General features: G+C 44.6%; 1 protein-coding gene across 1 annotated transcript; it reads right to left on the reverse strand.

The window, feature by feature from the left end:
- Positions 1-8,676: 8,676 nt before the first annotated feature.
- LOC120023172 (solute carrier family 2, facilitated glucose transporter member 9-like) lies at positions 8,677-35,996 on the reverse strand. Its single transcript, XM_038967194.1, has 12 exons — positions 35,952-35,996; positions 31,803-31,901; positions 27,657-27,817; positions 25,255-25,379; positions 24,311-24,456; positions 22,586-22,718; positions 22,127-22,314; positions 16,851-16,961; positions 16,118-16,219; positions 15,747-15,807; positions 13,984-14,111; positions 8,677-8,928 (listed from the first exon to the last, which is right to left on the reverse strand). Exons 1-12 carry the CDS (start codon positions 35,994-35,996, stop codon positions 8,677-8,679), a joined length of 1,551 nt encoding a protein of 516 aa, XP_038823122.1.
- Between the last annotated feature and the right edge of the window lie 22,172 nt (positions 35,997-58,168).

The raw sequence follows: 58,168 nt of genomic DNA on the forward strand, positions 1-58,168 counted from the left end.
TCCCTACTCGGCCCGTTGCCCGGCGCCGCCTAATCTCACCAATGGGAGCACTGCGCTCTTGTAATCCAATTATATAGCAGATAAGCGATTTGTTAGACACTGTGTGTCGGTCTGGCAGCTAGCCAATATGGTGGGTCTGTCTGGTTGGTAATAGCGTGGCTGGGGATAGGAGCGGATAACGAGCACAGGAATAGAGAATGAATACACACACACAAGAGCAGGATGATACAACAGGAGGGTGTAATGTACGAGCAGCAATAGCAGGATCAGTACATTTTCATGCAGGGTTTTCCATTGGTCTTTTGGAGAACGAGTCTCATTGATGCCATGCTGCATGATGACTATAGCACAGGGACTAATAGACTGATTATTGGGTTGTAACAGCAGGTTGACCAGCTCATCGTGGGAACACCCCCTGTGTTAATTAGGAGAACAGTTGTAGAAGTAAAATGCATGATTTCTGCATGTTAATTCCACCATGGGCCTGCTGTGAAAATTGGTGGATATGTGCATAATATATGGGTAATCAAATCAAAACAATGTTTATTGGTTGCGTTCACAGATTTGCCGATGTCATCGCGGGTGAAGCGAAAGGCTTGTGTTTCTCGCTCCAACAGTTCAGTAATACCTAGCAACAATAAACAAAATACACACATAATCCAGAACAATTAAGAAATATCAGAATGAGCAATATCAGAGAATATAAATATATAACGTGCATATATATAATGTATACAATGGTGTGTATAGACTGAATGGACAGTGTATGATCAGAAAAGGTGGCTACGTCAGTAGTTATATAGGATAGAGCCATGACTAGAATACCGTATATACATATAAAGTGAGGAAAACATTATGTAAACATTATTCAAGTGACTAGTGTTCAATTACTCTATGTACCATGCCTTCGGAAAGTATTCAGACCCCTTGACTTTTCCACATTTTGTTAGGTTACAGATATATTCTAAAATGTATTTAATCTTTTTTCCCCCTCATCAATCTGCACACAATACCCTATAATGACAAAGCAAAAACAGAACGTTTATCAATTTTTGCTAATTTATACAATATAAAAACTGAAATATCAAGTATTCAGAACCTTTACTCAGTACTTTGTTGAATCACCTTTGACAGCGATTACGGTCTCGAGTCTTCTTGGGTATGACGCTATAAGGTTGACACACCTGTATTTGGGGAGTTTCTCCCATTCTTCTCTGCAGATCCTCTCAAGCTCTGTCAGCTTGGATAGGGAGCGTTGCTGCACAGCTATTTTCAGGTCTCTCCAGAGATGTTAGATCGGGTTTAAGTCCAGGCTCTGGCTGGGCCACTCAAGGACATCCAGAGACTTGTCCCGAAGCCAATCCTGTGTTGTCTTGGCTGTGTTCTTAGAGTTGTTGTCCTGTTGGAAGGTAAACCTTCGGCCCCAGTCTGAAGTCCTGAGAGCTCTGGAGCAGGTTTTCATCAAGGAACTCTCTGTACTTTGCTCCGTTCATCTTTCCCTCGATCCTGACTAGTCTCTCAGTCCCTGCCGCTGAAAAGCATCCTCACAGCATGATGCTGCCACCACCATGCTTCACCGTAGGGATGGTGCCAGGTTTCCTCCAGACGTGACGCTTGGCATTCAGGCCAAAGAGCTCAATCTTGGGTTCATCAGACCAGATAATAATAATAATGTTTCTCGTGGTCTGAGTCTTTAGGTGCCTTTTGGCAAACTTCAAGCAGGCTGTCATGTGCCTTTTACTGAAGAGTGGCTTCCGTCTGGCCACTCTACCATAAAGGCCTGATTGGTGGAGTGCTGCAGAGATGGTTGTCCTTCTGGAAGTTTCTCCCATCTCCACAGAGGAACTCTAGAGCTCTGTCAGAGTGACCATCGGGTTCTTGGTCACCTCCCTGACCAAGGCCCTTGTCCCCCAATTGCTCAGTTTGGCCAGACGGCCAGCTCTAGGAAGAGTATTGGTGGTTCCAAACTTCTTCCATATAAGATTGATGGAGGTCACTATGTTCTTGGGAACCTTCATTGCTGCAGACATGTTTTGGTAAAATTCCCCAGATCTGTGCCTCGACACAATCCTGTCTCGGAGCTCTAACTTCCACAGACAGGTGTGTGCCTTTCCAAATCATGTCCAATCAATTGAATTTACCACAGGTGGACTCCAATCAAATTGTAGAAACATTTCAAGGATTCACAACGGAACAGGATGCACCTGAGCTCAATTTCGAGTCTAATAGCAAAGGGTCTGAATACTTACGTAAATAAGGTATTTCTGTTTTTTAATATTTATACATTTGCAAAAAAAACAAAAAAACAGTTTTTCGCTTTTTCATTATGGGGTATTGTGTGTAGATTGCGGAGGATTTTTATTTATTTAATACATTTTAGAATAAGGCTGTAACGTAACAAAATGTGGAAAAAGTCAAGGGGTCTGAATACTTTCCGAAGGCACTGTACATAGGGCAGCAGTCTCTAAGATTCAGGGTAGAGTGCCACGTGGTGCCGGGTAGAACAGTGACTAAAGCTAGTGGTGACTTTAACAGTCTAATGGCCTGGAGATAGAAGCTGTTTTTCAGTGTGTCGGCCCCAGCTTTAATGTACCTGTACTGTCTTCACCTTCTAGATGGTAGCGGGGTGAACAGGCCGTGGCTCGGATGGCTGAGGTCCTAGATGATCTTCTTGGCCTTCTTGTGACACAGAGGGCTGTAGATGTCCTGGAGGGCAGGTAGTGTGCCCCGGTGATGCGTTGGGCTGACCACACCACCCTCTGGGGAGCCATACAGTTGCGGACGGTGCAGTTTCCTTACCAGGCGGTGATACAGCCCGGCAGGATGCCCTCAGTGGTGCATCTGTAGAAGTGCGTGAGGGTCTAATATGTCATAGACAACTAGCTATATGTCTAATGTACATTGAAAGGTTTGAGAGGAAGCAAAGTGACCAAATGTCCAATCAACTGGTCAGAATGGAGTGAGCAGGAGGGGTAGATAGGATAATGATGTGTTAGCTCTGTAGCTACATCACCCTGTCCTGTTGGGATGAAGGACAATCTGTTTAGAGACAGACAACATATCCCACTTGTAAACGTAAAGAGACATACTGTAGGCTGCTATTTACCTAAGTGCAAGTGTACAGACATGCAAACTAATTCTGCATTCGGAGACTAGGCCACTTCCCATTTCCCTCAGATGTGGCAGTGTGTGAACACCTTGTTCTTGACACGATAGGACTTAATCATATCCTCTTCTCTCTTCGGAGAAGCACTGAACTGAACATAATTAGATGCTACATCACCTCTGAAAGGGGGGTGTGTGTGTGTTCGCATACTAGTGCATGTCTGCGTGAGTGCTTGCCTGTGTGCCTGTTCTCCTGTGTGCGTGTGTGTGTGTGTGTGTGTGTGTGTGTGTGTGTGTGTGTGTGTGTGTGTGTGTGTGTGTGTGTGTGTGTGTGTGTGTGTGTGTGTGTGTGTGTGTGTGTGTGTGTGTGTGCATAGCAAATCTTATTAAGAACACTTTCCTTCAAATCCACCCTGTTTCCCTCCACTCACTCTCCACCACCGCTCTCTGAAAAAAGCCCCTCTGAGACGCCTTCCCAGCAGCCTCTGTAACTAATGACAGCCCTGGACAGATCTGACAGTGAGCTGTGTCTGTATATTGTGCTTAATATCATCATAATAATGAGAGCAAATTAGAACAATCAATTTCCACGGGCTGGTGCTTGATTGGACGAGAAGGGGAAAGTGACAAGGGGTGATCCATCATTCCACAGACCAGTCACATTAAGGGGAGCGCCGGGGAGTGTGGTGGGGGCAGGTGGGCTGGGCTGGTGGCCAGTAACAGCCAATAGGGACGAGGCTGAGGAGAGCGAGGAAGGCAGGGCTAGGAATTAGACGCAGTGTTCTAGAAGCAAGCGTTAATTCAGCTGTGGTGTGGACTGGACAGTGGGTGTGTGTGCGCGCGTCATTTTTTACAGTATATACTTTGCTCTCCATGACAAAAGGCCTTTTAAATGACAATAACGTTGTGTAAACACAATCAATTACTTTACCTCCAGCCAGCAACAAAACTACCATCACTCTATATTTTAACACACATCACCAATGACCTTGCTCTCACCTCTGACCTTAGGACCACCTCCAATTCAAAACGACACATTCTGAAAACCATGACATTGAGTTTTTCTTTCAAATCCCAGACAAAGCAGATGTGGCATTTCGTCAACTACTTCTCTATTTTTCTCTGTTGAGAGACTCAGTCAGTCGCTTGACAGCACGTCTCCATTGCGGCCCCAGTCGGTGGTTCCCCGGCCCGTCTGCAGGGGCTGTGTGTGCAGATGGAAGCAGCAGCCTGGGGGTTAGAGAGACAGGGAGCAGCACCATTTCCCATCATCTGATCTACCATAATGCTCCATTACACCAGGCTGCGTGACAATACCTCACGGTGAACTGTCACCAGACCTTTGCTTGAAAATGGTTGTAGAAAACAGGCCTGTGCGTGGCTGAATATAACGTTTGAGGTAGTTCTCTGAAGATGTTTACAGGAGGGAGAAGTTCACCTTACCTAAAGATATGATTTGAAGGGGCAATCTGGGACTTAAAAAACAACAAAGCGTTCTCCCGCCACTTTTCGGGGGTAACAGCTAAGAATTTGTGCACACAACACCTCAAATGGTTGTAGCCGAACAGATTAGAAGTGCAGTTGATGGAAGTTTAACAGAGCAACCACTATTGAATATGTAGTCTATAGCAGTGGAGTGGGCCCTGTTCGAAAGTAGTGCGCTACATAGGGAATCGGGTGGCGTTTGGGACACTGCCCTAGTCATGATGAAGATTGTGTCTGATCTTGCCTGATTGACTACCCAAACGTAAAATATGACGTATATTGTGACTTGTCAGGGCTGAAAAGTATGATAACACCATGATGCACCATAACCAAAGACAGGAAACATATTCAAGCATATTTATTCATATAATTTACATACATTTGAATACAAAACGACAAAGTACTTTTTACTCAACCCTCTACAATATACAATATACGTTGCAGCAATAGTTAAAGACACATTAAAATATTCCAAATGTGAATACAATGATTCTAAACAAATCTATACAGTTACATTGATACTCGGAGCGTATGTACAGTGGCTTGCGAAAGTATTCACCCCCTTGGCATTTATCCTATTTTGTTACCTTACAACTTGGAATTAAAATGGATTTTGGGGAGGGGGGGGGGGTGTATCATTTGATTTACACAACATGCCTACCACTTTGAAGATGCAAAATATTTTTTATTGTGACACAATAACTTGAGCGTGCATAACTATTCACCCCCCCAAAGTCAATACTTTGTAGAGCCACCTTTTGCAGCATTTACAGCTGCAAGTTTCTTGGGGTATGTCGCTATAAGCTTGGCACATCTAGCCCCTGGGATTTTTGCCCATTCTTCAAGGCAAAACTGCTCCAGCTCTTTCAAGTTGGATGGGTTCCGCTGGTGTACAGCAATCTTTAAGTCATACCACAGATTCTCAATTGGATTGAGGTCTGGGCTTTGCCATTCCAAGACATGTAAATGTTTCCCCTTAAACCACTCGAGTGTTGCTTGAGCAGTATGCTTAGGGTCATTGTCCTGCTGGAAGGAGAACTTCCCTCAAGAATTTCCATGTATTTAGCGCCATCCATCATTCCTTCAATTCTGACCAGTTTCCCTGTCCCTGCCGATGAAAAACATCCCCACAGCATGATGCTGCCACCACCATGCTTCACTGTGGGGATAGTGTTCTCGGGGTGATGAGAGGTGTTGGGTTTGCGCCAGACATAGCGTTATCCTAGACAGCCAAAAAGCTCAATTTTAGTCTCATCTGACCAGAGTACCTTCTTCCATATGTTTGGGGAGTCTCCCACATGCCTTTTGGCGAACATCTAACGTGTTTGCTTATTTTTTTCTTTAAGCAATGGCTTTTTTCTTGTCATTCTTCCGTAAAGCCCAGCTCTGTGGAGTGTACAGCTTAAAGTGGCCCTATGAACAGATACTCCAATCTCCGCTGTGGAGCTTTGCAGCTCCTTCAGGGTTATCTTTGGTCTCTTTGTTGCCTCTGATTAATGCCCTCCTTGCCTGGTCTGTGAGTTTTTGTGGGCGGCCCTCTCTTGGCAGGTTTGTTATGGTGCCATATTCTTTCAATTTTTTAATAATGAATTTAATGGTGCTCTGTGGGATGTTCAAAGTTTCAGATATTTTTTATCACCCAACCCTGATCTGTACTTCGCCACAACTTTGTCCCTGACCTGTTTGGAGAGCACCTTGGTCTACATAGTGCCGCTTGCTTGGTGGTGCCGCTTGCTTGGTGGTGCCCCTTGCTTAGTGGTGTTGCAGACTCTGGGGCCTTTCAGAACAGGTGTATATATACTGAGATCATGTGACAGATCATGTGACACTTAGATTGCACACAGGTGAACTTTATTTAATTAATTATGTAACTTCTGAAGGTAATTGGTTGCACCAGATCTTATTTAGGGGCTTCATAGCAAAGGGGGTGAACACATATGCACGCACCACTTTTCTGTTTTTAATTTTTTAACAAGGTTTTTTTTTCATTTCACTTCACCAACTTTGACTATTTTGTGTATGTCCATTCCATGAAATCCAAATAAAAATCGATTTAAATTACAGGTTGTAATGCAACAAAATAGGAAAAATGCCAAGGGGGTTGAATACTTTCGCAAGGCACTGTATAAATATATACAGTACCAGTCAAAAGTTTGGACACCCCTATATTCCACAAATTAACTTTTATCAAGGCAGACTTGTTAAATTAAATGCATTCCAGGTGACTACCTCATGAAGCTGGTTGAGAGAATGCCAAGAGTGTGCAAAGCTGTCATTAAGGCAAAGGCTGTTTAACACTTCTTTGGTTACTACATGATTCCATATGTGTTATTTCACAGTTTTGATGTTTTCACTATTATTCTAGGTACAATATAACGTACGATATACACTGAGTGTACAAAACATTAAGGACACCTGCTCTTTCCATGACATAGACTGACCTGGTGAATAGTAGTAGGTGGTGGTAGGTGCCAGGCAAGTATGGTAGTTGGTGCCAGGCGCACCGGTTTGAGTGTGTCAAGAACTGCAATGCTGCTGGGTTTTTTAACACTCAACAGTTTCCTGTGTGTATCAACAATAGTCCACCACCGAAAGGACATCCAGACAACTTGACACGACTGTGGGAAGCATTAGATCGACATGGGCCAGCATCCCCTGTGGAACGCTTTCGACACCTTGTAGAGTCCATGCCCCCACGAATTGAGGCTGTTCTGATGGCAATAGAGGGTGTAACTCAATATTAGGAAGGTGTTCCTAATGTTTTGTACACTCAGTGTATAATGTATATATCCTCCTACACACTTTCTTGTGCATATCTGTTTAACATGTACGATGTAACGTACGATATATATGGAATATGGAATGACTACTACAGTAGCCACATTTACAAACTCTCTTACGCAAAAGAGAAGAAAAACAACATAAACAAGCAAACTCAAGTTATTGGTTCTCTCTTCAGCTAAGCAAGGTAAACATGATCAAAGACACTGTAACACTTGGAACACCTTCTTATGAAGCCTTATAAGGGATCATAGCACCTTATAAGGTGCTATGAATATGTTGTTAAGGCATTATAACACCTGATAGTGTTTCTAAAAACTATACCATTCACATGATGTGGACTGACCTCATGTTCTGTCAAAACCAGTGATCAGGAAAATGGTCAAGTCAGACACTGCATTCATATCATGATACTGTTTCTGTGTCAATAAATAAATACATTCTCTCGATACTGTACATTGTAGGAAAGGTTTTCAGCCGGATTGAGAGAAGAAGACTTTCAGCGTGATTCACGGAAAGAGAGGCACATATAACTGAGAGGAGAGTGAAACCTAATGGTTGTAGACGTGCTGACTTCCAAACAGTACATAGAGTCTATGTAGGTTACTGTACAACTGGTAACATTAAATGTTACATTTTGGAACGGTATGGAGATAGAGTTCTGTCCAAAATGTTTTTCATTTACATGGATATGGACATAATTAAACTTAGACACCATTGAGAAAACATTAAAACACCACCACACATCTCATACACTATCCTAGAGGTCTTACATAAGGGGTTTTGTGGTGGTAGACTGACACAGGTGTCTGTACACCATGAACACAGATTCAGAAGAAGAACGAAATGAAATACTGAACAATGAATCGAAATAGATGGTTTTTCCGTTGTCTGCACTAACTGGGCAGGGAAAAGCAAAGTCCACCAATTCCACCACATTGCTTTCACCTATTCTGCCCCACTGGGCAAAAACTGGTTGGATCAACGTTGTTTCCACGTCATTTCAACAAATCAATTCAGTGTGATGACGTTGAATCAACGTGGGAAACTAATTGGATTTTCAAAAAGGGAATTTTGGCTTTTTTTCAACTAACTTTGAACCTAAAGCCAATATCATGGTGACATTTTATGTTGATTTCACATTGACTTCACGTTAGTTGACAACTCAACCAAATGGAAATCAAAAATAGATGTTTAACTGACGTCTTTGCCCAGTGGGGTGTTTTCAGATCAGTACAGATGAAGAGAGGAGACACTTTTAGACTACCCACGTCTCTATGGCTCTCTCTCTCCCTTTCCCCTTCTCTACTTCTTCTTCTCCATCACTTCGTACTCCAGGTCGACGGCACCATAGCCGTTCATCTTGGCTAGTTTGAGGTTGTTAACGACGCCCAGTTCGCTGCTCTCCTCCTCCAGCATGCCGTTCCTGGCCGCGAACATCTGGCTGATCTCCACAAATGTCTTGTTCTTGGTCTCGGGGACGATGAAGAAGACGTAGGCCGCCACTGCCATGCACACGCCAAAGAACACCAGGTAGCAGTAGGCCCCTGCCGACATCTGGGGGTGGGGAAAGAGTTGTTTGCTGAATGAATTGATTATTAGAGGGAACAGGAACAGGAACAGTAGCAGTAACAGGAACAGTAGCAGGAACAGTAGCAGGAACAGTAACAGTAGCAGGAACAGTAACAGTAGAAAGAACAGTAACAGTAGCAGGAAGAGTAGCAGGAACAGGAACAGTTGCAGGAACAGTAGCAGGAACAATAGCAGGAACAGTAGTAGGAACAGTAACAGGAACAGTAGTAGGAACAGTAGCAGGAACAGTAGCAGGAACAGTAGCAGGAGCAGGAACAGGAGCAGTAACAGTAGCAGGAACAATAGCAGGAACAGTAGTAGGAACAGTAACAGTAACAGTAGCAGGAACAGTAGCAGGAACAGTAGCAGGAACAGTAACAGGAACAGGAACAATAGCAGGAACAGTAACAGTAACAGGAACAGGAACAGGAACAGTAACAGTAGCAGGAACAGTAGTAGGAACAGTAACAGGAACAGTAGCAGGAACAGTAGTAGGAACAGTAACAGGAACAGTAGCAGGAACAGTAGCAGGAACAGTAACAGGAACAGTAACAATAGCAGGAACAGTAATAGGAACAGTAACAGGAACAGTAGCAGGAACAGTAACAGGAACAGGAACAGGAACAGTAGTAGGAACAGTAACAATAGCAGGAACAGTAACAGTAACAGGAACAGTAGTAGGAACAGTAACAATAACAGGAACAGTAACAATAGCAGGAACAGTAACAGTAACAGGAACAGTAGTAGGAACAGTAACAATAACAGGAACAGTAACAATAGCAGGAACAGTAGCAGTAACAGTAACAGGAACAGGAACAGGAGCAGTAGCAGGAACAGTAACAGGAACAGTAACAGTAGCAGGAACAGTAACAGTAACAGGAACAGTAGCAGGAACAGTAACAGGAACAGTAACAGTAGCAGGAACAGTAACAGGAACAGTAGTAGGAACAGTAACAGGAACAGGAGCAGTAGCAGGAACAGTAACAGTAACAGGAACAGTAGCAGGAACAGTAACAGGAACAGGAACAGTAGTATGAACAGTAACAGGAACAGGAGCAGTAGCAGGAACAGTAACAGGAACAGGAGCAGTAGCAGGAACAGTAACAGGAACAGTAACAGTAGTAGGAACAGTAACAGGAACAGGAGCAGTAGCAGGAACAGGAGCAGTAGCAGGAACAGTAACAGTAGCAGGAACAATAGCAGGAACAGTAGTAGGAACAGTAACAGGAACAGTATCAGGAACAGTAACAGGAACAGTAGCAGGAACAGTAGCAGGAACAGTAGCAGGAACAGTAACAGGAACAGGAACAGGAACAGGAACAGTAACAGGAACAGGAACAGTAGCAGGAACAGTAACAGTAACAGTAGCAGGAACAGTAGCAGGAACAGTAGTAGGAACAGGAGCAGGAACAGGAACAGGAACAGGAACAGTAGTAGGAACAGTAACAGTAACAGGAACAGTATCAGGAACAGTAACAGTAACAGGAACAGGAACAGGAGCAGTAGCAGGAACAGTAACAGGAACAGGAGCAGTAGCAGGAACAGTAACAGTAGCAGGAACAGTAGTAGGAACAGTAACAGGAACAGTAGCAGGAACAGTAGCAGGAACAGTAACAGGAACAGTATCAGGAACAGTAGCAGGAACAGTAACAGGAACAGGAACAGTAGTAGGAACAGTAACAGGAACAGGAGCAGTAGCAGGAACAGTAACAGGAACAGGAGCAGTAGCAGGAACAGTAACAGTAGCAGGAACAATAGCAGGAACAGTAGTAGGAACAGTAACAGGAACAGTAGCAGGAACAGTAACAGTAGCAGGAACAGTAACAGTAGCAAGAACAGTAACAGTAGCAGGAAGAGTAGCAGGAACAGGAACAGTTGCAGGAACAGTAACAGGAACAGTAGCAGGAACAGTAGTAGGAACAGTAACAGGAACAGTAGTAGGAACAGGAACAGGAACAGTAACAGTAGCAAGAACAGTAACAGTAGCAGGAAGAGTAGCAGGAACAGGAACAGTTGCAGGAACAGTAGCAGGAACAATAGCAGGAACAGTAGTAGGAACAGTAACAGGAACAGTAACAGTAGCAAGAACAGTAACAGTAGCAGGAAGAGTAGCAGGAACAGGAACAGTTGCAGGAACAGTAACAGTAGCAGGAACAATAGCAGGAACAGTAGTAGGAACAGTAACAGGAACAGTAGTAGGAACAGTAGCAGGAACAGTAACAGTAGCAGGAACAGGAGCAGGAACAGGAACAGTTGCAGGAACAGTAACAGTAGCAGGAACAATAGCAGGAACAGTAGTAGGAACAGTAACAGTAGCAGGAACAATAGCAGGAACAGTAGCAGGAACAGTAACAGTAGCAGGAACAATAGCAGGAACAGTAGCAGGAACAGTAACAGTAGCAGGAACAGGAACAGTTGCAGGAACAGTAACAGTAGCAGGAACAATAGCAGGAACAGTAGTAGGAACAGTAACAGGAACAATAGCAGGAACAGTAGTAGGAACAGTAGCAGGAACAGTAGCAGGAACAGTAGCAGGAACAGGAGCAGGAACAGGAGCAGTAGCAGGAACAGTAACAGTAGCAGGAACAATAGCAGGAACAGTAGTAGGAACAGTAACAGGAACAGTATCAGGAACAGTAGCAGGAACAGTAGCAGGAACAGTAGCAGGAACAGTAGTAGGAACAGTAACAGGAAGTAGGAACAGTAACAGGAACAGTAGCAGGAACAGTAACAGGAACAGGAACAGGAACAGTAGTAGGAACAGTAACAGGAACAGGAACAGTAGTAGGAACAGGAGCAGGAACAGGAGCAGTAGCAGGAACAGTAGTAGGAACAGGAGCAGGAACAGTAGTAGGAACAGTAACAGGAACAGGAACAGTAGTAGGAACAGGAGCAGGAACAGGAGCAGGAACAGTAACAGTAACAGGAACAGTAGTAGGAACAGTAACAGGAACAGGAACAGTAGCAGGAACAGGAGCAGGAACAGGAGCAGTAACAGTAGCAGGAACAATAGCAGGAACAGTAGTAGGAACAGTAACAGGAACAGTAGCAGGAACAGTAACAGGAACAGGAACAGTAGTAGGAACAGTAACAGGAACAGGAACAGGAACAGTAACAGGAACAGTAACAGGAACAGTAGTAGGAACAGGAACAGTAACAGTAACAGGAACAGGAACAGTAGCAGGAACAGTAACAGGAACAGGAACAGGAACAGTAGTAGGAACAGTAACAGGAACAGGAACAGTAGTAGGAACAGTAACAGGAACAGGAACAGTAGTAGGAACAGTAACAGCAACAGTAACAGGAACAGTATCAGGAACAGTATCAGGAACAGTATCAGGAACAGTAGCAGGAACAGGAACAGTAACAGGAACAGTAGTAGGAACAGTAGTAGGAACAGTAACAGGAACAGTAACAGTAACAGTAGCAGGAACAGTAGCAGGAACAGTAACAGGAACAGAACACAACGCGAATTGGATCTTCAGACGATGGCACTTATTTAATTAAAACATTTGCTACTATACTACTGCTATACCACTAGTATTACTACTGCTATACTACCAGTATACTACTGCTAGACTACTACTACACTAATGATATACTGCTACTATCCTACTACTATACTACTAGTATACTACCACTATACTACTAGTATACTGCTACTATACTACTGCTTAGTAGTAGTAGTAGTAGGAACAGTAGCAGGAACAGTAGCAGGAACAGTAGCAGGAACAGGAGCAGGAACAGGAGCAGTAGCAGGAACAGTAACAGTAGCAGGAACAATAGCAGGAACAGTAGTAGGAACAGTAACAGGAACAGTATCAGGAACAGTAGCAGGAACAGTAGCAGGAACAGTAGCAGGAACAGTAGTAGGAACAGTAACAGGAACAGTAGCAGGAACAGTAACAGGAACAGGAACAGGAACAGTAGTAGGAACAGTAACAGGAACAGGAACAGGAACAGTAGTAGGAACAGGAGCAGGAACAGGAGCAGTAGCAGGAACAGTAGTAGGAACAGGAGCAGGAACAGTAACAGGAACAGGAACAGGAACAGTAGTAGGAACAGGAGCAGGAACAGTAGTAGGAACAGTAACAGGAACAGGAACAGTAGTAGGAACAGGAGCAGGAACAGGAGCAGGAACAGTAACAGTAACAGGAACAGTAGTAGGAACAGTAACAGGAACAGGAACAGTAGCAGGAACAGGAGCAGGAACAGGAGCAGTAGCAGGAACAGTAACAGTAGCAGGAACAATAGCAGGAACAGTAGTAGGAACAGTAACAGGAACAGTAGCAGGAACAGTAACAGGAACAGGAACAGTAGTAGGAACAGTAACAGGAACAGGAACAGTAACAGGAACAGTAACAGGAACAGTAGTAGGAACAGGAACAGTAACAGTAACAGGAACAGGAACAGTAGCAGGAACAGTAACAGGAACAGGAACAGGAACAGTAGTAGGAACAGTAACAGGAACAGGAACAGTAGTAGGAACAGTAACAGGAACAGGAACAGTAGTAGGAACAGTAACAGGAACAGTAACAGGAACAGTATCAGGAACAGTATCAGGAACAGTAGCAGGAACAGGAACAGTAACAGGAACAGTAGTAGGAACAGTAGTAGGAACAGTAACAGGAACAGTAACAGTAACAGTAGCAGGAACAGTAGCAGGAACAGTAACAGGAACAGAACACAACGCGAATTGGATCTTCAGACGATGGCACTTATTTAATTAAAACATTTGCTACTATACTACTGCTATACCACTAGTATTACTACTGCTATACTACCAGTATACTACTGCTAGACTACTACTACACTAATGATATACTGCTACTATCCTACTACTATACTACTAGTATACTACCACTATACTACTAGTATACTGCTACTATACTACTGCTTTACTTCTACAGATGAGTTCGAGTGGAGTTTGAGGGAATAGGGAGCTGGATCGAGAGCTGTCGCAAAAAAGGCACGACTAAAATGCCAACATACAGCGGTAAAACGTGTGTACAGGAGTAATTGTAGGCCAGTAGTTCTGACCTGTAGGAAGGGGAAGACAAAGCCGATGGTGAAGTTGGACAGCCAGTTGAGGCATCCAGCCACGGTGTAGGCAGCCGGACGATGGGACTGCTTAAACAGCTCTGCTGTAATCAGGAAGGGTACTCCAGCTACACAGGGACAGAGACACACACACAATGAGACACATTGGCTGCATTTAGACAGGCAACCCAACTCTGATAATTTTTCCACTAACAGGTCTTTTGACCAATCAGATCAACTCTGAAAAAGATCTGATGTGATTGGTCAAAAGAACAATTAGTGGAACAAATATCAGAATGTGTGAACACAGCCATAGTCTACAAAATTATACGTTTCAAGCCATGATAGAATCACATCATGGGCTACTAGTTATAGTCACATGTGAAGTTGGGCAAACTACCAAACCACTGATATTGATAACAGCAATACTTTAGAGTAAGGATAGTACATTGAGGATTGAAACCACCATTATATTAAATCGGTGTAAGACAGATGTATGATCTTAATTTAATCCGTATTGTCACAGCCAAATAATCCTGCAGCAACAAGATTTGAACATTTAGTCCATTATATTACCTGATTGGTGGTTAGGCTATTAGCTGGCCAAAAGTAGGCTACATGAAAAGTACAATATTGTTAATATAACTATGTGTTAGTGTGGGTTTTTAGTGAACTTATGTAAATCACGAAGCTCATCTGAAAATTCTCAGCAACAAAAGAGGGATCAAATTAAGGTCCTACATCTGTATCTCAATATGTTAACTCTATAATATGTAGAATCTATAGACGGTTTCATTGCTCCAAATATCTAATTCATCATAGTAGAAATGAGAGATATTATGAATGAGGAATAATACATTAGTAAAAGCCTAATGATGAACGTGTCAAGTTTAGTCCTCATTATTTGAGCATGATAATGACATGGGTAGAAGGCTTGATAATATAGTCAATAAGTAGGGCTCTGCATTTTGTCGACATCTGCAGTACTATGAGCTCCTTCACATTGTTTATGCAAGTTTTTGTCTCAAGGAGGCATATTCATCACACACACACACCAACATATTCATTATGAACAATGAGCCATTGAAAATCCTCATCTGAGCTTGATGTATGGATTTTGCCTGCTTGACGGATTACATTATGTAAACTAGTGTTGGTCTAATTCATCATGCTTATAGCCACCATCAACATTCTAATAAACTGTTGCGTTCAGCCGACGAGCCCCAAACAAATGGGTGTAAGAATGGATGTTCCTGTTACCGTGGCAATTATGATTTCCTCATTTAGTGGATTAATGAAATACAATAGAGTAGCTATTTATGTTGGGTAAACAGTGAGGCTGCCTTTCCTAGAGCACTTCTATATTTCACCACCAGAGAGCAGTGTTTCCTAGTTAGAAAATAAGTGGCTGTGTCTATTGGATAAAGTGGAACGTTCAAAGTGCTATAGGTATCCTAGAGGTTAAGAGTATTGGGTCAGTAACTGAAATGTTGCTGGTTTCGAATCCCTGAGCCAACTTGGTGAAAAATCTGTTAATGTGCCCTTGAGCAAGACACTTAACCATAGTTTCTCTGGATAACAGCATCTGCTAAATAACTTAAATGTACTTCTTAGAGTAGCATTTTAGCCCCTTGTGCTAAAAGAGGAAGTACCAACTCTTCTACTGAGAGAGATATACATCCTGAGTATAGAACCTTGTTTTGAGGGAGAGAAACAGAGACAGAGATAAACAAACAAGCAGACCACCAGGGTAGATGTCTTACCTGGTCCTATACAGAAGCCAGCGATGATCCCCACCACACAGGCAACACTGATGTAGTGGGACTTAATGGGCAGCGAATGGAAGCATAGGACAGTCATTAGAGACCATAGGACAGTCATCACATTACAAATAATAGACTGACTGGTTACTGATTGTACTCATTAAAGAGACAGTCAAAGACAAGGAGACAGTAACTATCAACAAAGAGAGTCTGCACGATTCAGACTAACAGTAATGAAGATTGCATTGTTCTTCTATAAACTGACCTGAAGTCAGATTTTCCCTTTTCACAGAAAATGCAGAATTCCAGGTCTGGTGAACTGATCCTAGACCTGTGTCTATAGGGGAAGATTCATGGGTAGATGAATGTACCTGGAACATGAGGGAGAGCGTGATCCCTGCACAGCAAATTCCCATGAAGGTAAATCCACCAATCATCAGAGGTCTTCTGCCCAGCCGTTCAATGGTGAAGCACTGGAGGTGGGACAAAGGAGAACAAGTTATTTCTATTGGCCGACGGCTTAACATGGCAATGTTACGCTTATGCATGGGAAAAATGGCAAACTGCTACCCAGAGACTGTGTTTCTTGGAATAGCTCAGCACCCAGTAGTATGTCCACTGACCTATATGTCTCTTTAGAAACTGTAGTCATGGGATGCATCCCAAATGACACCCTATTTCCTTTGTAGTGCGCTACTTTTGACCAGGGCCCAAAGAGGGATATATAGGGAATAGTGTGCCATTTGGGACAGACATGGTCTGAACCAGAGCCGTGCTGTAAAGAATGTATACATAATTTACTGTATATAATATAGCTGTGGTTTGACTATAGTATCTCAGTGTATATATGCTTAACAGTTCTTGAGGGCCTTATAGCTAAAGTACAGGATTGTCCAAAAGGAGTATGGATGTGAGTATTACCATCCAGCTACCAGACGATAATAATAACAACTCAGACTAGAGTAGGCTAGCTAATGTTAGCCTGGTTAAACCAGACTGAATGCTTCACTCACCTATGAGAGCAGCTTTCAGTCTGGTGAACCAGGCTAAGCTAGCATGCTCAGCTGTTGTGCTCACACAGTAATCCAATGACAGCTTGCTTACCCCTACGCATCCAGCGATAACCTCGATGGCTCCGGTTCCAACCGTGGTGTACTGGATCTGAGGGACTGGGATACCTGCGTTCTCAAAGATGGCGTTGGTATAGAACCAGATCTGAAGAGAGAGAGAGGTGTAGATCAGTAGCTGAACGGTGAGTCGTGAACATGTACATTGTTGAATACACATACTGTAGGGCCACATCTTTGTTGCATTGTTCTTTGAATAGTCCATTGTTCAGTGTTCTGGGCTGTACAGCGCTTACATCATCATCATCGACAGCAACATTAGTAACTGAGTGTACATACTAAACATGGCCGTCTGTTTTAACCTGGCTAAACACATATGCTACGTTCAGCTAACGGTCATTCTTAAAGCTCTTATTACTCATGGCTGATTCATCATAATTGCTGTCACAACCATCCTAAATCCCATTTGTCAAATCAGATATATTTAGTAAATGCTGTGGTCCAGCATGTCAACGTTGGCTTATAGTATTCCCAGTGAAATGAATGAATGTCATGATCTCATTCGTCATACTTCACTACAACAACACACATCCTCTAATACGGACAAGATCAGGAAAAGTAGATGAAATGGACACATATAGTTGGTTTCAGTAACCATCCATACACATACATCAATTTTTCCACCCACTCATGAAAATATGTCACATCCACACATGGTATTTGCCCGTCCCTGTGTAGAATTCTGATTGGACTTCTAGAATCTAGTATCACCAAGCAGGAAATGGGTTGCAAAGACCTCCTCGGAATTCTAAAAGGTGGACATTGGGGTTCTTTGATATGACATTAGAGCTGTTGTCTGGAGCAGCAGCGACAGGAGAAAGCAGCATAGCGTGGCCATGCTGTGAGATGGGGACCAGCATGAGACCATGTACACGAGTGCTTATCCACATGGTGCTGAAGGGCCAAGGGCCAATGTCACTAGGACCAGTGTGTGTGGGGATCCATTTGGATTATGAAATAAGGATGTGTGTGTGTGTGTGTGTGTGTGTGTGTGTATGTTTCTAGGGTGTATTGTATTGTACAGTAATGAGGACCAGTGTGTGTGTGTCTAGGGTGTATTGTACAGTAATGAGGACCAGTGTGTGTGTGTGTGTGTGTGTGTGTGTGTCTAGGGTGTATTGTACAGTAATGAGGACCAGTGTGTGTGTGTGTGTCTAGGGTGTATTGTACAGTAATGAGGACCAGTGTGTGTGTGTCTAGGGTGTATTGTACAGAAATGAGGACCAGCGTGTGTGTGTTTAGGGTGTATTGTACAGTAATGATGACCAGTGTGTGTGTGTGTGTGTCTAGGGTGTATTGTACAGTAATGAGGACCAGTATGTGTGTGTGTCTAGGGTGTATTGTACAGTAATGAGGACCAGTGTGTGTGTGTGTGTGTGTCTAGGGTGTATTGTACAGTAATGAGGACCAGTGTGTGGGTCTAGGGTGTATTGTACAGTAATGAGGACCAGTGTGTGTGTGTGTGTGTCTCTCGGGTGTATTGTACAGTAATGAGGACCAGTGTGTGTGTTTAGGGTGTATTGTACAGTAATGAGGACCAGTGTGTGTGTGTGTGTGTGTCTAGGGTGTATTGTACAGTAATGAGGACCAGTGTGTGTGTCTAGGGTGTATTGTACAGTAATGAGGACCAGTGTGTGTGTGTGTCTAGGGTGTATTGTACAGTAATGAGGACCAGTGTGTGTGTTTAGGGTGTATTGTACAGTAATGAGGACCAGTGTGTGTGTGTGTCTAGGGTGTATTGTACAGTAATGAGGACCAGTGTGTGTGTGTGTGTGTGTGTGTGTGTCTAGGGTGTATTGTACAGTAATGAGGACCAGTGTGTGTGTGTGTGTCTAGGGTGTATTGTACAGTAATGAGGAGCAGTGTGTGTGTGTGTGTGTGTGTGTGTGTGTGTGTGTGTGTGTGTGTGTGTGTGTGTGTGTGTGTGTGTGTGTGTGTGTGTGTGTGTGTGTGTGTATTGTACAGTAATGAGGACCAGTGTGTGTGTGTGTGTGTGTGTGTGTGTGTCTAGGGTGTATTGTACAGTAATGAGGAACAGTTTGTGTGTGTGTGTGTGTGTGTCTAGGGTGTATTGTACAGTAATGAGGACCAGTGTGTGTGTGTGTGTGTCTAGGTTGTATTGTACAGTAATGAGGACCAGTGTGTGTGTTGAGGGTGTATTGTTGTCACACTCTGGCCTTTGTTATATTGATTTTCTTTATTAGTTTAGTTAGGTCAGGGTGTGACATGGGATGTTTGTGTGTTTTTGTCTAGTTTAGGGTGTGTGTATTGTTTAGGGGGTTTTGTAGTATGTATGGGGTTGTGTTCAGTGTAGGTGTTTAGGAAAGTCTATGGTTGCCTGATTTGGTTCTCAATCAGAGACAGCTGTTTATTGTTGTCTCTGATTGGGAGCCATATTTAAGGCAGCCATAGGCTTTAGGTGTTTGTGGGTAATTGTCTATGTTGAACGTTTGTAGCTTGTGTGTGCACTAACGTTTGTAGCTTCACGGTCGTTTGTTGTTTTGTTTTGTAAAAGTGTTTGTTTCGTGTTTCGTCATCTCTAATAAAAGAAGATGTCCTCATATCCCGCTGCGCCTTGGTCCGCTTATTATGATGATCGTGACAGAATTACCCACCAAACCAGGACCAAGCAGCGTGGTAAAAAGCAGCAGCAGCGATGTCAAGACTCCTGGACGTGGGAGGAAATCCTAGACGGGAGAGGACCCTGGGCACAGCCAGGGGAATATCACCGCCCCAAGGCAGAGATGGAGGCAGCACGGCGACACGGTAGGAAGGCCGAGAAACAGCCCAAAAAAATTATTGGGGGGGGGCACTTGGAGCAGTCGGCGAAGTTGAGGGGTGAGTCTGAGATTGTCGAGGAGTTATTGGACAGATTGGAGGAGAGTGAACGAAGGGGAGATTATGAGACATTCGAGGAGTTGTTGACGAAATTGGAGGAGAGTGAAGAGAGAGAGCTGTTGGTTTGGCAGAGTATGCATGGCATTCTCCCCGAGGAGCGTGTTAGCTGTCCGATGCCACCTGTGTCAGTTCCTCGTACTCAGCCTGAAACTTGTGTTAAAGTTCCGGAAGATTTGATGCCGGCTATACACACCAGGTCTCCAGTACACCTTCACAACCCGGTGTGTCCTGTTCCTTCTCCACGCACTAGCCCTGTGGTGCGTGTCTCCAGCCCATTACCACCAGTGCCTACACCACGCACCAGGCTTCCAGTGTGTTTCCAGAGCCCTGTTCCTCCTCCACGCACTCGCCCTATGGTGCGGGTCTCCAGCCCGGTACCACCAGTTCCGGCACCACGCACTAGGTCTAAGGTGCGTCTCCAGAGCCCTGTACGCACTGATCCTTCTCCCCGCACTCGCCCTGAGGTGCGTGCCCTCAGCCCGGTACCACCAGTCCTGGTACCACGCACCAGGCCTATAGTGCGCCTCGAGAACTCAGTGTGCCCTGTTCCTGCTCCCCGCACTAGCCTTGAGGTGCGTGTCTCCAGTCCGGTACCACCAGTTCCGGCACCACGCACCAGGCCTACTGTGCGCCTCAGCAGGTCAGAGTCGGCCGTCTGCCCAACGCCGCCTGCACTGCTCGTCTGCCCAGCGCCGTCTGAGCCGCCTGCCTGCCCAGCGCCATCTGAGCCATCCGTCTGCCCAGCGCCATCTGAGCCATCCGTCTGCCCAGCGCCATCTGAGCCATCCGTCTGCCCAGCGCCATCTGAGCCATCCGTCTGCCCAGCGCCATCTGAGCCATCCGTCTGCCCAGCGCCATCTGAGCCATCCGTCTGCCCAGCGCCATCTGAGCCATCCGTCTGTCCCGAGCCATTAGCCGTCAGAGCCGTTCGTCAGTCAGGAGCCGCTAGAGCCGCCAGTCAGCCAGGAGCCGCCAGAGCCGCCAGTCAGCCAGGATCCTCCAGAGCCGCCAACCAGCCAGGATCCTCCAGAGCCGCCAACCAGCCAGGATCCTCCAGAGCCGCCAACCAGCCAGGATCCGCCAGAGCCGCCAGTCAGCCAGGATCCGCCAGAGCCGCCAGTCAGCCAGGATCCGCCAGAGCCGCCAGTCAGCCAGGATCCGCCAGAGCCGCCAGCCAGCCAGGAGCAGCCAGAGCCGCCAGCCAGCCAGGAGCAGCCAGAGCCGCCAGCCAGCCAGGAGCAGCCAGAGCCGCCAGCCAGCCATGAGCAGCCAGAGCCGCCAGCCAGCCATGAGCAGCCAGAGCCATCAGCCAGCCATGAGCAGCCAGAGCCGTCAGCCAGCCATGAGCAGCCAGAGCCGTCAGCCAGCCATGAGCAGCCAGAGCCGTCAGCCAGCCATGAGCAGCCAGAGCCGTCAGCCAGCCATGAGCAGCCAGAGCCGTCAGCCAGCCATGAGCAGCCAGAGCCGTCAGCCAGCCATGAGCAGCCAGAGCCGTCAGCCAGCCATGAGCAGCCAGAGCCGTCAGCCAGCCATGAGCAGCCAGAGCCGTCAGCCAGCCATGACCAGCCAGAGCCGTCAGCCAGCCAGGATCCGCCAGAGCCGTCAGCCAGCCAGGATCCGCCAGAGCCAGCCAGCCAGGATCCGCCAGAGCCAGCCAGCCAGGATCCGCCAGAGCCATCTCTAATAAAAGAAGATGTCCTCATATCCCGCTGCGCCTTGGTCCGCTTATTATGACGATCGTGACAATTGTACAGTAATGAGGACCAGTGTGTGTGTGTGTCTAGGGTGTATTGTACAGTAATGAGGACCAGTGTGTGTGTGTGTCTAGGGTGTATTGTACAGTAATGAGGACCTGTGTGTGTGTGTGTCTCGGGTGTATTGTACAGTAATGAGGACCAGTGTGTGTGTTGAGGGTGTATTGTACAGTAATGAGGACCAGTGTGTATGTGTGTCTAGGGTGTATTGTACAGTAATGAGGACCAGTGTGTGTGTCTAGGGTGTATTGTACAGTAATGAGGACCAGTGTGTGTGTGTGTGTGTGTCTAGGGTGTATTGTACAGTAATGAGGACCAGTGTGTGTGTCTAGGGTGTATTGTACAGTAATGAGGACCAGTGTGTGTGTGTGTCTAGGGTGTATTGTACAGTAATGAGGACCAGTGTGTGTGTCTAGGGTGTATTGTACAGTAATGAGGCGTGCCCCTGCTTTGTCACTCAGCACCAGTGGTTCTAAGTGAGGCTGTAATATATAGTGGTGGTGGTGACAGGGGCATATGGTGTATCCACACACACAGGGACACACACTCTCCTGCATGTATGCATGAATGTATGGACACACACACACACACAGTGACCCACCGCGTCGATACCGGACAGCTGCATGCCGATATTGACCACCACTATAGTGATGACCTGCCATCGGACGCTCCGGTCCTTCAGCAGACCGATGACTGACACGGTCTGGACCGAGGACATGGACCGCTGCTCCTCCTGCATCTCCTCGATCTCTGCCTGGATGTTCACTTTGGACCGGTACCACTTCAGAGCTGGGGAGAGAATTTCACTTTACTAGACTGGTGAGTACAGCACAGCTAGGGTTGTATACAGTATGGACAATATTGAAATACAAGTCTTTGTTGTATTGGTCTGTGGTCACAGCTTTCCCCCAAAAAACGAACAAACAGAAAATCTGCATCTCTTCATATAATACTCCTTACAATAGCAATTCAGGTCTTTTAGGGCTTTTACAGTCTACTATATGCCAAGAAAATAAATAAATAAAGAACTATATCCTCCTAATAGACGGAGCCTCCTCACCTGTGATGGTGGCGTGGACATTCCTCTTCTCTATGAGCAGGTACCGCGGGCTCTCTGGGAACCATGGCAACAGCATCAGCTGGAACAGGGTGGGGATCACCACCAGAGACAGGAAGAGGGGCCAGTGCTCTTCCTGTTGAGGGGTTAGAGGCCAAAGGATTTAGGGTCAGCAAGAGGTCAATATGAGTTTCTTTAAAAAAAATTATATGACAAAGTTTGAAGGAAGGTAGGAACTCTCTGGAATAAAAAGCAACCAAATAGCCTGCTGAATGGAGATGATCGTAAAAGATGAGTCTATCACGTGGGTCGATGCTATTGACTGATCTGATTACTGTAGAACTGGGACCCACTGCAAATGTATTCAGATCACATTCCTTGATAGTTCCGCCTTGAGAGGAGGATATCATTTCTCCAAAGAAAAGTCTGAAATAAAATGAATGTCACATACTTTTCTCTCATTGCAGTGTACTTTTAATATACCTCCAATGTTTAGGCTTCACCAGCACGTCACAGGGTGAGTTTATTCTGTTAAACTCTGAGCGGTTGATTTGGGCCCGGTACAGGGCCCGGAAAGTTTGGGGGGGTACTCCCCCCCCCACATTTTTGTATAAATAAATAGGTCAGAAAATAGAGTGACATATCATTTGAAAGACATAGCCATTGCCTTTTTGGAAATTGAACTAAAATCTTACTGCTGGCAATGTCATAAGAATCTCCCCCCCCCACCACCGCCCCCCCATAAAAGGCCATATATCATGGATATATTCATAGAGTATGCAATGTAGGTCAAGTCACCAAAAGTGCAAACATTTAGTATGCATGGAAAGGTCATTGTAAAGCAATGAATTTCTTTCTCTATCCACATTACCTTGTATGCATCCTCCACGTGCATCCTTAAACTCTCACTCATTTACAATCGGAAAAGTGAATGGGATAATAAGTTAGAAGTTTCTTCACTTGTTTGTGTCTTATTTTTGATGATGTCAGATTTGAAAATCCGGTCAGCCATTTTGGAACAGTGACTCACTACCCTAACCAGACGCAACTGGTTTCGTGTGGCCATGAGACGTCATGTGTTCTCGTATCTAGTGGACGAACCAGGAATCAGACAGGGGATATATTTACATCAATGGATAGGTAGAGACTTCATCTTTCCCTTCATATGCATATAATTCCTGTAATACGAAAAATGAAGGCATGGAACTTTGCGCAAGTCCTACACTTTTAAAATGGCTGTGTTCCTATGGAAATGTGTGCATGTTTAGAGTGCCACCATTATTTAAAATATATACATATTTTTGGGGAACAGTAATTGGTGACATTTTTTATTTCAAACCTAGACTTTAAAAATGTCTTATTCCCCATCCCCCCACGTTAAGAAAAAAACAACAACAAAAAACTGTACATTTGAAGGGGTTTAGGCCTGCTGCATTTCGTGCTCTGTTTTAGTCACCTTTTTTCACATTTATCAGAATCCCACAGTTCTTACCTTTGTAACAGTACTAAGCATGTGTTTGTAGGACTTATAGTTTGGAAACCGAAATGCACTTTATGAGGGTAGTATACAATGTTATGCGGTGTTTAGAAAATGCCACCAGAGTTTAAGAGGTTACGTTTCATTTGTCTTTACCTCCCCAAAAGTTATTTATCTATTTACGCCAAAGAAAAGACCAACAAAGAAGATTAACTATGAACTAAGATATTAAGGAAACGATTTCACTGCACCTTTCCCAGTAGTTCATGTAGTCCCAGGATCTGAGCGATGAAGACTCCTAGACAGATAAAGATGCTAGGCACGAGGCCCAGGAAGCCTCGCAGGTTCTTAGGTGCTATCTCCCCAAGATACATTGGCACCACACACAGAGAGATACCTGGTGGGAGGGGAACAGAGGTGAGAGGTCATAGAGGTTCTTAGGTGCTATCTCCCCAAGATACATTGGCACCACACACAGAGAGATACTTGGTGGGAGGGGGGTATGGACATTACACAGATCAGATTCAGCATTAGCAGTTAACCTTTCAGCTAGCATTGTTGCTGATAAGAGCTGATAATGTGTTGTAGAGCAACAGAAAGAAGCCCTGATTCATTCAGATAAGTAAAACACAACACACAGAAATGCATACATCAAATGTATTTATTTAAAGCCCTTTACATCAGCAGAAACCAAGCCTAAAACTCCAAAAAGCAAGCAATGCAGATGTAGAAGCACGGTGGCTAGGTAAAACTCCCTAGAAATGCAGGAACCTAGGAAGAAACCTAGAGGGGAATTAGTCTCTGAGGGGTGGCCAGTCCTCTCCTGGCTGTGCTGGATGGAGATTATAAGAATACATGGCCATTATGGCTAGATCGTTCTTCAAGATGTTCAAACGTTCATAGATGACCACCAGGGTCAAATAATAATCACGGTGGTTATAGAAGGTGCAACAGATCAGCACCTCAGGAGTAAATGTCAGTTGGCTTTTCATAGCCGAGCATTCAGAGGTTGAGACAGCAGGTGCGGTAGAGAGAGAGACAGAGAGAGAGAGAGTACTTGCGTCAGGTGTCAAGTTACGTACAGTATGTGCTATGAATGCCTTATGATTACCCACTCAAATAGTGTTTCCTAATCCTTACTCAACGTGTTAAGGACGGTAGGACATAATGGTATTATTCTCTGTTACTGCATTACCTGAGTGTACCCCTGTGATGAAGCGTCCAACAATGATCATCTCTGGAGAGCCAAAGGTCCTGCTGAAGCCCATGAAGGCTCCAGCTATAAACACCAGACATGTGATTCTCACCAGGGTCCCTTTCCTGTAGACAGCAGAACAATCAGCCTGAGAAACCTTCTACAAACCTTAAACAAACCATTGGCTTCAACGTACTGGAAGTCCAATATCCTCAAACACCGAATTTAAATGTAAGACTTTCGTAACACAAAGAGATGTAGCCTAAGTATGCATAAATGTCTGAATGATTTCCAACATATATCATTTTCTACAGAGTAAATCAATAGTTTTAGATGTTGGACCAGTTTTCCATTGACTTCTCTTTTCCTTTCCCCATTTTCGCAAAAATCTTAATCAAAATCCAGTTCTCAGTCGAGGATCTCTCAAACACCTTGGCATTTTCTTTGATGCAGCAAAGATGCACACCTTGAACTTTTTTCACATTTTGCTGCCTTAAAATGAAATCTAAAAAGTGATTCAATTCCTTTTTTCCCCATACACATCTAAACAACTTACTCCACATTTTAAAGTCAAAGAAAGTTATAGAACATTTTCCAAATTAGGAAAATATTAAATATCATAAATGGATAAGTCTCCACCACCCTGACTTAATACTTGGTGGAAGGACATTTGGCAGCCATTACAGCTGTGAATCATTTTCATTAAGGTTCTACCAACTTTTCACAACTCTTAGGACAACTTGAAAATCAGAGACAAGGTTTGAATATTGCTGCCCATCAATGATTCCCAACCAAATTTAATGAGCTTGAGCAATTTTGACCAAAAACAATGAATATACAGTATGTTCTCCTAAGACTTGTGCAAAGTTGACAGAATCTTATTACAAATGATTCACAGCTGTAATGGCTGCCAAAGGTGCTTCCACCAAGTATTACCTCAGGGGGGTGGAGACTTATCCATTTATGAATGTTCTAGAACTTTCTTCCACTTTCAAAATGTGGAGTAGGCTGTGTAGATCTGTAGGAAAAATATATATATATATATATATAATATATATTTAGATTGAATTTTAAGGCAGTAAAATGTGAAAAAAGGTTCAAGGGGGTGTAGACATTGTCAGGCACTTGCACCAACAAGAGTGGTCAGAGACGAATGTGACTGTCATTTAGTTGTTTACTGATCAGTCAATGACGTTATGTCAATGATGTTATGTCAATGACGTTATAAAAACAAAGAGAGTCGCACACTCCATATGTATAACCTCCCAGTAATTGATTGGGTAAAAACACACCAAAGTTTTGGGCATTCACTGTGCCTTCTTCAGGGTAATGTCATGAATGCTTAAACCCGGTTATGTAGACAAACAGTGCAATTAGTGCAACCAATGACAATAGTGAGGGGTGTGTCGTAATTGCTAGGTTGATCAGAATGAATTGAGCGAAACTGTTAAAAGACAATAGCCCACAGCTTATTGAATATATTATTTAATTGTTATCATTAGCATAACATTAGCATCAACATACATTGTTTCATTTAATGTCACCCATATATTTAAATATTTCCAATTTCACTCAATGTTTTTGTGACATGTATTCTTTTGGTTCAACCATAAAGCACAATAAGCATCATCAACAGGGGGAACATATAGGGTGTACTCCGATAAGCTGTAGAAAGAATGCATTAATTTACAAGACCTGTTCACAGACAATATCATTGGTCATAAGAAGGGACTGAGATCAAAGTCAATATTCAGACCACTAGGGGTCAATGTTTTTAGACAGGATATCCTGTCTCCCTTTGTAGGCTTTCCCACATGTACAGGTGATGAGATGGATTACTCCCTTTGTCTTGCATGAGATGATACCCCTAACAGGGATTTTTTGACATATGTGGGTGTCTGAAGAAGGATGTTTTTGTAGTGCTATTGCACTGTGCGCATGAGCCACGTTTGTAGTTCCCATGTGGAATGGGTGTGAAGAGTGGCTGAGTGGGCTCAGGGGGCAGGTCAGATCTCATGAAGCTATCCTCAATATTGTGACCACGCAATTGCACTGTTTGTCTACATAACCTGGTTCAAGCATGCATGACATTACCCTGAAGAAGGCACAGTGATGCCGCAACGTTGGTGGTTTTTTAACCAAATAAATGACTGGGAGGTTATTCATATGGACTGTTCAACTCTCTTTATTTTCATAGCTTACAGTTTAACAGCTTATTCTCTGTCAGCACCTCTACGCTAAATCATTTTCTCTGGGTGTGCGCCAGCTCGTGCTTTTTATTATGTCAATGACGTTATGTCAATGACGTTATGTCAATGGCGTTATGTCAATGGCGTTATGTCAATGACGTCATGTCAATTATGGCTGGATGGGCAAGTCTAAGACTTGGGGCTAAGTCTTACCTTCCAAATCTGGTGACTAGTATGCCCACCATGAGGCTGCCCACCATGCCCCCGATGGCAAACACAGACACGGTGACAGAGTAGAACAACGTAAGCTTCTTGTCGTCCAGACCCTTTCCGTTCCTTGCTACCATCGTCTGGTTATAGAATGCCTTGATGTACTGGGAGAGGAGGAAGAGAGGGAGGAAGAGTCAAACATACCGTAGATACCATGTCAAGTCAGAAGAAATTGCTAGAAGCAGACACCATTGTCTGGTTGTAAAGCTGCTTTATCAAATCAAATTTTATTGGTCACATACACATGGTTAGCAGATGTTAATGCGAGTGTAGCGAGATGCTTGTACTTCTAGTTCTGACAGTGCAGTAATATCTAACAAGTAATCTAACAATTCTCCAACAACTACCTAATACACACAAATCTAAAGGGGTGAATGAGAATATGTACATATAAGTATAGGGATGAGCGATGTCCGAGCGGCATAGGCAAGGTGCAATAGATGGTTATCAAATACAGTATATACATGTGATATAAGTAATGTAAGATATGTAAACATTATTAAAGTGGCATTATTTAGAGTGACATTGTTTAAAGTGACTAGTGATCCATTTATTAAAGTGGCCAGTGATTGGGTCTCAATGTAGGCAGCAGCCTCTCTGAGTTAGTGATTGCTGTTTAGCAGTCTGATGGCCTTGAGATAGACTGAAAAACAGCTTCTATGTACTGAGGAAGGCGAGGAGAAGGAGAAAGGGTAGAATGTAGATAAGGAAGTCATATCAAGACACTAGAGTCTAGAAGTGATGGGATCAACAGACAATAGCCAGGCTTTTATTTTCTAACTATTTACATGTGTGTCTTTTGGCATCGTTACATTTGTCTGTAGCGTTTCCGTTCCCTTTTAAGAGAGATTATGAAGGAAAATCTATTTTCACTCAATTTCAGTGCAGGCACATACAGTGCATTCGGAAAGTATTCAGACCCCTTCACTTCTTCCACATTTTGTTATGATACAGCACCACAAAAGACTCAAGGGTGTAATCGCTGCCAAAGATGCTTCAACAACATACTGAGTAAAGTGTCTGAATACTTATGTAAATAAGGTATATCTGTTTTTATTTTTAATACATTTCTAAAAAACAGTTTTTGCTTTGTCATGATGGGGTATTGTGTGTAGATTGATGAGAATTTGTATTTATTTAATCCATTTTAGAATAAGGCTGTAACGTAACAAAATGTGGAAAAAGCCAAGGGGTCTGAATACTTTCCGAATGCACTGTACACCTGGCTATGCACCTCCTTTCCTGTCCTCTTTTTCTAATACTGGCCTCTCTCCTTCTCTAATGACGTTATTGTCTCTGAATCATCGTGGTGTTACTATTATGTAATTAATTCATCTTCTTCTCTCTGCCTCTCTCTAGCCTTAGCTGAAACAGAGCAGCAGAATACAACTCTCTCAGTGGAAGAGACAGACCTGGGTTTAAATACTATTGGAAATCATTTCAAACATGTAAGCTGGGCTTGATTGAGCTTGCCTGGCACAATGGAACAATAGGATAGTTACAAAAGTGCTAAACTCACTCATCCGACAATCCGGGTAGACTAAAACAAGCGGGCAAAGTATTTGAAAGATTTCAAATCGGATTTGAACCCAGGTCTGTGAATAGACACTACAGTCTCGTGACAACCCATTTGGCAGGAAGAATGGTCCTGATTCCCCACCTGACTTCCACATTAGTGCCAAAAGATTGCCACCGATTTGTTGGTGAAGTGTCGGCCAGTTTTTCCTGCTTGGTTTCCAGATGTGAAAGACTAGGTTGTGTTTTGGAGCCGTGCAAATTTCTAATTATACTGTATGTTCACTGGGGAATTTGAAGCAAGGACAATAAAAGGAGGGAACCAACAATTGGAGCAAGGGATTGTGTGACAGGGATGTAATCGATAAACATTCCTAAAATGGTTGTAAGAAGAGGGCGTGAACAGATTTGACAATGGGATTGAAATGAAAAACATTGCAATATCCATCATTAAAGAAAACAACCCTGTCATCATCATCATCCCCATCATCTTCATCATCATCATCATCAACCACAAGAACAGTAACATCAGGTATCCATGAGACAGGGAGGGTAGCATTTTCACTCATTTTACCATGTGTCATGTACGGCCTGATTTGCCCCAGTGTCTGGGTTACATGCTGACCAGACCGGACACGTCGCGTGCGTCACAAAATACATTTAGAAATCCATGTTATTCAATTATTGCACCCACACTGCTCGCGCAGAACTCCTTTCTATTTCTGATGCAGATCGCGCTGAAAGTCCTGCATCTCCCATCTCCTCATTGGTTTATAGAAGCAGGTACCCACGTGCCATCTCCTCATTTGTTATACCCACGTGGGTGATTGAAAGACGAACTGTTTTGCCGGTAGTCGTGGTAATACTATGAAAGTTTAGATGCCGATCACCATATAAGTTCAACGAAGAAAAAGCCTGGAAGGAGGAGAGATGACTAGAAACGATTCGGTTGGCCGTTTTATGTGTGGATTAATTTTGTCGGAGTAGAGGACCTTGTGCAGTTCAGGTAAAATAACAACTCAATGTTTATATCCCAGGACAAATTAGCTAGCAACAGCAAGCTAGCTAAATAGGACAAATTAGCTAGCAAGTGCAAGCTAACTAGCTAAATTGCCATACATGTTTAATGCTTTTCGACCTGTCCCCAAATTAATGTCATTGGTTCAGAGTTTGTTTTGATATTTTAACCTGCGTGTCGTGACCGCGTTTGGTGTAGGGGGACAAAATAAATGTATGCACGATGGCGCACGCGCGCAGCCGGTTTGGGTTCCATGTTATTAGAGATGAGTATGATGCGTCTCTTCTTTAACGCCCAGGAAGCTCCGATTCAAACTCCCATTAGACAGCTCTGCAAGCGGCCAGCGGTGGGTAGCCTAGCGGTTCGAGCGTTGGGCCAGTAACCAAAAGGTCGCTGGTTGTAATACCCGAGCCGAAAAGGTGAAAATCTACTATGACTGACCCTGTAAAAAAATTATAATAATTCACTGCACCTATCCGGTGTGTAACAATAAAACATATCTTTTTTTTTCCCATGTACAAGCAACCGAAAAAAAATGCCTATTCGGCACCTCCAATCACTCATTAATGCGATGCAGAAGTCAGAAGTCAGCTGAATAAATTGGAGGTGCCGAAAATGTTGTTGTACAATTTTACTTAGACCTTTTTTTTCTAACATACTGGCCGTAACGGGAGTACATTAAAATAGTTGCTCAGCAAAACACCATATTTGGTAACAAACGTATTTTGACATAGGCTTGCAGAGCTGTCTAATGGGAGTTAGACAAGAGACACGGCATACTCATCTCTAACCCAGAGACACTGGGCTGATTCAACTTCAGATACCAATAATTGCTGTAGAAATGTGCGATTATATTGTCTATGGAAGTATACGTCAATGGCCATTGTGTGTTATGTTTTTATGATACCATTTTGTCTCCCGTAGACAAATCAATTTAGCTTATAAGATCCCAAGTCTAAGATGGAAACGCTCTGCAGTAGCAGGCCTTACAACGTCAACCGTTCCCATTGTGGAAATAACACGGTCTAATGTGAGGCTGACTGAATTGACACAGTTCACACTGAACCGGTTCAACCATCCAGGTCAAAACAAATCAACCATAACCGGGAAATCAGGCAACAAGGCTCAGCTCACGGGTGAAGTTTCCCCTGGGTACAGACGTAGGATCAGCTTCCCCTCCCCTAATGTAAACGTTAACCAGTAGTGGGGGAAATGCAAAAATGACGCCAGATCAGCAATTTCACACTACTCCCATGACTCTAGATGCGAGGAGAGTAGTAACAGGGCGTGAACAGAATACTCATGGTGGTAAACTAATACAATACATATGGTGTCTTAGTTTGTGTAGCTCCTATGTTATAGTCCACTAACTGCAGTACATATGTACTTATAAAAAGGATAGGTCCGGTCATGGAGTCTGTATATTCACAATAGGCCTATTCCTGTTGACTGTATGTATCTCACTGAAATTGTATATTTCCCTGTTCACAACCATTTCAGTGCATGTAGGCCTGCAGTGTCTTATTGCATAGAGATGTTACTGCGGTGCCTCCTACCTCTGCAGGAGAGTTGACGACAGCCAGGTTGTAGCCATAGAGCATGGAGCTACCGAACGAGGCCAGGAAAGCCACGGCCAGCAGCGACTTGGTGAGAGACTAGAGGAAGGAAAAGATGACACAACATTAGGAGATGCTGTACAGGTGTAGGGTCTTCATTTGATCATCCTGTTGTTCCAGGATTATTTTCCTGCTGTGAGAAACTGGTCAAATTAAGATCCTACACCTGTAGGAAGTAGGAACACTGCAAAACCTGATGAGAAACAATTTTATCATAAAATATGACCAGGGCCCAGGGTTTTTTCTGAGCACATATACTGACCAGGAAAACCTGTAACCAGGGCCTAGGGGTTATCAGGTAAAACTGTGCCATGATTACAGGTTATCGGGTCAAACCTATCCCCGATTTACAGGTTATCGGGTCAAACCTATCCCCGATTTACAGGTTATCGGGTCAAACCTATCCCCGATTTACAGGTTATCGGGTCAAACCTATCCCCGATTTACAGGTTATCGGGTCAAACCTATCCCCGATTTACAGGTTATCGGGTCAAACCTATCCCCGATTTACAGGTTATCGGGTCAAACCTATCCCCGATTTACAGGTTATCGGGTCAAACCTATCCCCGATTTACAGGTTATCGGGTCAAACCTATCCCCGATTTACAGGTTATCGGGTCAAACCTATCCCCGATTTACAGGTTATCGGGTCAAACCTAGCCCCGATTTACAGGTTATCGGGTCAAACCTAGCCCCGATTTACAGGTTATCGGGTCAAACCTAGCCCCGATTTACAGGTTATCGGGTCAAACCTGGGCCCTAGTTACAGGTTATCGGGTCAAACCTGGGCCCTAGTTACAGGTTATCGGGTAAAACTGGGCCCTAGTTACAGGTTATCGGGTAAAACTGGGCCCTAGTTACAGGTTATCAGGTAAACCTCAGGGTCCTAAATACACTCTTAGAAAAAAGGGATCCAAAAATATTATTTGGCTGTCCCAATAGGATAACCCTTTTTGGTTCCAGGTAGAACCGTTTTGGGTTCCATGTAGACCCCTCTGTGGAAAGGGTCCTACATGGAGCCCAAAAGGGTTCTAAATGGAACCAAAGGGGGTTCTTCAAAGGGTTCTCCAATGGGGACAGCAGAATAAGCATTTTATGTTCTAGATAGCACAATTTCTGACCAATATATCTATGATCGTTTCATTAATGGAGTCATGTGGTGTAGGCCTAAGTGTTGGAGAGAACAGTACAAACTGTGACAGTAAATACTACGAAACAGGTCATTGGGCATTTCAATAGAAAACATACATAACCATAATTCATTATGCTTAATGATGATTTAAAATCAACCTGTCAACATAACAGCTTTCTGTGATGTACTGTACAGAACCAGTTTTCATAGGGAAGCTGACCTGAATGTAGCTACACTACAATGCTTACAGTATAGTATTATTGATATTATAAGCATTAAACTGTAGGTTACATGTCATAGATCAGTTCTGGATAAACATATCTGCAATTATTAAGTGAAGTAATACAACTTTTACTGTTACTAGGCTACTTTGACAACAACCGCTGCCACAAAATGTGTTGCTATAGCCTTGTGACAGACTTGTGACAAATCGAGTAGCTGGCTGGCTTGCAAGATTTGGGTGCCGAGATTAGTGCCACTATACAATGACAGCATAGTGTATAAGGGTGTCAGAGTCTGAAATGGTTAATTTCAATTATTCTATCTGTGGCCGGATTAGTATGGAATTATGAGATTAGTACATGATTTCACATTTAATACATCATAAATAGGGTATGGGTTGGATACTGTCTGGGACAAGGAGAACTGTACTGTACTGGACCTTGGCCGGACCTGGGTCATGTTCATTGGGCACTAAACAGAAGATAATGGATTGAAAAAGGGAGGGACAACCTGGACTTGTCCAATAAGAATACTTGTTTTCTTTTTCGGTTGCAAAACGTTATTATTATTAATCTGTTGCATGCCTGAATGAATACAGCCCTGGTTATTCAGCCTGCTGGAAATGGTCCAGCCCTCGAATCAGTTGGAAGCTACTCAGCTACCACCTGCCAAATACAGAATTACTGTACACGTTTTCATTTGTTCGTTTTCTCCCCAACCTGGTGTAGCAAGAAAAGGCTTGAGGAAAAGTACAAACTTTTCTTTTTTTAAATCACACTACAGATAGTTGTAAAAACTATAAACATCTAGATTTGGTTATGGACAAACTTGACAGTTCAATTTAAAAAATGTAAAGTTAACAGAAAATCCCTTTACAAGGCCAAACTCTATTCTATTCTATTATTCAGAGTGGGACAGAATCAGAGTAGGCTACTACGACCAATAACTACCAGAATCTTTGTGTCAGCATACAAGATAACTACACTCACTTGATTGATGGCCTGCAATGGCTTCTTGATAGCTAGTTATGAGGTTGGGAGATTGGGAACCTACTGTAGCTGGGCTAGCTAAAGCCAACTTCGTAACATATCTAGGCGGCTAGTAGTATTACAGAGAAACAACACAAAATTAAAAGAAAAAAGAAAAAAAATATTTTGTCATTTTAAAACAGGAAAAATCTGAGGGGGCACATGCCCCTGTGCCCCTATGGGCATGACAGCTCTCCATAAACTGAGACATACTAGGCTAAGTAGAAGTACTGTGTTATTGTATTCCTAGGGGTGGTGTAGTAGTCAGAAGCCCTGTCTGAACTTATGCCCCTGTCCAGATGCTGAATTCCAGCACAGCCAGCTTAACTTACACCCCCAGTACACAGGGTCAGTAGCTGAGAGAGGATTTAACTACACCCTACTAACCAAACTTCAGCAGGAGTACAGCAGAAAGCAACAGAAGCTGCCATTTTGCTTTTGGGAAAGTCAGGTATGGGGGTGAATGGTTGAGGCATAGTACAACAAGAACACATAAGAAGGACAAGAGCTAAAATAATGATCTGAATATGACAGGCTACAACTCCACAGCAGGTGTACAGTAGTAGCCTATAGCATGATTACAAACGCTCAAGATATACTCATATTTATATTGAGTGAATGAATAGACGAGTGTAAACAAAGTACCCAGGGACATTTTTTTGTTCCGTATAGAGTTCATAGACTCAAACCATCCTGATGTAAATGTATTAAGATCAGATATGGAGCTCAATCCAGAACAAAAGCTGTCCTTGTCTAAACTGTCTATAAAGATTAGTCAAACACTTTGGGGCCTACCACTCACATAGATTTGAGGCTTCCTCTATCTTGCGATCATCGTAAAACAAACAGGCAGACAAGGCCCTGATTTCAGAGAAGTTAGGTTGAACAATAAAAAGCATAGTGGAGCATGGCTATCCTGGGAACCTAATTCAATCTTCTTAAAGGGCCAGCGGGAGAGACTAACAGACAACCACACATGAAAATGGCCGAAAAGAGACAATGCAGCATTGTAACATCCAATAGGTCGCTCTAGTCTTCTGACAAGCCTGGATTCAGTGGCTGGTATTGAAGTTCATAAGAGGCTTTAACTATCTTAAAAACACATTTGTTTCCATTAAAAGTCCCAGTTACTAGGTATCCTTTTCTGAGTAAAACGTTGAAAAGGTTGCCACTTATAAGCTCAAGTTGCAGCAGTTTAGATGTTCTGATGCTTTAGCTGGTCTAGATGAGCTGCATTCCTTAGTGAATTGAAAGCACTGGCTGAGAGATGAATGCAGAGAGGTTTATACCACGCAGCAGAATGCACTGCAGGCGACAACAACACATGCACAGTAATGTGTATTGGGCTCGGGTTTGAAGTCCACTACAATAGGCCAACAACGTTGCCATGCCATAATATAAAAATAAAAAAATCTGAAAGGAAGCCATACTGTATATAAGCCATATTTGTAGCCTACCATATATTTCCATAAAAGGGAAATGGCAAGCATGCTTTTAAGGATCAAAAATATATTGAAAGCCAGTTAGATCTCCAGCGTGTAGTGTATCTCATATTCCCTATAAAAATGGAAAAAGTGATATACTTGTAGAGAAGGCACAACTGTTAGAAAAGTGATGAAAGAAAATCTAGTCAGTCATTGTATGAAATAGACAAAAATCTAGAGGAATCATCAATAAGCCAATTATCAAAGCAGGATCAACACTTACCCCCACACATTTCCCATCTTCTGCTAATAACATTTCCTCTGCCATCTATGAACTCATCAATAAATGCTCCCCCGGGTTTTCAGTGCGGTTTTAAGAGAAAGGAATGTTTATCCTACAATACTTTTTATACCACAGGCATCTCCATCCATGTTATTTTGGGTGGAAAGAGGCGGGTTTTGATGACTGACATAATTGAGAAGTTGTGAAAGCTTCTGCCCACCAATCCACGGAGCACAAAGCCTACCGGTCCCTCCCAGTAGCAAACCAACCTCCTTGGTTCTGCTTGACGGACTGCAGGCCATCACATGATGGTTGTCAGCATGACTCTCCAAGGCGAGGGCGACTACCATAGTGAATTCAATCAGCTTTGCCTCTGTTAATGTGTTAAGAGCCTTCTGAGAAAAACCGACTGGAGGTAAGACTCATAAGTGCATTGGGAAAAAAATGCTTTGTGCTAGTATAAAGTGTATTATTGTAAAAAATAAAATAATAATCACCAACATTAAAGGCCTACAACGTCCTTCATACATTTAGGCTATACGTCATTCAGTAGAGACTGTAACAAGTGCGCTGAGAGTCGGAAAGCAAGTTCAGGGAGTGAGTGTTTTATTTTTTTTTTAAAGAAACAATGAACACAAACAACGCACCGACATGAAAGCGGCGTCAATAACACCTGAGGAAAGAACCAAGGGGAGTGACAGATATAGGGAAGATAATCAAGGAGGTGATGGAGTCCAGGTGAGTGTCATGGGGCACAGGTGTGCGAGACGATGGTGACAGGTGTGTGGGATAATCAGCAGCCTGATGACCTAGAGGCCGGAGAGGGAGTATACATGACACACTGATTCATAAACATTGTAGATAGGCTAGCCTACTATACATATCATTTAATGTATCAAATTAAATCAAATGTTATTGGTCACATACACATATTTAGCAGATGTTACTGCGGGGGTAGCGAAATGCTTGTGTTCCTAACAGTGTAGTCGTATATCACAGTTCATGTATAGTACCAGTCAAAAGTTTGGACACACCTACTCATTGCAGGGTTTTTGTTTATTTTACTATTGTCTACATTGTAGAATAGTAGTGAAGACATCCAAACTTTGAAAAAACACATATGGAATCATGTAGTAACCAAAAAAGAGTTAAACAAATCAAAACATGTTTTATATTTGAGATTCTTCAAAGTAGCCACACTTTGCCTTGATGACAGCTTTGCACACTCTTAAGATTCTAAAATCAGCTTCATGAGGTAGTCTTTTCAATCAACAGGTGTGTCTTGTTAAAAGTAAATTTGTGGAATTTCTTTCCTTCTTAATGCGTTTGAGCCAATCAGTTGTGTTGTGACAAGGTAGGGTTGGTATGGCCCTATTTGCTAAATGACCAAGTCCATATTATGGCAAGAACAGCTCAAATAAGCAAAGAGAAACAACAGTCCGTCATTACTTTAAGACATGAAGGTCAGTCATTCTGGAACATTTCAAGAACTTTGAAAGTTTCTTCAAGTGCAGTCGCAAAAACCATCAAGCACTATGATGAAACTAGCTCTCATGTGGACCGCCACAGGAAAGGAAGACCCAGAGTTACCTCTGCTGCAGAGGATAAGTTCAGTAGAGTTACCAGCCTCAGAAATTGGCAATCAACTGCACCTCAGATTGCAGCCCAAATAAATGCTTCACAGAGTTCAAGTAACAGACACATCTCAACATCAACTGTTCAGAGGAGACTGCGTGAATCAGGTCTTCATGGTTGAATTGCTGCAAAGAAACCACTAGTAAAGGACCCCAATAATAAGAAGAGACTTGCTTGGGCCAAGAAACCCGAGCAATGGGCATTAGACCGGTGGAAATCTGTCCTTTGGTCTGCAGTCCAAATGTACGATTTTTGGTTCCAACAGCCATGTCTTTGTGAGATGCAGAGTAGGTGAACAGATGATCTCCGCATGTGTGGTTCCCACCGTGAAGCATGGAGGAGTGATGGTGTGATGGTGTGGGGGTGCTTTGCTCGTGACACTGTCAGTGATTTATTTAGAATTCACAGCACACTTAACCAGCATGGCTACCACAGCATTCTGCAGCAATACGCCATCCCAGCTGGTTTGCGCTTAGTGGGACTATCATTTGTTTTTCCTCAGGACAATGACCAAAAACACACCTCCAGGCTGTGTAAGGGCTATTTGACCAAGAAGGAGAGTGATGGAGTGCTGCATCAGATGACCTGGCCTCCACAATCACCCAACCTCAACCCAATTGAGATGGTTTGGGATAAGTTGGACCGCAGAGTGAAGGAAAAGTAGTCAACAAGTGCTCAGCATATGTGGGAACTCCTTCAAGACGGTTGGAAAAGCATTCCAGGTGACTACCTCAAGAAGCTGGTTGAGAAAATGCCAAGAGTGTGCAAAGCTGTCATCAAGGCAAAGGGTGGCTACTTTGAAGAATTTAAAATCTAAAATATATATTTGTTTAACACTTTTTTATTTTTTTATTTCATAGTTGTGATGTCTTCACTATTATTCTACAATGTAGGACCTTTTTTTAAACAGTAGGCCTGAATACAGTACGCGCCCTCTTCAGTTATTCATAAAAGATATGAGGCCAGATCAAATGTAATATTTGTGACTGCCTTAGGACAGTGACAGGTCCACCACCATGAGATCTTCACACTAGGTCATAAGCGTCTGCTGTCAGTCCAAGTGTCACATTAACAGGCTATAGTGAAACCCGCTGAGATGGCCTGCTCTACTGTCTACATAACCTCTACCTTGTTATGCTGTGATGTTAGTCCCTCAAGCCAACAGCAATAGCACCTGTGAAGTTTTCACTTATGGATTGTTTTGTAGGAGTAGTTTGTTTGTTCGTTCGTTCATTTATAAATGATCTTACTTAATCTAGTGTCTAATAGCAACGGCTGATTTCCAACCCCTATCTCGCACAGTCACTCAATAACAAACATATTGTTGCCCAACGACCTCCAAGCGAGAGCCCTGCATTACTGACGTCCTCCACCTCACCAGCCGTCTCAGGTCTGCTCACGAGGGCAGTCTGTTGTTGACAGTTTGACAGTCAATCATTCAGATCCTCACTCATGACTCTCAGCAGGATGCCTCCGTTGAGTGTCCATTGGACGCAGTAACCTCACTGGGACGAGTCGCACATGACTCAGCTCTACTATTTCATGTTCGACAGTTCTCAGAGAGGCATCCGGTCATCAACCTCGTGTGAGGTTGTTGAGGGAGCAGAGCTAATATTTGCACTAATTGGAGCAATTTGACATGGAAATGGGTGTTAGCATAGCTATGAATTGAGCAGGCGCTTTATCAAGTATATGTAAAGAGATGTAAGGACGGTTATTTGTCTTTTCTAAGTCGCCTTTCTCATAGGCCTGCAATTTCAGAGTTTTCATTCTAAAAGCTTTGTTGTTCCAATATACATACATTATGTTGTTGATCCATTATCCTAAAAATGCTAACCTAATGTAAAAAGTGTTACTGTATGCAGGAGGCATAGATAGAGCTCTCATTTAGGACACACAGGGCCTGGCCATGTGCATACCATGGTACTAGCCAAGTACAGTTCAGATGGTTTTGAAGAAGCAATAATAATAACACACACACGGATACTCAATCAGACACATCTGTCTCAAAGACAGCCACCTAAATAGTCTCCATCATCCTTCCATTGCCCTCTCTCTCTCTCTCTCTCTCTCTCTCTCTCTCTTTCTCTGCTGTCCCTACTGTAACCCAACAGTACAGTATCCTCACAGAGGGAAGGATGGAATGAGACTTGGCAGCCCCCCAGGCACGTGTTTCATCCCACCAAGCTCTCTCTCTCTGTGTCTCTGTCTCAGGTCAAATGGTTTGTGTCATATGACTCCCATCACTGTACACTGTCTGTGGCATCATGCTGCTTTGTGGTGAAAAATCAATTATACTTTTCAACATAGGGGCACTGTTCATGGTGCAGGCGGGGGTTGGAGTGGAAGGGGGGTTATGTGTGTGTGTCTGTGTGTTAGTGAGGGTGTTTCTCCCCTGCTGGGGCACGACACATGAAACAAATGTGCCAAGGCTGACTGACAGCCATAGTGATGTGTCGCAGGGATGGGGATGAGTATTGGGGGACGGGAAACTGATTCTAGATCTGTACCTAGAGGAAACTTCACCCTGGAGCGCTATATTGAAACTGATCCTAGATCTGTACCTAGAGGAAACTTCACCCTGGAGCGCTATATTGAAACTGATCCTAGATCTGTACCTAGAGGAAACTTCACCCTGGAGCGCTATATTGAAACTGATCCTAGATCTGTACCTAGAGGAAACTTCACCCTGGAGCGCTATATTGAGGATGCAGGAAGAAAAGGAAGCACAATGTTTACAACTGTCAGAAAACAAGTCAAAGGCTTTTTACTTCCTCCTCATTTCAGCAGTCTTTCTGTACGCCTCTGTGGGCTGTATTGATAAAGTGTCTCAGAGTAGGAGCGCTGATCTAGGATCAGGTCCCCCCCTTTCATCTTATTCATTATGATCTAAAAGGCCAAACTGATCCTAGATCAGCCCTCTTAGTCTGAGACGCTTTATGAATACTGATCCACTTCCCTAGAGCATTGTTCTCCCAGTCCCAGTCCTTCATGGTAGCACAACAATACAGATCACATGCATCAGGAACCACTGGATTAAGAAGGAAAATACACCATGGGAAAAGTATCAACTACCACCACAGATTACCTGTCCACTCAGACTTTGAGAAAGCATCCAAATGAATCAAATCAAATCAAGTTTGATTGGTCACATACACATCTTTAGCAGATGCTATTGCGGGTGTAGCGAAATGCTAGAGGCCCCGTTTATCACAGAAAAAGATTTATGAAGTCAAAGGTACTTCTTCCCCAATCAACATAACTAAGATTCCATCAGACAGGAGCTAGGGTCTGTCATGGGATAAGCAGTATATCACCATTATAACTAAATTGGATTACTGGGTGAGTGAATATTTTCATGCTTGTCAGAAGTGTTCTTTTTGTGGTTCCCCAGTTCCCTACTGTCTCCTCTAGATTGTCTGTATTGGTGAGGACTGGCAATGAGTTACACATGCTGCCTATGACTTTAGTCAATCCTGTTAGTTTTGAGAAGGAGAGAACACACAGGAAACTAGGTACAAGTCACAATCACACTTAAAACATTGAACATTCTGACAATGCATTGTTTGTCAAGAGAGTGCTAGTTTTTGCTGCAATCTTTGGATTTGGTCAATCTTTGATACATAATTGTCAGTTGGTTAAGGGCATTATTATGTTGCTTGGAGCCCCCCACCACACCACAGCTCCACAGTATTGTAACGGCTTTCCTCCTCCTCTTCATCCGAAGAGGAGGAGCAGGGATTAAACCAAAATGCAGCGTCTTGAGTTGACATGATTTATTTAAAGAAAAGACGAAAACACGAACTTCACTATAAACTAACAAAACAACAAACGGAGTAGACAGACCTGGACGACGAACTTACATTAAACACGAAGAACGCATGAACAGGAAAACTGACTACATAAAAGAACGAACGTACAAACAAACCTAGACAGTCCCGTATGGTGCAACACACACTGACACAGGAAACAACCACCCACAAACAAACAGTGTGAAAACACCTACCTTAATATGACTCTCAATCAGAGGAATTGAAAACCACCTGCCTCTAATTGAGAGCCATATTAGGTCACCCTTTAAACCAACATAGAAACAGAAAACATAGACTGCCCACCCAAACTCACGTCCTGACCAACTAACACATACAAAACTAACAGAAAACAGGTCAGGAACGTGACATAACCCCCCCCTTAAGGTGCGAACTCCGGGCGCACCAGCACAAAGTCTAGGGGAGGGTCAGGGTGGGCATCTGACCACGGTGGTGGCTCAGGCTCTGGGCGAGGTCCCCACCCCACCATAGTCAATCCCAGCTTACGTCTCTCCCTCAGAATGACCACCCTCTTACTCCACCCACCTAATATACCGGGTAACATCAAAATAAGGGACAGCTCCGGGACAAGGTAGCTCAGGACAGATAGGTAGTTCAGGATAGAGAGGTAGCTCAGGATAGAGAGGTAGCTCAGGATAGAGAGGTAGCTCAGGATAGAGGGGCAACTCCGGACTGAAGGGCAGCTCCGGACAGAGAGACAGCTCTGGACTGAGGGGCAGTTCTGGATACATGGCAGCTCTGGACTGAGGGACAGCTCATGGTTGGCTGACGGCTCTGGACGCTCATGGCTAGCTGACGGCTCTGGACGCTCATGGCTGGCTGACGGCTCTGGACGCTCATGACTGGCTGACGGCTCTGGACGCTCATGGCTGGCTGACGGCTCTGGACGCTCATGGCTGGCTGACGGCTCTGGACGCTCATGGCTGGCTGACGGCTCTGGACGCTCATGGCTCGCTGACGGCTCTGGACGCTTATGGCTGGCTGACGGCTCTGGACGCTCATGGCTCGCTGACGGCTCTGGACGCTCATGGCTAGCTGACGGCTCTGGCTGATCCGGTCTGGCGGAAGGCTCTGGCTGATCCGGTCTGGCGGAAGGCTCTGGCTGATCCGGTCTGGCGGAAGGCTCTGGCTGATCCGGTCTGGCGGAAGGCTCTGGCTGATCCGGTCTGGCGGAAGGCTCTAGCGGCTCCTGTCTGGCGGACGGCTCTAGCGGCTCCTGTCTGGCGGACGGCTCTGTAGGCTCATGGCAGACGGGCGGCTTTGCAGGCTCATGGCAGACGGGCGGCTTTGAAGGCTCAATACAGACGGGCAGTTCAGGCGCCGCTTGACAGACGGGCAGTTCAGGCGCCGCTTGGCAGACGGGCAGTTCAGGCGCCGCTTGGCAGACGGGCAGTTCAGGCGCTGCTTGGCAGACGGGCAGTTCAGGCGCTGCTTGGCAGACGGGCAGTTCAGGCGCCGCTGGGCAGACGGCAGACTCTGACCGGCTGAGACGCACTGTAGGCCTGGTGCGTGGTACCGGAACTGGTGGTACCGGACTGGAGACACGCACCTCAAGGCTAGTGCGGGGAGCGGTAACATGACACACTGAGTTCTCAAAGCGCACTATAGGGCTGGTGCGTGGTACCGGGACTGGTGGTACCGGGCTGAGAGCACGCACCTCAGAATGAGTGCGGGGAGAAGGAACAGTGCGTACAGGACTCTGGAGACGCACAGGTGGCTTAGTGCGTGGTGCCGGAACTGGAGGCACTTGGCTGGAGACACGCACCATAGGAAGAGTGCGTGGAGGAGGAACAGGGCTCTGAAAACGCACTGGAAGCCTGGTGCGTAGTGTAGGCACTGGTGGTACTGGGCTGGGGCTGGGAGGTAGCGCCGGAAATACCGGACCGTGCAAGCTTACTGGCTCCCTTGAGCATTGAGCCTGCCCAACCTTACCTGGTTGAATGCTCCCCGTCGCCCGACCAGTGCGGGGAGGTGGAATAACCCGCACCGGGCTATGTAGGCGAACCGGGGACACCATGCGTAAGGCTGGTGCCATGTATGCCGGCCCGAGGAGACGCACTGGAGACCAGACGCGTTGAGCCGGCATCATGGCACCTGGCTCAATGCCCAATCTAGCCCTACCAGTGCGGGGAGGTGGAATAACCCGCACCGGGCTATGCACACGTACAGGAGACACCGTGCGCTCTACTGCGTAACACGGCGTCTGCCCGTACTCCCGCTCTCCACGGTTAGCCTGGGAAGTGGGCGCAGGTCTCCTACCTGCCCTTGGCCCACTACCTCTTAGCCCCCCCCCCAAGAAATTTTTGGGGTTTCTTCACGGGCTTCCGTGCTAGCCGCGTACCTTCATAAATCCGGTTTTGAGCTTCATTCTCCGGTTTCCAGCCACGTCTCTTTGCTGCCTCCTCATACCACCGCTCCTGGGCTCGCGCTGCCTCCATCTCCTCACGAGCGCGGCGATATTCCCCAATGTGCGCCCAGTGTCCTTTTCCCTCTAATACTTCCTCCCAAGTCCATGAGTCCTGATCTCTTGGCCGCTGCTCGAACTTGCGCTGCTTGGTTCTGGATAGGTGGGTGGTTCTGTAACGGCTTTCCTCCTCCTCCGAAGAGGAGGAGCAGGGATTAAACCAAAATGCAGCGTCTTGAGTTGACATGATTTATTTAAAGAAAAGACGAAAACACGAACTTCACTATAAACTAACAAAACAACAAACGGAGTAGACAGACCTGGACGACGAACTTACATTAAACACGAAGAACGCATGAACAGGAAAACTGACTACATAAAAGAACGAACGTACAAACAAACCTAGACAGTCCCGTATGGTGCAACACACACTGACACAGGAAACAACCACCCACAAACAAACAGTGTGAAAACACCTACCTTAATATGACTCTCAATCAGAGGAAATGAAAACCACCTGCCTCTAATTGAGAGCCATATTAGGTCACCCTTTAAACCAACATAGAAACAGAAAACATAGACTGCCCACCCAAACTCACGTCCTGACCAACTAACACATACAAAACTAACAGAAAACAGGTCAGGAACGTGACAAGTATACAGTGCATTCAGAATGTATTCAAACCCCTTCACTTTTTCCACATTTTGTTACATTACAGCCTTATTATAAAATTGATTAAATAATTTTTCCCGCCTCATCAATCTACACACAATACCTCATAATGACAACGGATGGGGAGTGTTGCTGCACAGCTATTTTATGGTCTCTCCAGACATGTTCAATCGGTGTAATGGCCCTAGGTGTAGCTGGTGTAGAGAGTCAGGCGCAGGACAGCAGATATGAGTAATCAAACGTACTTTACTCAAAAGGTAAAATATACAAAGTAACAAATCCACGTACACCATGACAGACCGAAAATACAAATAAACAATCACTCACAAAAACCATAGGGGGAACAGAGGGTTAAATAATGAACAGGTGATTGTGGGATTGAAAACAGGTGTGTGAAACAAAGACAAAACAAATGGAAAATGAAAAGTGGATCGGCGGTAGCTAGAAAGCCGGTGACGTCGACCGCCGAACGCCGCCCGAACAAGGAGAGGGACCGACTTCAGCGGAAGTCGTGACAATCGGATTCAAGTCCGGGCTCTGGCTGGGCCACTCAAGGACATTCAGAGACTTGTCCCAAAGCCACTTCTGCGTTGTCTTGGCTGTGTGTTTAGGATTGTTGTCCTGTTGGAAGGTGAAGCTTCACCCCAGTCTGAGGTCCTGAGCACTCTGGAGCAGGTTTTCATCAAGGATCTCTCTGTACTTTGCTCCGTTCATCTTTCCCTCGATCCTGACTACTCTGCCAGTCCCAGCAGTTGAAAAACATCCCCACAGCATGATGCTGCCACCTCCGTGCTTCATCATAGGGATGGTATTGGCCAGGTGATGAGCGGTGCCTGGTTTCCTCCAGACGTGACGGTTGGCACTCTTGGTTTCATTAGACCAGATAATCTAGAGTCCTTTAGGTGCCTTTTGGCAAACTCCAAGCGGGCTATCATGTGCCTTTTACTGAGGAGTGGCTTCCGTCTGGCCACTCTACCATAAAGGCCTGATTGGTGCTGCAGAGATGGTTGTCCTTCTGGAAGGTTCCCCCATCTCCACAGAGGAACTCTGGATCTCTGTCAGAGTGACCATCGGGTTCTTGGTCACCTCTCTGACCAAGGCCCTTCTCCCCCGATTGCTCAATTTGGTCGGGCGGCCAGCACTAGGAAGAGTTTTGGTGGTTCCAAACTTCTTCCATTTAGGAATGATGGAGGCCACCGTGTTCTTGGTGACCTTAAATGCTGCAGACATTTTTTGGTGCCCTTCCCCAGATCTGTGCCTCGACACAGTCCTGTCTTGGAGTTCTACGGACAATTCCTTTGACCTCATGGCTTGGTTTTTGCTCTGACGTGCACTGCTAACTGTGGGACCTTATATAGACAGGTGTGTGCCTTTCCAAATCATGTCCAATCAATTGAATTGACAACAGGTGGACTCCAATCAAGTTGTTGAAACATCTCAAGAATGATAAATGGAAACAGGATGCGCCTGAGCTGAATTTTGAGTCTCCTAGCAAAGGGTCTGAATACTTATGTAAATAAGGTATTTCTGTTTTTTTAAATATTTTATACATTTGCAAACATTTATAAAATGTTGCTTTGTCATTATGGGGTATTGTGTGTAGATTGATGAAGACATTTGTTTATTTAATTGATTTTAGAAGAAGGCTGTAATGTAACAAAATGTGAAGGCGTCTGAATACTTTCCAAATGCACTGTAAGTGAATGGAGGAGACATTGCGATACAGAGCGGTCTTTATCAGTAATCAACATCAGGTCACTACTTAGCTCATTTGCCGCTCCCTGTACCACTGAAGTACAACCTTTCTGAGAGAGAAAGAGTGAGAGAGAAAGAGTGAGAGAGTGAGAGAGAGAGAACACGGTGGATAGACCTTTTTTCAATTATCCTGTCTCCTTCCTTTATCCTGTCTCCCCTCTGTCTCCTTTCTTTACACTGTTTATTTCCTGTACTGTGTCTCCTTTCTTTACACTGTTTATTTCCTGTACCGTGTCTCCTTTCTTTACACTGTTTATTTCCTGTACTGTGTCTCCTTTCTTTACACTGTTTATTTCCTGTACTGTGTCTCCTTTCTTTACACTGTTTATTTCCTGTACTGTGTCTCCTTTCTTTACACTGTTTCTTTCCTGTACCGTGTCTCCTTTCTTTACACTGTTTATTTCCTGTACTGTGTCTCCTTTCTTTACACTGTTTCTTTCCTGTACTGTGTCTCCTTTCTTTACACTGTTTCTTTCCTGTACTGTGTCTCCTTTCTTTACACTGTTTATTTCCTGTACTGTGCCTCCTTTCTTTACACTGTTTCTTTCCTGTACCGTGTCTCCTTTCTTTACACTGTTTATTTCCTGTACTGTGTCTCCTTTCTTTACACTGTTTCTTTCCTGTACCGTGTCTCCTTTCTTTACACTGTTTATTTCCTGTACCGTGTCTCCTTTCTTTACACTGTTTCTTTCCTGTACTGTGTCTCCTTTCTTTACACTGTTTCTTTCCTGTACTGTGTCTCCTTTCTTTACACTGTTTCTTTCCTGTACTGTGTCTCCTTTCTTTACACTGTTTATTTCCTGTACTGTGTCTCCTTTCTTTACACTGTTTATTTCCTGTACTGTGTCTCCTTTCTTTACACTGTTTCTTTCCTGTACTGTGTCTCCTTTCTTTACACTGTTTCTTTCCTGTACTGTGTCTCCTTTCTTTACACTGTTTCTTTCCTGTACCGTGTCTCCTTTCTTTACACTGTTTATTTCCTGTACTGTGTCTCCTTTCTTTACACTGTTTCTTTCCTGTACTGTGTCTCCTTTCTTTACACTGTTTCTTTCCTGTACTGTGTCTCCTTTCTTTACACTGTTTCTTTCCTGTACTGTGTCTCCTTTCTTTACACTGTTTCTTTCCTGTACTGTGTCTCCTTTCTTTACACTGTTTCTTTCCTGTACTGTGTCTCCTTTCTTTACACTGTTTCATTCCTGTACTGTGTCTCCTTTCTTTACACTGTTTCTTTCCTGTACTGTGTCTCCTTTCTTTACACTGTTTCTTTCCTGTACTGTGTCTCCTTTCTTTACACTGTTTATTTCCTGTACTGTGTCTCCTTTCTTTACACTGTTTATTTCCTGTACCGTGTCTCCTTTCTTTACACTGTTTATTTCCTGTACTGTGTCTCCTTTCTTTACACTGTTTCTTTCCTGTACTGTGTCTCCTTTCTTTACACTGTTTCTTTCCTGTACTGTGTCTCCTTTCTTTACACTGTTTATTTCCTGTACTGTGTCTCCTTTCTTTACACTGTTTCTTTCCTGTACTGTGTCTCCTTTCTTTACACTGTTTCTTTCCTGTACTGTGTCTCCTTTCTTTACACTGTTTCTTTCCTGTACTGTGTCTCCTTTCTTTACACTGTTTCTTTCCTGTACTGTGTCTCCTTTCTTTACACTGTTTCTTTCCTGTACTATGTCTCCTTTCTTTACACTGTTTCTTTCCTGTACTGTGTCTCCTTTCTTTACACTGTTTCTTTCCTGTACCGTGTCTCCTTTCTTTACACTGTTTATTTCCTGTACTGTGTCTCCTTTCTTTACACTGTTTCTTTCCTGTACTGTGTCTCCTTTCTTTACACTGTTTATTTCCTGTACCGTGTCTCCTTTCTTTACACTGTTTATTTCCTGTACCGTGTCTCCTTTCTTTACACTGTTTATTTCCTGTACTGTGTCTCCTTTCTTTACACTGTTTCTTTCCTGTACTGTGTCTCCTTTCTTTACACTGTTTCTTTCCTGTACCGTGTCTCCTTTCTTTACACTGTTTTTTTCCTGTACTGTGTCTCCTTTCTTTACACTGTTTCTTTCCTGTACCGTGTCTCCTTTCTTTACACTGTTTCTTTCCTGTACTGTGTCTCCTTTCTTTACACTGTTTATTTCCTGTACTGTGTCTCCTTTCTTTACACTGTTTCTTTCCTGTACCGTGTCTCCTTTCTTTACACTGTTTCTTTCCTGTACTGTGTCTCCTTTCTTTACACTGTTTATTTCCTGTACCGTGTCTCCTTTCTTTACACTGTTTCTTTCCTGTACGGTGTCTCCTTTCTTTACACTGTTTCTTTCCTGTACTGTGTCTCCTTTCTTTACACTGTTTCTTTCCTGTACCGTGTCTCCTTTCTTTACACTGTTTATTTCCTGTACTGTGTCTCCTTTCTTTACACTGTTTCTTTCCTGTACTGTGTCTCCTTTCTTTACACTGTTTCTTTCCTGTACTGTGTCTCCTTTCTTTACACTGTTTCTTTCCTGTACCGTGTCTCCTTTCTTTACACTGTTTATTTCCTGTACCGTGTCTCCTTTCTTTACACTGTTTCTTTCCTGTACCGTGTCTCCTTTCTTTACACTGTTTCTTTCCTGTACTGTGTCTCCTTTCTTTACACTGTTTATTTCCTGTACTGTGTCTCCTTTCTTTACACTGTTTCTTTCCTGTACCGTGTCTCCTTTCTTTACACTGTTTATTTCCTGTACCGTGTCTCCTTTCTTTACACTGTTTCTTTCCTGTACTGTGTCTCCTTTCTTTACACTGTTTCTTTCCTGTACTGTGTCTCCTTTCTTTACACTGTTTCTTTCCTGTACCGTGTCTCCTTTCTTTACACTGTTTCTTTCCTGTACCGTGTCTCCTTTCTTTACACTGTTTATTTCCTGTACTGTGTCTCCTTTCTTTACACTGTTTCTTTCCTGTACCGTGTCTCCTTTCTTTACACTGTTTATTTCCTGTACCGTGTCTCCTTTCTTTACACTGTTTCTTTCCTGTACTATGTCTCCTTTCTTTACACTGTTTCTTTCCTGTACTGTGTCTCCTTTCTTTACACTGTTTCTTTCCTGTACCGTGTCTCCTTTCTTTACACTGTTTCTTTCCTGTACTGTGTCTCCTTTCTTTACACTGTTTCTTTCCTGTACTGTGTCTCATTTCTTTACACTGTTTATTTCCTGTACTGTGTCTCCTTTCTTTACACTGTTTATTTCCTGTACCGTGTCTCCTTTCTTTACACGGTTTCTTTCCTGTACTGTGTCTCCTTTCTTTACACTGTTTCTTTCCTGTACTGTGTCTCCTTTCTTTACACTGTTTCTTTCCTGTACTGTGTCTCCTTTCTTTACACTGTTTCTTTCCTGTACCGTGTCTCCTTTCTTTACACTGTTTCTTTCCTGTACTGTGTCTCCTTTCTTTACACTGTTTATTTCCTGTACCGTGTCTCCTTTCTTTATCCTGTCTCCTTCCTTTTCTCTTCTTTTCCCTCCTGAACAACATTCTGTGACTCCACTTAAGAGCATGACTGAAAAAAGGATAGTATTCCTACTCTGGTTTTGTCACATGGGAATGACTCTGCAAATGTTACCACTATCAATACATGCAATTATTTGAATTTGTATTTATCATGGTCCAGAAAAATTAAGGCAATTATACTTTCTTTTATTCATGACAAGATTTAGTTGAGGTTTTGTCACATCTGCTCCTGCCACACCCCCTAGTGGACATCCGGTGTCTCCTTGTCCTGCAGCCACTCCTCCAGTACACTCTCTCTCTCTCTCTCCCTCCCTTTCTGTTTGATTGTGATTGTGTGGTTGGAGACAGGTGTGCTGGAGCCAGAGCGGATCCTCATCAGCTGCAACCCGTTCCATAATCAAGACCTCTACAAATACTCAGTCCTGCCACTTCCACTCTGCCAGATTGTAATCTCTGCTCAGTCAGTTTATGATTCTAGATATTTATGATTAATCAAGATCCTGTTACTCTGCTGTGTCTGTTTCCCTGCCTGACGCTGTTAATCCTCTCACTGCAGTTTTGCCACTCTGACTCTGTCTCCTGTTCCACATCTCACCACCCTGCTACCCTGTTCTGGATTCACCACACCACCACTCTGTTGGATTCCTCTCTGGACCTGTTTACCCTGTTCCAACCCAGCTCACTCCAACCTCAGCCTCCACATCTAGTTTCCTACCACTCATCCGAGCTTCCCCAGCTCTGCAATCCATATCTCCCTGTGTTACAATAAATACCTTGGTTCATTCATCCCTGTTTCTTGGTCTGTGTCTGCTCTTGGGTTCCCCTGTGCTGCTCTGCCTAACAGGTTTTGGGTTTAGTGAACGATTTGTCCCAAATACAATGCTTTTAGTTTTGAAATATTTAGGACTAACTTATTCCATGCCACCCATTCTGAAACTAACTGCAGCACTTCTGTGTTGCTGTCATTTCAGTCACTGTGGTAGCTGACGTGTATAGTGTTGAGTCATCCGCATACATAGACATAGACACAATCCATAGGGATTGATGAGGAATTTAAAAATGGTATGGTTGAGAGGGATGAGACAAAAGAAATGGCAAACAGGTCTGGTTGTACAACCAATTACCAAACATATTGCAAATTGAGAAATCATGTAACTAAACTGAATAAAAAGAAAATGACACTATTAGTAACTAGGATAAGCATTGTGTCAAGTGCAGAATCTGGTTGTTCGTCATTACACACCACGGACCAACAAATATTCTTCACGTCAACAACATAGGAATCACTACAAAGCTTCCTGTGTGCCCTCTTATACACTATATTAGGGCCAGCCTTTGGAATTTTGGTTTTCCTAGATATGGCTACTATATTGTGATCACTACATCCGATGGATTTGGATACTGCTTTCAAGCAAATTTCTGCAGCATTAGTAAAGATGTGATCAATACATGTTGATGATTTCATTCCTGTGCTGTTTGTAACTACCCTGGTAGCTTGATTGATAACCTGAACCAGGTTGCAGGCAGTAGTTACAGTTTGAAGCTTTCTCTTGAGTGGGCAGCTTGATGAAAGCGAAGTCAATATTTAAATCACCCGGAAAATATACCTCTCTATTGAGATCACATACATTATCAAGCATTTCACACGTTATCCAGATACTGACTGTCCACACTTGGTGGTTTATAGCAGCTTCCCACCAGAATGGGCTTTAGGTGAGGCAGATGAACCTGTGACCATATTACTTCAACAGTATTTAACATGAGATCCTCTCTAATCTTTACAGGAATGTGGTTCTGAATATAAACAGCCACACCTCCACCACTGGCACTTCAGTTACAAGATTAAAAATGACCAAGGACACTTTCACTTTAAATCTGGTTGTCTTAATCAGGCCATTTCACTCCATGATTCACTGTAATATTCTCATCAAGTTGGAACGAGCTCCCCTCTGATAAATTACCCATCAACACCAGACAGTGGGTGGTGTGGTGTGTGTGTGTGTGTGTGCTTGCATGTGTGTGTGTTTGTGTGTATGTGTGGTGTAACACAACTCCACACTAACGTCCCCTTTAATTCTAATAATTCCAACATATCGTCGATGACAGATCTTCTCCCTCATCTTCTCCCATCTCCTGTCTCTTAATCAGTCTCCCCTCTAAGCCCCAGTCTCGCACCAGTCTCTTGTGCAGTATTTAAATTCCTCATTGACTCTGTTAGAGCGGGGAAGAGACTGTCCCCCATTGTTTTGCACTGAACAAACTGGGGAGCTGATCATGTTAAGTGCGGCCATGATGGATGAGGAGAGAGGGAACCTAATATCCTCGCCCCATGCCATCGTTTAGCAGAGATATGATTAGAGAGAGAGAGTGTGAGAATGACTGATAGAGAGAAGACTGTCTATTGTTTCTAACTCTCTGTGTAATTGAGGAGTTTAGCAGTCTAAACAAGACGGACTCTAGCATTAGAGATGATAGGAAATCTTGTTGACTTTTTTCAAACTCTGTCTTCCTCCCCGGTGGTAATTAAGGAATTTGGCAGTGACTACTGGGAGTACTGCTATTAACTGTTGACTGATGGTTGGACATGTAGATGGAGTGTCTACTGAATATGATCAAAGGATGGGCTGGTAGTGTGTGTGAGCGTGCATGTGTGTGTGTGTGTGTGTGCGTGTATTTGTATTCACACATGTTTGAGGTCACTGCAGAATGACAATTTATACTTTTATTAAGCCTGATGGAGTGAGAGTCAGGAACCAATCTGGTTGGTTTCACACCACTACCGGTTGGTTTCACACCACTACCGGTTGGTTTCACACCACTCCAGGCGACACTCATAAAGGTATTACATGTCTTTCCACTTAGAGGTCAGGAGTTAAAGACATAAAGGTGTAAGAGTATCCTATTGTAGTTACACATACATGGTTATTGGGAGTCAGGGCTACATGATATTTGTGTGTACAACTTTCCCATTTGGCACCTTGGTGTGAGAAGCAGCCCTCGAATTGATACATGGAAATGTACGATTTTACTGACCCCTTGTGGCAAATGCAGGGAAGTTTAGGATGAAAGAGTAACAGAATAAGAATAGTGGCGTTGAGACAGACATTTTATTGTAAACACAGACCTCTCTCTCATATACATTCATGCACATACACACACACTTAACCCCCCCCCCCCCCCCCCCCCCCCCCCAAAATATATATACTACTCTCCCATGAGACCAACCCATTGGCCTGAAGATGGACCAGCCCACTTCCCTATGGCCATTTGTGCAGACAGCCTGGGGGTGTGGCCTGGAGGGGATGAGAGCAAGGTCAAGTGTGAGGTCAGAAAGGATGATTGGTGCTTAAGGCAAAGTACAGAACTGTGTTTGTCATGCAGAGCAAAGGGATTTTTGTCATGCAGAGCAAAGTATATGCATTAAATATCACTCACACACACACACACACACACACACACACACACACACACACACACACACACACACACACACACACACACACACACATACACACCCTCAGGCTGGCATGGGGCATAAATCAAACAAATGGCATCACAGCCTTAAAAGGGCAACATTCCAACAGATATACCACTCTCCCATACAACAAAGCCACACTCACAGCATAATTAATTGCAACAAATTACCTCCCTGTCTCACCGCCCCTTTGCTCTCTCTCTCTCACACACACTCACACACACAACCTCCCCTCTCAGCACACACACCCCACACACACACCCTCCGCCACCCATAAGTGCTTTAATGTGGCTTATTGCCGTGGTAGCGGCAGGTCCCAGGTCCCATTGGCCGCGGAAATATTCCGTTGACGGATGTTCTGCTGTCTTCAGGCGGATTCTACCCTCCCCGGACAGACCCAGCTGTCACTAGGAGATGATAACATTAACATTGTGTGTGTGTGAATGTGTGTTTGTGGGTGTGTGTTTGTGTGTGTGTACGTGTACGGGCTTGTCTTTGTGTGTGTGTGTAGTACGGGAACTTTCAGCGATGACTAATGCCCATCATCAGCGAACGAGGCCGGTGACAAATCGAACGGCAGCCCTGGTGCGCCGTAATAAAAAATAAGATGGATGGCCCGGCTCAGGCTAGGGCCCACGTTAATGTGATTTCCACCGCTCTCTGTGGCTCCCAATTAAGAGATGGGGGAGAGAAGGAGGGAGGGAATGGAGAAAGGGAAGGAGGGGAGAGAAGAGAAGAGAAGAGGAGAGGAGAGGAGAGACGGAGGGAGGGAGGAAGGGAGGGAGAGACGGGGCGGGAGAAGAGAGGGGGAGGGAGAGAGAGAGAGAGAGAGAGGAAGGGAGGGGAGGAGAGAGGAGAAGGGAGAGAGGAGAGAGGGAGGGAGAGAGAAAGAAGGTAGAGCAAAAGAAAGACAGAGGGGAGGAGGGAGTGATGGATAAAGAGAGAGACTGTAGATGAGGGTGAGAACGAGGGAAATGCGGAGAAAGAGAGAAAAAATGACACAAGCTTCACTAATTGTTATCTGTAGCGCCAAAGGCAACTGTCTCTCTCTTTTCTCTCTCTTTTCTCTCCCCTCTCTCCTTCCTTCCTTCCTTCCTTCCTTCCTTCCTTCCTTCCTTCCTTCCTTCCTTCCTTCCTTCCTTCCTTCCTTCCTTCCTTCCTTCCTTCCTTCCTTCCTTCCTTCCTTCCCTTCCTTCCTTCCTTCCTTCCTTCCTTCCTTCCTTCCCTTCCTTCCTTTTTTCTCTCTCTCTCTCTCTCTCTCTCCCTCCATCTCTCCTCTCTTTTGTTCTCCCTCTCTCTCTCTTCACTCTTTCTGCCCAAGGGCTAAATTTTATGGTGCACCAGATTAAGCCTACTTAAATTAGTTGATAGTGATGAACACAGCCCACTCTCTCACCAACTGGCTGATGAACACAGCCCACTCTCTCACCAACTGACTGGTGAACACAGCCCACTCTCTCACCAACTGACTGGTGAACACAGCCCACTCTCTCACCAACTGACTGATGAACACAGCCCACTCTCTCACCAACTGACTGATGAACACAGCCCACTCTCTCACCAACTGGCTGATGAACACAGCCCACTCTCTCACCAACTCGCTGATGAACACAGCCCACTCTCTCACCAACTCACTGATGAACACAGCCCACTGTCTCACCAACTGGCTGATGAACACAGCCCACTCTCTCACCAACTGGCTGAAGAACACAGCCCACTCTCTCACCAACTGTCTGATGAACACAGCCCACTGTCTCACCAACTCACTGATGAACACAGCCCACTCTCTCACCAACTGTCTGATGAACACAGCCCACTCTCTCACCAACTGACTGATGAACACAGCCCACTGTCTCACCAACTCACTGATGAACACAACCCACTCTCTCACCAACTCACTGATGAACACAGCCCACTCTCTCACCAACTGTCTGATGAACACAGCCCACTCTCTCACCAACTGACTGATGAACACAGCCCACTCTCTCACCAACTCACTGATGAACACAGCCCACTCTCTCACCAACTGACTGATGAACACAGCCCACTCTCTCACCAACTGGCTGATGAACACAGCCCACTCTCTCACCAACTGACTGATGAACACAGCCCACTCTCTCACCAACTGTCTGATGAACACAGCCCACTCTCTCACCAACTGACTGATGAACACAGCCCACTCTCTCACCAACTCACTGATGAACACAGCCCACTCTCTCACCAACTGACGGGTGAACACAGCCCACTCTCTCACCAACTGACTGATGAACACAGCCCACTCTCTCACCAACTGTCTGATGAACACAGCCCACTCTCTCACCAACTGACTGGTGAACACAGCCCACTCTCTCACCAACTGACTGATGAACACAGCCCACTCTCTCACCAACTCACTGATGAACACAGCCCACTCTCTCACCAACTGACTGATGAACACAGCCCACTCTCTCACCAACTGGCTGATGAACACAGCCCACTCTCTCACCAACTGACTGATGAACACAGCCCACTCTCTCACCAACTGTCTGATGAACACAGCCCACTCTCTCACCAACTGTCTGATGAACACAGCCCTCTCTCTCACCAACTGACTGATGAACACAGCCCTCTCTCTCACCAACTGTCTGATGAACACAGCCCACTCTCTCACCAACTGGCTGAAGAACACAGCCCACTCTCTCACCAACTGTCTGATGAACACAGCCCACTGTCTCACCAACTCACTGATGAACACAGCCCACTCTCTCACCAACTGTCTGATGAACACAGCCCACTCTCTCACCAACTGACTGATGAACACAGCCCACTGTCTCACCAACTCACTGATGAACACAGCCCACTCTCTCACCAACTCACTGATGAACACAGCCCACTCTCTCACCAACTGACTGATGAACACAGCCCACTCTCTCACCAACTGACTGATGAACACAGCCCACTCTCTCACCAACTGACTGATGAACACAGCCCACTCTCTCACCAACTGACTGATGAACACAGCCCACTCTCTCACCAACTGACTGATGAACACAGCCCACTCTCTCACCAACTGACTGATGAACACAGCCCACTCTCTCACCAACTGACTGGTGAACACAGCCCACTCTCTCACCAACTGACTGATGAACACAGCTCACTCTCTCACCAACTGACTGATGAACACAGCCCACTCTCTCACCAACTCACTGATGAACACAGCCCACTCTCTCACCAACTCACTGATGAACACAGCCCACTCTCTCACCAACTGGCTGATGAACACAGCCCACTCTCTCACCAACTGACTGATGAACACAGCCCACTCTCTCACCAACTGACTGATGAACACAGCCCACTCTCTCACCAACTGACTGATGAACACAGCCCACTCTCTCACCAACTGACTGATGAACACAGCCCACTCTCTCACCAACTCACTGATGAACACAGCCCACTCTCTCACCAACTGACTGATGAACACAGCCCACTCTCTCACCAACTGACTGATGAACACAGCCCACTCTCTCACCAACTCACTGATGAACACAGCCCACTCTCTCACCAACTGACTGATGAACACAGCCCACTCTCTCACCAACTGACTGATGAACACAGCCCACTCTCTCACCAACTGGCTGATGAACACAGCCCACTCTCTCACCAACTGACTGGTGAACACAGCCCACTCTCTCACCAACTGGCTGATGAACACACACACAGATGGGAAAGAACAGTGACAGATCACAGGCTGGAATGTTCTGGCACACAGGCTGATAGACACAGACAGAGTGGAAGATGGCTGTATTATGCAGAAAATGCCTTCACAATCTATTTTGTGGATGCAAAAATGACGGCATGGGCACCTGTTGGCAAGAGGAGATGTGTGTATATCGGACAAGAAAACCAAATGTAATTACTAGTAGACAAGCTACAGCACCTCACAAACATGTCCAGTGATACCTGCAGATTCACCGTCTGGTAAACATCAGCTTCCTCAATCAGTGTTGTTCAAGTTCTTCTTCCAACCCAGCAGAAACCCACCTGATTCATCTAACCAATAATCAAGCCCTTGATTAATGGAATCAGGTGTGTTAGCGCCAGGCTGGAACAAAAGCCTGCACACACAGGACTGAAAAGCTGTCCCCTCCTAAATCACCACTTAAGAACAGTGGTGTCAGGGAAACCGCCTGTGGCCCCGGACCTTCCAGATGAGCTATGTCTCTGTCCAGACAGAAGGTAAACTGCCTTTCTCCTTTCTGTCCAAGGGCCCCAGCTGCTGTGTGTGTGTGTGTGTGTGTGTGTGTGTGTGTGTGTGTGTGTGTGTGTGTGTGTGTGTGTGTGTGTGTGTGTGTGTGTGTGTGTGTGTGTGTGTGTGTGTGTGTGTGTGTGTGTGTGTGTGTGTGTGTGTGTGTGTGTGTGTGTGTGTGTGTGTGCGCGCGTGCGTGTGTGCGCGTGTGCGTGCATGTTGTTGCGCACACCCCAATGACCCCAGCTGCTATCTCGCACTAAGAGGATCAGTCCTAGACAGATTGCATTGTGGGAAAAAGAGGGCATATCCCATCCGTCGTTCATACCCAAGGGCCGCTTTTTTGTCACTCTGTCAGTGTGAACTCTTAAACCCCTTCTGCAGCCAGAACACTGCAGAGGCTGGGCTATATGTCTCTCACCATTATATCGACCTAAGGAGAGGGTGAAATGACAATGAAATATAGCTCCCTCTCAACCAGGAAGAAGCGCACAGCCTAAAGAGGACGGGCTAAGTCTCCTCGGACCCTAAAGCGGCCACGTTCCAAATCAGAGACAGATAGATACTAGTCTTGGACGTACTAGTCTTGGACACTCTTTTTCAGTCTTTCCTCACATCCTATCTCCTTGCCTCCTTCTCAACTGTATTGGAGAAGACAGTTCAAGGTCCCTCCCCTCAGACTTTCTTCTCCAATGTGCTTGAAGCAGATGAGACGAGAGGATGCGAGGAATCAAGGAAAGACAAATAGA

This window comes from Salvelinus namaycush, chromosome 2, assembly GCF_016432855.1.
Source record: "Salvelinus namaycush isolate Seneca chromosome 2, SaNama_1.0, whole genome shotgun sequence".
NCBI lineage: Eukaryota > Metazoa > Chordata > Actinopteri > Salmoniformes > Salmonidae > Salvelinus > Salvelinus namaycush.

Bases quoted from the DNA above. Each gene is read 5' to 3' on its own strand.
- LOC120023172 (XM_038967194.1), bottom strand. From the start codon at position 35,996: ATGGCAGAGGAAATGTTATTAGCAGAAGATGGGAAATGTGTGGGG. The intron at 31,902-35,951 runs GTAAGTGTTGAT...TCCTTCCTCTAG, and splicing joins AAGATGGGAAATGTGTGGGG to TCTCTCACCAAGTCGCTGCT. The intron at 16,962-22,126 runs GTGGGTCACTGT...CTCTCTCTTCAG, and splicing joins AGCTGTCCGGTATCGACGCG to ATCTGGTTCTATACCAACGC.